This window comes from Trichosurus vulpecula, chromosome 2 (genome assembly GCF_011100635.1).
Source record: "Trichosurus vulpecula isolate mTriVul1 chromosome 2, mTriVul1.pri, whole genome shotgun sequence".
NCBI lineage: Eukaryota > Metazoa > Chordata > Mammalia > Diprotodontia > Phalangeridae > Trichosurus > Trichosurus vulpecula.
The window spans coordinates 131553682-131621073 of NC_050574.1; the positions used below are offsets into that span (position 1 = coordinate 131553682).

General features: G+C 41.1%; 1 protein-coding gene across 1 annotated transcript; it reads right to left on the reverse strand.

Annotated features, from left to right (window-relative positions):
* Window positions 1-20315: 20315 nt before the first annotated feature.
* Window positions 20316-51685, reverse strand: HTR3B (5-hydroxytryptamine receptor 3B). The gene is made up of 9 exons (XM_036743945.1): window positions 51628-51685; window positions 42314-42474; window positions 33164-33208; window positions 32646-32755; window positions 31989-32158; window positions 30541-30698; window positions 22757-22967; window positions 22423-22620; window positions 20316-20557 (listed from the first exon to the last, which is right to left on the reverse strand). The coding sequence occupies exons 1-9, from the start codon at window positions 51683-51685 to the stop codon at window positions 20316-20318; spliced, it is 1353 nt and encodes a 450-aa protein (XP_036599840.1).
* Between the last annotated feature and the right edge of the window lie 15707 nt (window positions 51686-67392).

The following is a 67392-nucleotide window of genomic DNA, read 5'->3' on the forward strand; positions in this document are numbered from 1 at the left end:
TATAGCAATAAGAGAAGAAAAAGAAATTAGAGGAATTAGAATAGGCAATGAGGAAACAAAACTATCACTCTTTGCAGATGATATGATGTTATAATTAGAAAATCCTAGATAATCAACTAAAAAACTACTTGAAATTATTAACAACTTTAGCAAAGTTGTAGGATACAAAATAAACCTATATAAATCATCAGCACTTCTATATATTACCAACAAAGTCCAACAGCAAGGGATAGAGAAATTCCATTTAAAATAACTGTAGACAATAAAAATACTTGGGAGTCTACCTGCCAAGACAAACCCAGGAACTATATGAATACAACTATAAAATGCTTTTCACATAAATAAAGTCAGATCTAAACAATTGGGAAAATATTAATTGCTCATGGGTAGGCCAAGTCAATATAAGAAAAATGACAATTCTGCCTAAACTAATCTATTTATTCAGTTCCATACCAATCAAACTACCAAAAATTATTTTATAGAGCTAGAAAAAATAATAACAAAATTCATCTGGAAGAACAAAAGCTCAAGGATATCAAGAGAATCAATGAAAAAATGTGAAAGAAGGTGATCTAGCTATACCAGATCTCAAACTGTATTATAAAGCGGTAATTATCAAAACAATCTGGTACTGGCTAAGAAATAGAATGGTGGATCAGTGGAATAGATTAGGTAGAAATTACACTATAGTACATGACCATAGTAACATAGTATATGATAAATCCAAAGATCTAAGCTTTTGGAGCAAAAACTTATTATTTGACAAAAACTGCTGAGAAAACTGGAAAACGGTATGGCAGAAACTAGGTGTAGACCAACATCTCACACTGTATACCAAGATAAGTTCAAAATACGATTTATACCTAAAGGATGATACCATAAGCAAATTAAGAGAGTATGGAATAGTTTATCTGTCAGATTTAAGGATAAGGGAAGAATTTAGGACCAAAGAAGATGTAGAGAGCATTATAAAACACAAAATAGATCCTTTTGATTATATAAAATTAAGAAGTTTTTGTACAAACGAAACCAATGCAATCAAAATTATAATGAAAGCAGAAAACTGGGGGGGGGGAGGATTTTGCAAAAAATATCTCTGATAAAGGCCTCATTTCTCACCTATATAGAGAACTGAGTCAAATTTATAAAAATACAAATCACTCCCCAATTGATAAATGCTCAAGGGATATGAACAGGCAGTTTTCAGACAAATCAAAGCTATCTATCATCATATGAAAAAAATGCTCTAAATCAGCAAATCAAAACAACTCTAAGGTACCACCTCACACCTATCAGAGTGTCTAGTATGACAAAAAAGGAAATTGTTGTACTTTGGAGGGGATGTGGGAAAACTGGAACACTAAAGTACTGTTGGTGGAATTGTGAACTGATCTAACCATTCTGGAGAGCAATTTGGCACTATGCCCAATGTGCTATAAAATTGTGCATATTCTTTGATCCGGCAACCACTACTAGGTCTATATGCCAAAGACATAAAAAAAGGGAAAAGCACCTATTTGTACAAAAATATTTATAGCAGCTCTTTTTGTGGTGGGTAAGAATTGGAAATCAAAGGGATGCTTTTCAATTGGGGAATGGCTAAAAAGCTGTGGTATATGATTACAATGTAGTATTATTGTGCTATAAGAAATGACAAGCAAAACAATTTCAGAAAAATCTGGAAAGACTTACATGAACTGATGCACAGTGAAGTGAACAGAACCAGGACAATATTGTACATGGTAACAGCAATATTGTTCAATGAAGAAATGTGAATGACTTAGCTATTCTCAGCAATACGATGATCCAAGACAATCCCAAAGGACTAATGATGAAGCATACTATCTGCATCCAGAGAAAGAACTGATGTTGACTGAATACAGAATGAAGCATGCCATTTTTCACTTTCTTTCATTTCTTTTTCTTTTATTTGAGTCTTCTTTTACAAAATGACTAATACGGAAATGTTTTACATAACTGCACATGTATAACCTGTATCTGATTGCTTATTATCTCAGAGAGAGGGGAAGGGAGGAAAGCAGGAAGGGAGGGGGGATTAGAATTTGGAACTCAAAACTATAAATAAAAGTGTTAAATAATTGGAAAGAAAAAAAGCCACCTCTAGCACTGAAGGATTTGAACCCAGGTCTTCCTTGTTTTGAGGAAGGCTCTCTATCTATTATATTGTATCGTACCACACTGTCTGAAATGTGTAACATAGGCATAAATATGCTCTTTCTATAGATGAGGAAACTGAGGCCAAGACGGGTTAAGTGGCTTGCCTGAGGTCACACAGCCAGTTGACAGAGCCAGCATCCAAACCCTTCCTAATTCTAGTGCTTTTCCTTTTTAATTATTTCCTATTTATCCTGTAAAGAGCTTGTTTGTACATATTTGTTTGCTGATTGCCTCCACCATTAGATTGTAAGTTCCTCACAGGCAGAGAATATCTTTTGCTTCTTCTGTATTCCCAGTACACTTCCTACTACAGCAGAGCCAATTTTGCTAGAAACACTCCTTCAGATTAAGGCACTGACTTGTTGAAATTTAAATATTCATTTATTAAGTCAACAAGTGTTTATTAAGCGATTGCAACCTTCCAGAATTGCACGAGGTGCCAAAGATGCAATTCTATTATTAAACATTCTATTGTGGGTTCCGGGGGGGAGGACATGGGATGTGGAAAGATAATACATTAAGACGTCTGCAAGCATTTCCACAAAGGTGTGGGTCAGTTTACCAGACTAGCCAGGGATGGCCTAGAATGGAGAGCAAGAGGCAGAGTCCTGTGTGGGAAGAGTCACAACATGGACTGCTGCGGTTCCAGGAAGGAGAGACTCCACTGAGTCACAGCATGAGGGCTTTGAACACTGGGGAAGAAGAGGTGTTTCAAAGGGAGGAAGTGAAGGGAGAATTATCAACTTGTAGGAGTTTTATGGTGCAATGGATAAAGAGCTGGGTTTGGAGTCAGGAAGACCTGAGTTCAAATTCTGTCTTGGTGTGACCCTGGACAAGTCTGCCCCTGCCTCAGTTTCCTCAACTGTAAAATGGGGATAATAATAGAACTTACTTGACCTCCCAGGGTTGTTGTGAGCATCAATGGGATGATATTTGTACAGTGCTTAGTGGAGTGCCTGGCACATAGCAGGTGCTTAATAAACGCTTGTTCCCTCCCTCCCCTATGTCACAATTCTACTAAGAACAAGCACCTGCATAGTCTTGAATCTGCTAGAGTCTATGGGTGGGTAGAGGAGGAGGCTTGTGTTGGAAGTAAGCTAGAAGGTAGAGACCAGGCAGGCGAGGTAAAAATGAGCAAACAGTATGCTTACTTTTTAAGATTTTATGTTTGTTTCATATTGTATTCATTATCTTTTGTTTTTACATCACTCTCATTTCTGCACATGTCCCTATGCCCTTCTTACCTAGGAAGCCATCCTTTATCAAAAAGATTTAAAAAGAAAGAAGGGAGGGGCAGGTTAGCAGAATCAACCAACACCTCAATTGTTCAATATTCCATACCCATAGTCTTCCACCTCGGCAAAGAGAGGAGGGAAGGGCATACTCTTGTCTTTTTTGGGTATAAAGAGGTATGTGACAAATTTGGGCATTACAATCACACAGCAGAACATCTGCTTTCTCATTTTTACCATCGACAAGGTGGCACAGTAGATAGAGTGCTGGATTTGGAGTCAGGCCTGAGTTCAAATCTTGCCTCAAACATTAGCTGAATGGCCCTGGGCAAATCATTTAAACTCTCGGCCTCAGTTTCCATATCTTTAAAATGAGGATAACAGTAGCACGAACCTTACAGGGTTGTTGAGAGTTTGAAAAATGCTTTGCAAACCACAATATTCTATGTACAGGTTTGATATTATTATTTCCCAGAGCTCTGAACCTGAACTCAAGCCCAGCTCTGTAGGGGAGGCCCAAGAGCTGACCAACCTCTTTTTACCTGCACCACTGTGAATCAAGTCAACAAATATTTAGTAAGTATCTGCTATGTGCCTGGCACTGTGCTAAATGCTGGGGATACAAAGAAAGACAAGACAGTTCCTGGCCTCATGGAGTTTACAATCTAGTACAATCCTCTGAGCAGAGGCTGTCAATGATGTTAGAAAAGAGGTGAATGTTTGAGGGGAAGGAAGCCGCTTGCCAAGAGGCATAATGTTCCTCCTCACCATCCACTGCGGCACCAAGGAGAAAGGAACTGGTACATAGTGACTCCAAATGCAAACAACTATGTGTAAACATGATCTTTGCTGTTCTTCAATCCTGTCGTTCATATCAACTCTTCATGTTTCTATCTGAGGTTTTCTTGGTAGAGATCCTAGAATAGTTTGCCTTTTCCATCTCTAGTTCATTTGCCCCATTTGAGGTTTTCTTGGCAAAGATACTAGAATGTTTTCCCATTTTCTTCTCCAATTTATTTGACAAATGAGGAAGCTGAGGCATACATGGTTAAGTGACTTGTCCAGAATCACACAACCAGTAAGTATCTGAGGCCAGATTTGAATTCAGGAAGATGAGTCTCCCTGACTTCAGGCCTGATACTCTATCTACTGTGCCACCTAGCTGCCCTTCAGACAAGATACATATAGGATTAATTAGACATAATCTCAGAGAGAAGGCAGTAACAAGGGACTGGGAAATGCTTCTTGTAGAAGATACGATTTTAGCTGAGACTTGGAGCCCAATGCTAGGTTGGGTGGGAATGGGCACAGGCCTCACTTTCATTCAGATGAGGAGCCTTGCAGAAAGCCCAGCCTCCCACCTATCTGCCTGGCAGTCTCTTCTAGCCCTAGGGAAAGCTTCACTGCAATTCCTTCTTTATGATTTCTGCCAAATGAAGCATAACCTTAACTACAACACCCTCTTGATAGGTTGCAGGGAGGGCAGGATGAGGGCCTGCATGGAGGGTTGCTTCAGTCCCATAATGTAATCACTGGCGTGGGTCATTTCAATTATGGACACCTGAGTGCAGAGTGAGAGCTGCTGCTCATAAACGCCCCCGTGCTGGGTTGCTTGGTTAATTATGAACCCATAAGTGTCTTGGTAGGTAAATAACTCAGTGCTGAGAGATGCCAGCAGAGAGATGGAGAGGAGAGAAATAAGCAGTGGAGCAGATCTAGCAATGTATCATGTGAGGTAGGATACCCAGGCTGCTGGTTGGGTTGCTGGGAGGGCAAACCCACCATCAGACAGCTGAGGGTCCTGGAACCTTGGACAGAGGGAAAACCATCCACAGACGGGGTGCTGTAATGTGAGGGGAACACTGAGCCCCAATACCTTAGGTAGGAACCCAGGTGGAACAATTTACTATTGATCCCAGAGTTGTAGGGTAAAATTCTGATCTTTAGTGCCCTCAGGGAAATAAGTTTCAACCCACAGCTAAAAGAAACTGGACCTAAAGAGGCTGAGTTTTGAGCATGGAAGAATGAATAAACGTAAACTCTAGTCCCAAACATTGGTTCCATCCAGGGGTGCATCTGGGGAATGAGTAAGAAAGGCAACAGATACTTGAGGTCCTAGTAGGTTTAAAAAAACATTGGTGTCATTTGTGTGGCATTTCTACCTTGTCTCCTTTCCAAACAGTCCCTTTGGTTTGCTATAGATTCCTGCCCCAACCAGGCTTAGGACCTGACTGAGGGAGACTAGGAATTCTCTTCCAAAGATTTATGTGCACCAAGGGTTCTTTATCTTTTTGGTATCACAGTTCCCTTTAGTAGTCCAGTGAAGCCTACGCAACCCTTCTCAGAATGATTTTTTAGACTAAAATTCATAGGATTACAAAGAAAACCAATTATACTGAAATGCAATTGTCGAAATATTTTTTAAAAACCTGGTTCATGGATTCCAGGTTAGAAATGCCTAAGCACAGATTAGCCCAACTTTTCCATGTTATGCCTGAACCTTCCTAATGAATGTCAACCATCAATCAATCAACAAGCATTTGCGATGCTCCTACTATGTGCAAGGCATAGTGCTTGTAGCTTTGGATACCAATAAAACAGTGAGGCCATCCCTGCCCTGAAGAAACTTCTACTGGTGCTCATGTGTGTATGGAGAGGGGAAAGGAGGCTACTCCGTGTCTACAGATAAACAAATACAGTATAAATACAAAGTAAACATGCAGTGGTATGAGAGCTGGGTGATTCACAATAAGTCAAGGCAGGAAAGTTCTTTCAAGGAAATGGTATTTGAAGGGAGCCCTGAAGGAATAGAGAGTGAAGAGGCAAGAGTGTGAACACTGTGAAACTCGGTGGACAGGAATGGTGGTACTGTTGACACAATTTGGGGAGTTAGGAGGAGAGATGGGTTTAGGAGGATGAGTTCTCTTTTGGGCAGGTTAAGTTTGAGCTGCATAGGGTCCGTTCAGGTGGACATGTCCAGCTGGCACTTGGAGATGAGAGACTGACACTCATGGGGGAGACGAGCATGGGACATCTAGATTTGGGAGTTATCTCTTTGCATAAAGTATTGTTGGTATGTTTATCAGATTTTCAGATGGTACAAAACTGGCAGCAACGGTTCATATTCTGGATCATTACAAGCTCAGGATCCAAAAAGATATTGACAGGCAAGAATGGTAGGCTAAATCTAATAAGATGAAATTTAATATGAATAAGTGGAAAGTCTTACACTTGGATTCAAAATGCGAATATCACAAGGCTAGACCAAAAAAAAGTTCGCATAAAGAAAGATCTAGGGGTCTACTCCCTAGTAGAATACAAGCTCAAAATGAGACAACAGTGGGACATATCAACCAAAAAAGTTAACCTGGTTTTTGGTTGCATTGAAAGGCCTAGAGTCACTAGGGAAGTGACAGTACTAGTATACTATGCTCTTGTCAGATGACATCTAAAATATTGTGTTGTACTCTGGGTACCACATTTTAGGAAGGACATTAATAAGCTGGAAAGCATCCAGAGGATGGTGAAGGGTCTCAAGATCATGCCATATGACAATGAATTGAACGAACTTGGGGTGTTTAACCTGGGGGAGAGAAGACTTAGGAGGACAAGAAAGTTGTCTTCAAGTATTTGAAGGACTTTCATGGGGAAGAGGGATCAGACTTACACTTAGCCTCAGAGGATAGAACTAAGAGCAATGAGTAAAAGCTGCAAAGAAGAAAATTTAAGCTTGATGTCAGGAAAATCCTTTTAACATAAAAGTTCAACTGACTGCCTTCACAGGCAGTGGGTTCCCTGTGCCTCTGGAGGTATTTTAGCAAAAGCTAAATGACCACTTGGCAGAGATGCTGAAGAGGGATTTTTTTTTATAGGTATGAGTTAGGCCAGGTGGATATTAAGGTCCTTCCTATCTGTGAAAATCTGGGAGATAACAGATATTTTCTAGTTTGGACATTGCTGGGGAAGTCATATTGCTTGTTCAACATGTTAGTTTTCTCCATCTGTGAAATAGGGATGTTGTATTAGTCCACCCTGATACTTCTTAGGGGTTGGAGTTGAGTCAAGGATGTTACCATATTCACCATGGGCACACCCATGAAGTGGGTCACACCCAGGTCTCAAGGTTCACAAACTCTGAGATATATAGCAGCACAGTTGTCACTGGAGCACTAATCTTCTGGGAGACATCCAGGCTCCATTTGGGCTGGATAGTCCTGGCGGAGATGACCTAAGGAGTGATTGTGTTTCAGGTTGCATGAGTCAGCTCACATTCTACTCACAGTACCAAAGAGTGGCCCAATGGTGGTCCAGCACTGTAACATTACCAGCTGTGGCAGTCACTAAGAATTGGCCAATCAAGGCAGGGAAATTGGATAATATCTAATTGGAGTTGAATAGGAAAACAACTGAGTCATACAGACACAGAAAGAAACAATTCCAGGGCGCAAGGCACATGGACAATTTAGAGCAATGAAACAAAAACAAACCAAATCCCAAGGATTACCATGCCTAGCCAGGTCCTCCTAGACCATGAAAGATACTAGTCTTTTTTTTGAGTCAATAGATTATGGGGAACAAACTGTTCAATAATCAGGGGATAGATTTCTTTCTCTTTTTTCTAAAAGTACGTGATTACTCATTTAGATTGAGAGTCATGGATCGTTAGAGCTGGAAACAGTTTTGGAGATTATCTAGCAGGTTCTCCACCCCTGATTCTAGTCCAATGTCTTCTTTTCATAGATGGTGTAACCAGAATGGCCTTTGTTTTCTTTGAATGACTCAGCTTACCTCATTGAGTCCCTGGACGCTGGGGCTTGCTCTTCCGGGGCAGGACCACAACTTCCTGTGTGATGAGTCATGGGGCTGGCTGAGGGGAGGTGTTAACCTCTACCCTAGGGGGAGGGGCCAACTCAGGAACCAATCGGCCCTGGTCATTCGGGCGGAGCTTGATGATGTCAAAAACCCTATAAGAGGGGAGAGGACAGCTTGAAGATCTTCTCTTTTCCTTTTCCGGTTGGAGCCAGCGACAGTTACATCGTCAGTTACAGCGACCGTTACATCGTCAGTTACAGTTGCAGCTTCAGTTACAGACACAGACACAGCTGAGGCAGGAGCTGCCAGTAGCAGAGCTGATCTACGGGAGGAAGCTGAACAAAGACTTCAGGCCAGTGGGTAATCTTATTACCATCGAGGGGGAAGCATGATTTTGCTTTACGCAATCATGCTTCTCTGTAGCCTCCTGGTTACTCTTGCAAGGCGTACTTATTGGGCCTGGAAGATTTTGATCAACATATCAAAATGGGGCTTCTGGTTCATGGGTTGGTTACTGTGGAGCCTAAATAAATGTTTTGATTCTTCTGCCTTCTACTTTGAGAGTTTCTTATATCCGGCGGTTCCGAACCTTTCAGACATGTTTATGATCCTCTTTGAGATTATAAACTCGGTCCTCCTGATACATTTGGCGTCACGAACAGGATCGCTAGGTATAAGATCTCTATTTAGAAGCAGAACAATTTCAGAGGAAGAGATGAATATCCCAGGATGGGAGGATCCATTTTATTCCTCCCTAGCAAAAGAATTGGCTAAAAAAGCTGGACCCTGTGAAAACTGGGAACCAAGGCTACGGAGAGGAGATCCTAGGGATTTGGAAAAGTGTTTACGAGAAGTTGGGATTCAGTCAGGGGCATCACTATCTAGGCAAAGCTGGATAGTGTTATCAGCCTACCGGCTAGTATACGAAAGATTGAGATTAAGTGAAAGACATGGGGGCACTCCTACCCCACAGGAAGAAGAGGAATCTCAGATAGCAGGAGACCAAACTGACTCAAATGAGAACTTTTCTATTAATGTGGCTAAGAGCAACAGGAGACCAAAAAAGCCCAGAGTGCATTTCAACCCAGCCCAGAAAGAGCCTGACTGCCTGCTTCGTCCTAGCCATGGTGGCAGAGGAAGTGAGTGGGGAGAGAATGAGACAATGTTAGGGGCTGAGGCACAAAACACTACTGGGGTTCAGGATGTGCCTCACACAGAGAATAGGAGATGGTTAAATGATCAGACAAGGGCTCGACCCATACAAAGGAGGAAGACAGAAACCCGAGGTGAAGATTCAGTTACAAGGGAAATTCAGGAAGATTTCTCACCGCAAGAGGTCACAGATATTTTGAGTAGATTCAGCCAAAGAATAGGAGAACCATTGATATCTTGGATGGTAAGACTCAGTGATCAAGGGGCCGGTGGAATATCAGTAGATGGGACAGACTGCATGAGATTCATAGGTATCAGCCATGATCCTCTAGTTCAACAAGCTTTTAGGGAACATCATCAGCAAGGAGATGGTGATAGCAGGACTACTCTGTTGGCATTAGCCGCTGTGGGATGCAATAAGAGATATGCTACTGATTCTATGTGGCCCACTGAGCACAGACCCTGGTATTCACTTAGAGATTGTATCATGAGACTAAAGGAGGAGGTAATGAAGACTGCCATTATGACAGGAACTGCAGACAAATATTACAATGATTCAATGGAACTGCCTCATAGGAATTTAATAATTAGGACAGCTCCCCCTGCTTATAAACAACTAATTTTGAATTTATTACTTGGAGAAGTAGGGAGCCGTCTTACAACAGTGATAAATAAGATTTTACAGTTATATGACTTAGGTGACTGGGGAAGGGATAGATCTCCTCAAGAGAGAAGGGTGAATAACCAGCAAACTTGGCGCCAAAGGAGAGTAACAAGGAAAGAAATGTTTACTGCCTTATTGAGAGCAGGAGTAGGTTTTGAAATGATAGATGGAATTCCAACCAATGAATTATATAGAATGTACAGAGATAAAGGCCTTGATAACAGGAGAGATAGGGAAATCAGAACTGCTCCTGCAAATACTACAGATGTTGAACCTTCAAACCCAAGTGAATCATATGAAAGGGAATACTAGGGAACAGGCCGAGCCCCAGTCCAAATTAAGGAAATACACAGGCTGGATTGTAGACCTCACATTAACTTGACCATATATTGGAAAAATGGGTCAAGTACGGTAACTGAGGCATTAATAGATACTGGGGCCGAGGCCACCCTTATTTATGGAAATCCAGACAAGTTCAGCCATGGAACTCCTATTACCATCACAGGACTAGGAGGGACTGAAATATCAGCCAGACAAGTTAAATTGATGATGAAAATTGGACAGTTGCCCAAGAAAGAATATAGTGTGGTTATTGTGCCTATTCCTGAATACATCATTGGAATAGACATTTTGAAGGGTATGACCTTAAATTTACCTGAAGGGAAATACCAATTTGCTGTGAGGAAAATAGGCATTAATGCAGTCTTAGTGGGGAAAATCAAGATGGATCCAATCACTTTGCCCGAACCTTCTGAAGTAATTACTTTGAGGCAATATCGTGTGCCAGGTGGGCAAGATGAAATTGCCAACACTATAAGAGAATGTGTTGAGGCAGGAGTGTTAGTCCCTACAACTACTCAATGGAACAACCCTGTCTGGCCAGTCCGAAAATCAGATGGAACATGGAGGATGACAGTAGATTATAGACAGCTGAACAAAGTGACTCCTCCCTTGTATGCTGCTGTTCCAGACACGGTTACTTTAATAGAGAGAATACAAAAACATGAAGGGACTTGGTATGCAGTTATTGATTTGGCCAATGCCTTCTTTACAATCCCAATAGACCCCAAGCAATGGAATCAGTTTGCTTTTACTTGGCAAGGCCGACAGTATACATTTACACGCCTGCCGCAAGGATATATTCATAGCCCAACTATTTGCCACAGGATTGTAGCTGAACATTTGGATGAATTAAAGTTACCTGGTGTACAGCTTACACATTACATAGATGACATCATGATACAGGGAAAGAATATAAAGGAGGTGGAGGAGAGTTTAGTATTATTAATTGACCATATGAAAAGCAAAGGATGGGAAATCAACCCCGCAAAGGTTCAAGGGCCAGCTCAAACTGTAAAATTCTTGGGGATACAGTGGAATAGAGGACTGCGAGAAATTCTCCCACAAGCTCGACAAAAAATCCAGGATTTTCCCACCCCTACCAATAAGAAAGAGGCCCAAAAGTTCATAGGGCTGTTTGGTTATTGGAGACACCACATCCCACATTTGGGACAGATTTTAAAACCCTTGTATAAAGTCACCAGAAAGAAATATGAATTTGACTGGGGACTTGAACAAAGTAGAGCTTTTGAGGAAGCAAAGGCTGCTATTCAATTAGCTCTAGACTTATGGCCTATGCAAAATGGGCCAGTGGAGTTACAAGTGACTGTACAAGATGACTATGCAAATTGGAGTCTGTGGCAAAAACAACAAAGCCGAAGTGTACCTTTAGGCTTTTGGTCAAGGAAACTGCCCTCATCTGGAGTGCAATATACACCTTTTGAGAAGCAGCTGTTAGCTGCATATTGGGCTTTAGTAGAAACTGAGCAACTAACTCTGGGTCATGAAGTGGTATTAAGGCCTGGAATTCCAATTATGACTTGGGTAATGAGTACCCCAGCTTCTCACAGAATTGGACATGCACAAGAGGCAAGCATAATCAAATGGAAGTGGTATATTCAGAATAGGTCCAGAGCAGGCAAAAATGGAGTTTCTGCTCTACATGAATCTGTGGCGAACATTGATACTGAGAGCAATGAAAAGCCCCTTGAATCTAAGCAACAGATGGTACCATCCTTAGTGAAATGGAATAATGGATATGACGGACTAAATGAAGAACAGAAGAAACATGCTTGGTTTACTGATGGGACAGCAAAATATTTAGGACAGAAGAGACATTGGAAAGCAGTAGCCTATAACCCCTGTACAAGGAGAACTCTGGAAAGTTCTGGGATAGGTGGAAGTAGCCAATATGCTGAACTGATGGCAGTGCATCAGGCCATCAGAGCAGAGAAAGGAGGACAGTGTCATATATTTACTGACTCGTGGGCGGTAGCTAATGGATTAGCTACGTGGATGCCTATATGGAGGAATCAGAATTGGGAGATTCATGGCAAACAAGTTTGGGGTAAAGAGTTATGGGAAAATATATGGGACATGTCTTTGGTTACAGATCTGTCAGTTTTTCATGTTGATGCTCATGCAACCCTGACCACACCAGAACGTGAGTACAATGCACATGCGGATCGACTAGCAAAGATTGCTACTGAATGTATTGTCCCTACTCCGACTTCAACTGATGACCCAGCCTTAGCAAGATGGGTCCACCAGACTGCTGGCCATTTAGGGGTCCAGGCCACCCATCGATGGGCACAGGATCGAGGTATCAGTATTTCTCATGCGTTGTTAAAACAAATAACAGAGGAGTGTTGTATATGCCAATTAGAAAAAGAACGAACTCTTCCTAGGATAGTTACTGGAGAAATAGCAAGGGGAAAAGTTCCAGCCCAAATTTGGCAGATAGATTATATTGGCCCACTACCCCAGGATAAAGGATGTAAATATGTATGTACGTGTGTTGACACCTATTCAGGTGTACTAGTGGCTTGTCCTTATAAAGACGCAACTCAGAAAAACACCTGTAAAACTCTAGATATTGTAAGTTTATATTATGGAACCCCAATGCAGATTCAAAGTGACAATGGGTCACATTTCAAGGGCAAAGAAGTGAAAAGATATTGTGTGTTGAATAATATAGAATGGATATATCATATTCCATATTACCCACAAGCATCTGGGCTAATTGAAAGAATGAATGGATTGTTGAAAGAACAGCTGAGAAAATTAAGCTCAAATAATTCATATCGACATTGGAAGGATAATTTGTCTATTGCCTTACGTAATTTGAATAATAGGCCCTTAGGGGGAAGTACACCTCTAGCCAGAATGATGACCCCAAATCTGCAGATCAGAGAACAGCAAACATGTGAGATCCAAAACATTGAATTTTGGACTGTGAGGGAAGATGTCCCACTACCAAGTCCAGGAACACCTGGTTCAGCAGGATATGATTTACATTGTATAGAGAATTTTAGGTTAAATAGGAAAGAGATAAGAAAAACCCCTACTGGAGTATGTATGAGAATCCCCAAGAATCATCTTGGATGGATATTACCTAAACCAGGATTAGCGGCTCAAGGAATACATGTATTGGCTGGAGTGATAGATTCTAATTATCAAAAAGAAATTGTGACACTCCAGAATATGGGTAAAAAACCTGTACAATTTTGTAGAAATGATAGGATGGTTCAAGTCATTATTATCCCCTGTGAAAAAATACCCTTTGTGAAAACTGACCCTCCTCCCAAAATAACTACTAGAGGGGCAAAAGGGTCTTGCTCCATTGATAGAATAAAGTCAGGAGCTAAGGTATGGGTAAAACGGAAGCCAGATGATATTCCAAAGGCTGCAGAAGTTATAGCCCATGGGAAGGACAACACTGTAACAGTTGTCTATTCAGGGGAAAATAATTACCAAATCGTACCCCTGAACCATATATTTTACCGTGAATAGGTTATAATAATAGATTCACAGACTATTCTTTTTGTCCGTTGTTTTGGCTAACCTTGTTGCTAGTTTTGTTTCCTTCAGGCTTAAGCACCCTGCACTTTCCGGTGACTGCCTAAGCATGTAGCATTCTTGGAATTCCTGCCAGCTTGTTAAAGAAATGACCTCTGGAATGGGACTTTTTGGGGGCAGGGCCATCTCTACATCCAATTTCAGCATGAAGAAGCTATGGAAAATGAGACCTTCACCCCTCACCCCAAGATTTTGAGCCCCAATCGTTCAAGGGGGGTGGAAATGATGATAGTGTTCTGTTTACTTATTTTGTGTTATCCTTGCTGTGTTGTTTTATTGTTATGATATTATTGATCCTATGTAATGGATACAAGGATTTAGGGGTGGACATTTGAATTATTAATAATTATTTTGGGGATGATTGATTGAAGAGATTATCTTGCTGGGACCTAGGGGTGGATCGCATTTGAATCGTTAACCAATGTTTGGGAATGTCACTGAATGATATGTTTTGCTTTATTGTGAATGATATGTTTTAGTTTCCTTTGTAATTGGATCACAATGTATGTTCTAGGATACATGGCTGATTAGATTATGTATCCTATAACAAGGGGTGGAGTGTAACCAGAATGGCCTTTGTTTTCTTTGAATGACTCAGCTTACCTCATTGAGTCCCTGGACGCTGGGGCTTGCTCTTCCGGGGCAGGACCACAACTTCCTGTGTGATGAGTCATGGGGCTGGCTGAGGGGAGGTGTTAACCTCTACCCTAGGGGGAGGGGCCAACTCAGGAACCAATCGGCCCTGGTCATTCGGGCGGAGCTTGATGATGTCAAAAACCCTATAAGAGGGGAGAGGACAGCTTGAAGATCTTCTCTTTTCCTTTTCCGGTTGGAGCCAGCGACAGTTACATCGTCAGTTACAGCGACCGTTACATCGTCAGTTACAGTTGCAGCTTCAGTTACAGACACAGACACAGCTGAGGCAGGAGCTGCCAGTAGCAGAGCTGATCTACGGGAGGAAGCTGAACAAAGACTTCAGGCCAGTGGGTAATCTTATTACCATCGAGGGGGAAGCATGATTTTGCTTTACGCAATCATGCTTCTCTGTAGCCTCCTGGTTACTCTTGCAAGGCGTACTTATTGGGCCTGGAAGATTTTGATCAACATATCAAAATGGGGCTTCTGGTTCATGGGTTGGTTACTGTGGAGCCTAAATAAATGTTTTGATTCTTCTGCCTTCTACTTTGAGAGTTTCTTATATCCGGCGGTTCCGAACCTTTCAGACATGTTTATGATCCTCTTTGAGATTATAAACTCGGTCCTCCTGATACAGATGGGGAAACTGAGTCCTAGAAAGATCGTGTGGCATGCTCGTTATACCTGAGGTAGCAGCAGAACTGAAATGGGCACGTGTCCCAATCCCTCTTAATGCTAGCAATGCCTTCTCCCTGTTGATTATCTCTTGTTTATCCCGTATCTATCTTGCTTGTACATAGTTGTTTGCATGTTGTCTCCTCAGTTAGAATGTGATCTCTTTAAAGCAGACCCTGTTTCCTTTTCTTTGTTTCCTCAGAGTTTAGTGCCATGTCTGGCATATCATAGTCACTTAATAAATTCTTGTTGACCTGACTTGAACCCTGGTCTCCCTATCCCTAGTGCACTCCCCTTTCTCCTGTTGTATGTTGCTTTCGCTACTACGCAATGCTGCATTTATGTCAGGACTTGGATTTATAACTATCTTGGGGCTTCCCTGAGCATGCACAGATGGCCTAACTTGGAGCCTCCCTGCTTCTCCTACCATGTGGGTTAAGGGTAGCCTCCTCTGGAGGAGTTTTCACCCATAAGAAAAAGTCACCAAAATATATTTGAAGATAATAGTAATATATGCACCCAAGAAGGTATGATAAAACTGCATACACGAGCAATTCAACATTAATGAAGGGCCTACTACATGCAAGGCACTGTGCTAAGCTCTGAGAATACAAAGACAAACTGGTCCTTGCCCTTAAGGAGCTTACATGCTACTGGGGGTAGGGGAATGCAACACATGCACAGGTAAATACAAAGAAGTTCCAAGAAGGTGAGTGTTAATCTCTGGTTGAATTAGGAAAGGCTTTGTATAGAGGGTGGCAACTGAGCTTTGCTCTGAAGGAAGCTAGGGATTCTCAGAGGCAGGGATGAAGAGGGAGTGCTTTCTAATTTTTTAAATAATTAATTTATTTATTTTTGGTTTTCAACATTCACTTCCATAAGATTTTGAGTTTTATATTCCCCTCCCTTCTCCTCCTCCCTCCCCAATCTGATATAGGTTCTACTTACACATTCATATTAAACATATTTTCACATTAGTCATGATGTAAAGAAGAATTTGAACTAATGGAAGGAACCACGAGAAAGAAGAAACAAAGGAAAAGGAGAACAAATAGTGTACTTCCATCTGTATTCAGACTCCAAAGTTCTTTCTCTGGATGTTGATAGCATTTTCCATTGTGAGTTTTTTGGAGCTGTCTTAGAACCTTGCATTGCTGAGAAGAGCTAAGTCTATCAAAGTCAGTCATCACACAACATGGCTGTTACTGTGTACACTGTTCTCCTGGTTCTGCTCATTTCACTCAGCATCAGTTTATATAAGTCTTTTCAGGTTTTTCTAAAGTCTGCCTGCTCATCATTTCTTATAGCACAGAAGGGCCTACAGTAGTATTCCATTACATTCCTATACCACAACTTGTTCAGCCATTCCCTAATTGATGGACATCCTTTCAATTTTCAATTTTTTGCCACCACAAAAAGAGCTGCTATAAATATTTTTGTACATGTGGGTCTTTTCCTGTTTTTATGATCTCTTTGGGATACAGACCTAGAAGTGGTATTGCTGAGTCAAAGGGTATGCACAATTTTATAACCCTTTGGGCATAGTTTCAAATTGCTCTCTGGAATGGATGAATCAGTCCACAATTCCACCAACAATGCATTGGTGTTTCAATTTTCCCACATCTTCTCCAACATTTATCATTTTCCTGTTCTGTCATGTTAGTCAATCTGATAGGTGTGATGTGGTACCTCAGAGTTGTTTTGATTTGCATTTCTCCAATCAATAGTGATTTAGAACATTTTTCATATGACTATATATAGCTTTAATTTCTTCCTGTAAAAACTGCCATTTCATACATATCCTTTGACCATTTATCAATTGGGGAATGACTTGTATTCTTATAAATTCAACTCAGTTCTCCATATATTTTAGAAATGAGGCCTTTATCAGAGACGTTGGCTGTAAAAATTGTTTCCCAGTTTTCTGCTTGAGGGAGTGCTTTCTAGACATGGGGGAACTACATGTACAAATTCATGGAGTGGGGAAATGAAGTGCTTTGTACAACAGAGGTTTGAGACAATGATGGCCAATAGAAATGGAGAGGTTGGGAGAAGAAATGGTTTTTAGAGGGTAAGAGAATGAGTTGTACATAAAGGTTAACCTAATACATGGAAGCTGATCTGATCACCAAAGCAGAGAGTTTAGAGAGAGAAGAGGAAAGAGTCCAAGACAGAGCCTTGAGCAACACCCACACTTATTGGGCAAAAGGGGAGGAGGGTCCAGCAAAGAAGACTGAGGAGTGGTCAAACATCTGTGAAGTCCAAGAGAGATCAACAGCATAGATGCCATGAGAGGAGAGGATTTAGGCCACTATCTAGTGGCCAGTGCCAAAAACTGCTGAGGGGTCAAGGAGAATGAGCCCGAGAAAGGCCCATTGGATTTAGCAGTTAAGAATAGCAATTAGGGAGAAGGAAGAATAGGATAATCAGACTGGGGCAAAATAATGGTTGAAAGACTTCTGAGAAAAGGTATGTGTTTCACAGCGGTGGCAATGCTCTTTCCTGTGGTAGCATTACTGGGTTTCTTCTGGGGAAAAGAAACTGAACGGTAGTATACTCCCAGAGGAACAAGCCTCTGGACTCCATTTCTGTGCAGTACAGGCATACCTGATATTCGAAGTTGGATAGCATTTAGTATTTTTCTAAGCACTTTAATCCACATTACCCCATTTTGATTTTCCCAGCAATATCATAGGGATATAGATATCAGGTATTGGTATTTCAGGTATTTGTCCAAGGTCACCTAGCTATTTAGAGGAAGAGCCAGGACTGGAATACTAGTCTCCTGCCTCCTAATCCAATGTAATTTCTGCACCAAAGAGATGTGTGTGTGTGTGTGTAGTGTGGAGGAGTGGGGGAGGGAAGAAGGTTCTCCCTGGCCCTTAGAGTGGTGAAAACAATGAGTCTTCCCCACCTACTCCAGTTGGAGAAAAGGAAAAAAGCTGGGATAAGGTCAGAGATGTGGGAGCATGTAAAGGCAGAGGAAGATAACCAATGGGAGAAAGCAGGAAATGGGAAGGTTAACAGGTGGAGAGGGGAGGGTTCCGTGGACACTTTCTGTTCCGAAACTTCTTATGTTCCTCATTTCATTAACAGCGGCAGCAGAATTTCATGGACAATTGGCGTTGAGCACTAACAGGGAGGTAATGAGAGAAAGAGGCTTCAGGTAAAGGCTGTTTGTATTTAAATTTTTTTTCTGGAAGAAGGAGGGTGGTGTTTTTTAAAAGCAATTTCAGAGCTGGCCAAAGTTACCACCTATTTTAGCTCTTCTATGACCTCCACAAGGACAAAGAAAAATGTCAGAGTTGGTGGGGCAAGGTAGATTTTTCTCCGTCCTCGACCCCCTACTAGCCAGCACACTCCCAAAGGCTGATGGGGAGGGCTGGAGTAAGGCTGCAGATTTCACAGTCTCTCAGACTTGGGATTGTCTGGGAGGAGCACAGGGAGAATTGCTGGGAAATGTGTCCTTGGCAAGCCCAGAGAGAATCAGTCACTCCATAATATGTATGGTCTGTCTGCTGCTGCATAAAAAACCCTGTGAAGTCTGAGGCAAGGAAGAGGAATATGTAGAAACAAGGCAGAGTTCATGCCCTCCAGGAGTTCACGATCCACTTGAGGAGGTAGAAATAGGACCACGTAGGAAACCCATCGAAACTCTGAAGAGGGTGAAAACACAAATACCAATAAAGGCAATGTAAAACTACATACATGGGCAATGAAGAGAAGGGGAGAACTGAGTGGTCACAGCGAGGTGGAGAAGTTCAACATTTCTGAGAGAAACTGTTCTGAGCAGTGAAGGGTGTGTGTGTCCTTAGATAAAGTAAGAAGAGAAGCTGGAAGGCGCCTTTGAATTTGGATTGGGATCTGATACAATAGACAACAAGATTGCCATGCATGGGAACAGCCCAATTAACATAGCATTTTGAGAAAAATAACTAGCAGTTGTGTGTATTGAAGGGATGAGAGACTGGAGGAAGGGAGGGAAAACTTGCAGTTCAGGTGCTGAGTAACCAGGACTCCTTTCCTACTCTAAAGGACGAGTGGGAATGGATAAAAGCCTAAGGGGGAAGGGAAAGAAGGCTGGGTGCTTGGGGCAGGGACCCTTTCTTAGCCACCCTTGTAGCCTCCACTGTGCTGAGCACAGTAGGCTCAATAAATGGGCCTTTGGTTAATTGATCAATCCATGCAACCTGGGTTCCTGGATTGACTCCAACAACTAACGTTCGGCAAAAGCCAGCACTAGATCAAAGGCACTGGATAGTGAAGGTGAACCAGGCCTGGAGTTGAGTGAGGCTGAGTGATCCAGAAAGGTAGGGGGCTCAAAGGAATTTAAGACAGTGAGATGTCTAGAAAGAATCACTAATATGGATATTAATTGTTGCAGATTCAGACCTAAAAGGCACTTGATCAACTATGAGGACCAGGGTTGGTAGGAAGGCTAGTGTGCCGCAGAAGGGCACTGGAACCTAAATTACACAGATACGAAAGAGAGATGGAATGATTTTTGAGCATAGCTGTAGATTGGGCTGGGCCTGGAGTCAGGAATGTTAGAGTTCAAACCCAGCCTCAGACACTTACTAGCTGTATGACCCTGGGCAAGTCACTTAACCTCTGTTTACCTTAATCCACTGGAGAAGGAAATGATAAACCATCCCAGTATCTTTGCCAAGAAAACCCCAAGGACAGGATGGTCCACAGGGTGATGAAGAGCCAGACACGACTGAACAACAAATAGATCTGGAAGGGGTAGAGAAGCTATCTAGTCTAACCCCCTCATTTTATAGCTAGAGGATAAATGGTTAGGGTTCTATAGGTAGTTAGTGCCAGAGGCATGATCTGAACCCAGGTCCTTTGACTCCAGAGCCAATGTGCCTTATGCTAGCCTACATTATTTCTCCTGCTCTTAAAAAACCATTTGTGGTAAATGGAAATAGACAATAGAGCAGGTTAGGGCCCTGTGGCCCATTCCTTCTCCCTCCCCACCCAGTCTCCCCTCCCCCAACCCCCGTACACACACCTTAGGTGTGTATACTATGAACTTGGCCTAACTAGTCTGGCAGAGAGCTCCACACTGCCCACAGGGAGCAAAGTGTGATGGTGTACACTCCCAGAACCAGGAGGTAACCCCGGAACAAAAGCTTGTCAAATTGGTACAGGATTGTAAGCCACGAAGCCTCCTGTTGGGCAGTCTGGTCCAGAGCCTGAATGCAGGAGCCGATGGACTGGAGCTGGGCCAGGGCCTCCTCCAGAAACCCCGCCTGGATCTGGTGCTCTTGACAGGGAGGAACATCTGAAATGATGGGAGAAAACAATCTATTAAGTTAGGATTGTCAAGATTCAGTTTTCCCTTCAAGGTTAAGACCTGGAACTTAGGTGTTTTGAGAAAAGCAGTGGGGGAAGAACATTCACCCCCGATGGAAGGGGGTGAAGCCGGGAAGAATGAAGATAAAATTGCCATGTGTACTATTAATTAGCATTCAGCTTAGACATTATCCTGGGAGCAATCTTTGATTCTTCCCTTCCTTTCACTTCCCATTTCCAAATAATCTACCATGTCTTGTTCATTCTCTCTCCACTGTATCTCTTCTCTTCTCTCCACTCACACTGCCATTATTATAATTCTGATCTTTGTGACCTTTTGCTAGACTATTGTTATAGCCTCTTGCCTGGTCTCCTCGCCTCTAATTTCTCCCCATTCCAATCTCGTCTCCAATCTTGCCAAAGTAATTTTTCTTAATGCACAGCTCTCACCATGTCACTCTTGCAACCAAAACCCCCCTAGTGGCTCCTAATTGCCTAAATCAGGGCTGTCCAAAATGCTGTGCAGCCCGCCTACAAGCATAGAAATTTACATAAATGCTTTAGTAAAGGAAGCCCAGCTACCGCAGAGCTCTCACTAAAATGGCAAATCAAAATACATTGTCTATTGTTTCAATAAAAACCTAAGGTTGGACAGCCCTGGCCTAAATGATAAAATGCAATTCTTTCACTTGGGATTGAAAAATCTAGCTTCAGCTTCTCTTTCTGGGCTTATTTTTCTCCACTCTCCTTCACACATTACAGTCCAGCCATATTGGACTCCTAACTATGCCCTGATCTTGTTCTCCCTTCTGCCTCTTTTCATTCACTCACTCTTATGCCCATTCTCGCAAAGTACTCCTTACATATCTCCAACTGTTGAAATTCTCCTCCTTCAAAGACTAGTTCCAGTGCTACCTTCTCTACCAACCCTTTCCTTGTCACATCCTCCTCAAATTTCTTGTACCACTTTGTCTGGACCTCCCCTTGCCCTTATCACTTTCTGCCTCTACCATACTTATCTGAGAATGTGAATAAACCATCCTCCTCCATAATTAGTTTATAAATTCCTTGAGGGCAAGGGCACTTTTATCTTTGTATTCCTAACACCTAGCAAAGTGCCCTCCACATAGTAGGTGCTTCATAGCTCTTTGCTGAATTGATTTAAATGAGGGAAATGCCAGAGTTACAATGGCACATCTGAGGGCATCTAGGCCAAATTGAGGGGAATAGGTTTCATGGGCTTGGGGGCCAACTCGACTTGTCCCATTTAGAGCCCTAGGGACATTGGGAGGACTACTGGGACAGGAAGACTACCTTGCTTTGTCACATTAAGTGAATAGCAAATCTAAGGCTTTGGAATTAAAAGCTTAGGTACTTTAGATTGTAAAGATATATCTTTTACTCACTAAAGTAGGGATTCCTAACTTTTAGGGTGCCATGAACCTCTTTGGCAGTCTAATAAAGCTCTATAGACACCTTCCCAGGATAATATTTTTAATGTACAAATTAAAATTCATAGAATAACAAATGAAATCACTTGTATTGGAATACAATGTATTACAATACTTAAAAACAAATTCACAGACCGCATGTTAAGAACCACAGATCTAACAGATAAGGCACAAACCATAGAAGCCTATTTTCTAGTCCAAATGAGACTGATTAGAAAGGGGATCAGGTGGATGGAGCAGATAGACCTTTAGGTTCTGGGATGGTTGCTTGAGCTGGAGCCATGAGAGTATTTTATAGATCTAAAATCCCTAGCAAAGATCCATGATGCCCTTAGGTGTTCCATCAATGTGAATTGATGGCGATAAAAATGAAGCACTGGGAAACTCCAGGCTTCTCACCTACCTGTTGGGGAATCAGCCACGATCAAAGAGGTTCTGGTCAGATGGGAACTGTCCACTGGTCTAGCCTCAGAAGTCCTTTGGAAACAAAAGAGGGGATGGTTCTGCCTACTGCTTCTTTCTGTATGGAGGAACTTATCCAGAAGGATAGTCTTAGATAAGCTGAGAACCAGGAAGACCATACAGACTGTGAAGAAGACACCTAGAAAAGGGGGTCAGGCAGAGGTAGGGTTAGCAGAAAGATACAGTCCCTCTTCCTTTTCCAAATTAAAAAATAACATTAAATTTTTGTTGAGTGGCAGAAAAGTTAGCTCTCTTGTAGCCTCAAGACTACTCACCAATCAAAGGTGTGCTCACTGCACTCCTGGGTACCTCATTAGACATGTTGACCTTGAAGACTGTGTAGCCCACCAGGATGTTGGTCTTGAAAATGATCCTGGTGCGGCAGCTTGGGGGTAGATAGAAGCTGCCTAAATCTACAAGCATGAGGAAGATGCTGGGAATCAACAGATTTACCACATGGGCCAATGGTCGTCTCCGAATCACCACCTGGGAAGAGAAAAGGAATCAAGTAGCATGACTCCCTCCTGGGTTCCCCTCACTCTATCCTGCCTATCCACAACCACGGTTATGGAATCAACAACCTGAAGGGGGATAGTCCTTTTAACTAAATGATGTTTGTTGGTCAAAGGCTTCTCCTCTAACACCACCCTGAGCTCCTAAGTTTTTTCAGAGTTTGAAAGTTTCTTTATTTCTCTTTTAGAAATGTGTATGACCTTACTCCAAGGTTAGGAAAAATAGGAAGTTTCAAAGGATTAGGGTTGGGGGAAGGTATTTGGACTAGATCTATCATTTCTTCCATATAGGGCACTCCTAATAAGGAAACCACGTCTGGTTCCTTGACAACTGTGCTATCAAGGCATCTAGGCAGCACAGTGGATAGGACAGTTTATTTGGTGTCAGGAAGACCTGAGTTCAAATTCAGTCTTGGATATTTGCTAGCTGTGTGTCCCTGGGCAAGTCACTTAAATCTCTGTTTGCCTCAGTTTCCTCATTTGTAAAATGGGGATAATAATAGCACCTACCTCCCAGGGTTATCTTGAGGACCAAATGAGATAATGTTTGTAAAGGGGTTAGCACAGTGCCTGGTACATAGTAAGCATTATATAAATGTTAGCTATCATTCTTACTCTTATTAAGTCATTTAAGTACTATCTGCCTTAGTTTCCTTATCACGAACATCCAGAATTGTTGTGAGGACCAAATGAGATAATATTTGTAAAGTGCTTTGCAAACCTTAAAGTGCTATATAAATGCTAGCTGTTTATATGCTGTAATTATTTCATGAACATTAGACCTGAAAACTGTCAATGAAAATTTCGTGAATTACATGTAGTGTTCTTAAGTACTGATTTGAGAGGCAGCAGGGCATAGTAGATAGAACCCTGGGTTGGGACCAGCAAAACCTGGGTTTAAATCCTGTCTCTTAGACTCAATGGCTGTGTGACCCCAGATTAGTCACTTAACATCTCTGACTTTAAAATGAGGGAGGTGATAATACCTGTAGCACCTACCCATGGTAGGATTATTGTGAAGCTCAAATGAAGTTTGCTTTGCAAACTTTAAAATGTCCACTGTTATTATATAAATCTTTGTATATTCCCAATGGCGCAATGATAGGCATAAAGTAGATATTCAATAAAAAAATTCTGGAATTGGAATTGAATGACAAAGAACTTCCTGGCAAACAGGATTGTAATGGTTGTTGTTTATTATTGCTAACTATTATTGAATCTCATTTCCTGGCACAGGGATTGAGGGAATTTTTTAAAAACAGGGCGGATTTTCATCTGTCTGGAATGACTTAAGGTAGGCTTTTTAAAGCATCAGAAAAAAGGATCAGATGATCTCTCAAGGTTCCTCTCAGTCAGAGGAGTCTTGAGATTCTGGGCCAGCTGCCCATGGAGACAACAGAAGGAAATGTCAGAAAGTGTCATGATTCTTGGCCCGACTTGTTTCTCCTGTTAGTATACAGCCCCTCCGAAATCATAGTGTTTTCTTTGAGAAGTGAGCTCAGAGGGAGAAAAAAAACCTGAATTGGGTGGGGTGGAGGTTAGAACTGAGCTGGGAGAATACTGAAGGCAGGGCAAGACTGACGGAAGAGGGGGAAGAGCTCAGTGCATTAGACAGAGGCACCACCTCATTGATCAGCCTCATCAGCCATTGGTTATGGGAGTGGATCTCAGTTCTGTAAGCTAGACAGGCCAAAATCATTTGGCTGATTGTAGCCTAGTGGTTATTGGGCTTTGTTTTTGATTTTTTTTAACACTAAACACAATTGGCTCTGAATATCTAAAGCAGAGACATTCATTCACCACTTTGAAATGATTTGGTTAAAACCTGTTTCCACAAAGAGCAGCCAAGAAAACAGCAACAAATTTAACTGTTTTCAACCTGTACCTCTCCTGTTTACATCAGCAAGCTGCAGTTCATGTTGATGACAGGAGAAGGGAATAGGGAGGATAGGGAGCTAAGATGTTCAAGAGCATAAAAAGGCTTTTCAATAAAGTCCCACACCCATGTTTCTGGGAGATACTAGAACTATGACGGCTTTGGCCAGAGGGCTGACCTAATGGGACGATGGAAAAGCATCTAAGCTATAACTCCAGATGAGCCTACTTCTTCTGATTGACGAAGGCAAGAAATCTCCAGTGATTCAGTTATAGGTGTTGGATTGCTGAAGAAATCTCCCAGTGATTCAGCTGGAATTCATACAAAGGAAAACAAGAAAGAGGCAAGATACTTATGTGCTAGGGAGGAGTCAAGGGCAGAGAATTTCAAATTCTTCTTTAGCTGCTGGTTAGCTGACTGATTGTCAGTGGATCTTTTAAACTCTCTGGGTCTCAGGCTATCCTTTTATTCCAAGAGGGAGGCAGTGTGATATAATGGAAAAGTGCTGAAGGAGGAGTCACAGGACTCGATTTTGAATCACAATTCTGCCACTTACTACCTGTGTAACCTTGGGCAAATTACTTGACTTCTCTGTGCCTCAGCTTCCCCATCTTCCAAATGAGAAGGTTGGACTGGCAGACTTCCAAGCCCCTTTCAGTTCTAGACCTAGGATCCTATTAGTGTAACGAACTTTGTCTCCATTGGAGAGAAGGTTGTGGGAACAAATGAGGTTAAAACCGTGAAGCACTCTGAGAAAAGTCTTTGGGTCAGCCCTAGTTGTCAGAATTATTCTAATTGCCCATGCAGGGGTCTGCGTGGTGCATGCTCAGTGGGTCCATAGTCAATTATCGTAGAAGCAGAAGACTGCAGGGTAAATCAGGACCAGAACAAAGGGGTGGCAGGTATGATTTCAAGTGGCTACAATTCCAGAGGTGGAGAAGTCTTACCAAAGAGGGAATCATACATGGATCTTGACAGGATACAAAGGGAGCAGTGTTGGAAGGATACAGGACATGTAGTTCATTGCTGCCATCCTGACTGCCCCTAGAATCAATTCTGGCAGGAGAGGGGGGAAAAAAAACCAACTTTGCAAAGCTAGATAGTGGTAAGTAAATGAAGAACAAACCTAGGTTTTGCTATAAACTTTAAATGAGAACCATGACTCCCAGATCATTAGATGAAAACTGCCATCTTTGGGGATAATGTGTTTGGATTTATGTTGGTGTGGAATCACTCTCCGTCTATGGAGTCAGGGGGACTAGGCTAACATCTGGGGGTCCTGTCCTGTCCAGTCCAGAGAGTCTGAGCTTGAGCCTGCTTTCAGTCTCCATGGAGTGGGAGTATAGAATGATCTCAAAAGAAAGCTGACTTGCTGAGATAAGATCCTCTGAGAGCTACTGCACCCTAGGACAAACACACAGGAAGCATCTAACCTGACCCTGGGATGGGTGGGAAGTGGTACCAAATTTGGCTCAGTGAGGAGCTACTCTTTCTGGATCCATCACCACCCAGAGCCCATCATTTCTAATGGACTAAAGGAGCCGGTGCCTTTAAATTCTGCAGGAAAGGAAGAGAAAGCACTTTAGTTTCAGTCCATGTTCTCCATTAGACACCCTTCAGGTGTTAGCAATATTATGCCACAATTTCATTATCCATTAAAGCCAGGTAATAATAAGTACACAAAGGTATTTGGAGCCTATTGATGTTAATGAAAGAGATCAATCTAATTCAGAACGTGTGTGCCGAGAGCTCCTTGGAGATGGAATAGGCCCCAAGGTTAGCCTCTAATTGCCTCCTTGATGGTAGACCCCACCAGTACTTAATTTTGCATGACCGTCTTTATGACATAGTTGGAATTTTGACGCCCAGATTCACGCTCCGTACGGAAGCGATTTCCCTCCCTTCCCATCCCCCTCCCCGACATTCCAATTTTGGAGAGCTCTGGGAAAGTTACTGCCACTCAGGTAAGTTCCTCTGTGCCCCTAAGTGGGAACACCATGGATCTGGCCTGTAGGTTGAGCAAGATCTGACTCAGGGGTGCTTTTCTCCTCATATCTTGAGGACTGTCTCCTCCTCCATTCCCACAGAGAGAGAAAATTGATCCCACTGGACACAATTTAAGTTTCTTTCCATGTTATTAAATCCCTTGCTAAACATATAATCAGCAATCCACAAATATTATATGATAACTAGGATTCCGTGCCTAATTAAAGTGACATTAGAGAAGGTTTCTAAAGTTTATAATTATTCCTTCATCACTTGTTGAGGGAGCTAAGGGTACCCCAGGATTTAGAGAGAGGAGGAAGCTCTCTTGTTAGATTTGTGAGACATCTTATCTGCAGAGTGATGCATATCTGCCTCTGGAAGGGAACAAAGGAGAGTGATCCCCTTTCCCCACTTAGGTACCATAAATCAGAGTGTAATTGTCTGGACTTGGTTCAGTGCTGAGGGCCCAGAGCTACCCCTTCCTCTATCAAATTAGAATTCCCTCGTTTCTTCTTCTTCTTCTTAAGAATGAAACAAAACAAAACAAACAGAAAATACCCCTGCCATACAGGAATTGATTGCTTTCCCTGTTGTTCCTGGGAACCAGTACATCCAATAAAGTACTGAAGGATATTTCCCCTCCTATGGTTGTTGGAACAGTCCCAGGATCTTCAGAGACAACCTTCTTGGAAGAAATATTTGTGCTCTGGGCCCCCTGCCGAAAGTAGCCCTGACTTCAAAGCATCATCTGCCCCCTCTAATAAACAGTACATGTTGTGGAGCCAACAGATATGATTGCACCATTGGCTGGGATCTGGACTTTTAGCTACTTTGATTCAGTGCAAACAGCAACAGTGTACAGAAGGGGTAGCACATTTGCAATAGATTATTGCTCCCCCATCTTCATCTTCATATCCCCTACTGTGTGACAATAGTTGGGGTAGAAGAGAGTGATTAGATTAGAAGGAAAACTGGCCTACTCTTTCAGATGACCCTCCAGCACAGGGCTCCATTTGTCTCCCTCCACCTGGTGTTCTCTCCTCCTTGCAGTATAGCAGTATCATGGAGCTGAGGGTCTTTGTTCTGCTCTACAGAGTGAAGAGACACTGGGGCCTTGTCTTATAGGCCATGGGATGTTGAAGTCCCCACACTGCAGGATGGATCTAAATACCTTAGTTATTTAACTTTTTCATAAAGGTATGATTGATTCTATGAATTTATTACAAGATTCAGTGTATAATGGGAGTGCAACAAGTAAGGGGGCATGGGAGATTAAAGGAGATTAAAGTATCTAATAATGAATCAACCTCAAATCTTAATTAAAGTTATAGGCCCTCTGATTAGCCTACCCATCCTAGAATCAGAACCACACATTCCATGAGAATGGCTCTATTCTTTTCCACTGTACCCTAGAAGTTTTCTCCCTTAACTGGGAGGGTTCTGTCTTGGTCTTTGGAGCAAAGCAGCTTCAGGGGAAAAAAAGTTTAGAAAAGTGTCTGAACTGCTCTTTTTTTTTCCTCAGCATACCTTGGCAATGCATACAAAGAGAAAAGATTACAGTGGGGCCGTCAGGGAAGAAGATGTGGGCAAGACTCCTGAAATCAAGAATGGGCATTACTGCTTTGTGCAAACTCTTTGTGCCTCAGTTTTCTCATCTGAAAAATGGAAGTAAAACTCTTAAAATTCTCTACTAAGGCACTGAGAGCTGGGGTGAAAGGGTTGGATAGAATTACAAATGATTACTGCTTTTGCGGAGGCTCTGCGCCTGTGTATTTCTCAGCGTGCTGGCCCTGTCTTTGTCTTTGTTTGTCTCCTTCATGCAGTGTAGGTAATGGTGTGTGCATCATTCTCTGGAGCGCTTGATAGGTGACTGTTCCACCTGGCACGTGTTAGTCCTGTGCATTTCCCTTTAATGCTCTCCATTATTCGGGCTGCATTAATAATGTTTGCAGGCTGATATCTTTAAAATTAATGAGGTGTTTACTCTTATCCAAGAAACTCATCAAAATAAAGGCAAGGAAAAGCTTCCTTTTTTCCTTTTTCTAGCAAAAGAGGTGGACAAGTAGGCCCCAGTGCAGTCTTTGCTAAGAAAATAGAGGAAAGCAAGGCAGAATACAAACTTGCTGCTAGAAGAGGGGTTGCCATGATCACAAGTGGCCTCATGTATTAGTTAGGTCATAAGTTCTGTATATGCAATAAATATTTGTTGTATGTGTGGTAAGGGAAGGGAGAATACACACATACTTAAGTAGGCAGTTCCTGGGCTTAACTGGTGCTCTGTTGAGTATATTTGGAAATCTGAGGGCATTCCTCAATAACTTGTGGTAGATGTGTTCTGAACATTGCTCTAAGTCATTGTGGGTATTTTCTCTCTTGAGATCTGGATATTCACTGGAACCAGGAGCTTTTGCAGGTGCTCCCAGGTTTAGTCTGCCTTCTAAGTCTGAAGGGGATGGTTTCTTGCTGAGTGCATTTTGCCGGCATGGTGAATAGGTCTAGTATGCAGCATTGCTCACAGCTCTATTTTTTTGGTCAGTTCTATTACCTCTCTTGCCGTGAAGAATCCATCCACCCCTCTCAACAAGCCGTTCTGACACAGAGCTCTCCTAAATGCTAATAGGCTGGGGCTAGTCTTTCCCATGTGGCTATGTATTTTGGGAGGACACCCAGATATAGGAACATAGTGGGCTCTAGGGTGGCTAACAGGGCAAGCTGTAAATCATTCCATGGGATGTGCAAGCAGGCTGCCTTTTTATCACAGCACTCCCCAAAGAAATAGGTTTCAATTCTCCCCCTGAACATCCTCACCTTACGGTTTCCCCTGCTGGGTAAATTTCCACGTTAACATACAATCATGAGCACCCCTTAGTGGTGTGATGACAGTCAGTGAGGACCACTGTACCCTCCTAGGGCCACAGGATCCTAGATCTGGAGCTGGGGGAGACCAGAGAGGTTATTTAGTCTAATCTCCTTATTTACAGATGAGGAATCTGAGGCAGGTGAATGAGCTGCCTATGTTCACACAGGTAGTAGGTGGAGAGTCAGAATTATAACTAAGGACTGCCGACACCACAGCCAAAGGTCTTTCCAATACACACGGTCTGCCTCTCGAGATGCATCTCTTGAGGGTCTCTGTCAACTGGTCCTTTATAGTATGAATGCAAATCATATGAAATTTGTAATTTATAGGGAATGAGATAATTGACTATTTATTTTTTCCATAGAGGATGATTCTATATATTGGTAGGAGATCCTATTTCAAGGAGATCCTATTTTCCCCATTCATTTCAATGAGGATTTTGAGGAATGTACTAGGCAGTTAATTAGTCTATGGTATCTTTGTTCTTGCTAAAGCAGTATTGAAAAGCTTTGAGAATCAAGACCATAGTGAGTTGATTGATTCATTCATTTCCTAGGCCCAGATCTCCCCTTCTCATTCTTATACTGTCTAAAAAATGTACTCTCTCAGTCCCTTTGTTTGTTTATAGGCTGCCTGTACCTGAGAGAATGAGTGCATCACTCCAGGCCCTGTGGCTGGAACCTGAGGCTCCAGGATAAAAGTGAGTCTCCAGAACTTTGCATAGCCACAGTGCCTAACCACTCCATCTAGGAGAAACTTGGGGATTCCTTCCCCCAAAATAGAACATTACAAAGAGAAAATGAGCATCAAGAGGAAAGGACCTACATGAAACTGAATCTGTGCAAAGTCGCCAGCTTCACTGTGTATGACTTGGTAGGTTGAAGGCATAGAAAGGAGTTCCCATTCGCCATCATTCATGAACATCTCTTTGTCTTTCTTGATGTCGTCTGTGCTCCTCAGCAAGGCAAGATCTAAATCTGCCACTGGAAACAACAGAAACCATTGGTCTTCACATAGTAAGAGAGGCTTCTCTAGCCTGCCCTCTTTATTGCAATCCTGCCTTTCACTGCCATTTGCTACTATTCACACTGTCATTTATATTGGGCTCCATATTACATACCTCAAGTTGTGTCTCCCTGTTTTGAATACTGGGTGAAAATAGCCACAAAAAACCAGTGAGGATGAGAGCTGGGTCCTGTAATCCACAGATTGTTAGGGCTGGCACTATAGCCTCCCTACAACCTACTTCTAGAGATAAAAGTTACATCATCATAACTCCCAAATCAGAGGCAGTGTAGGCAACCCTAGGGACCAGATAGATACTCCCAGGCTTGACTCATAGCAGAACTAGGATCGTAGACTAATAGATCTAGAGAGAGAAGGGACTTCCAAGGTCAGCTAGTACAATGTCATCAGTTTACAGATGAGGAAACTGAGGCCAAGAGAGGTTAAATAGCTTGCCAAGGTCATATAAGTAGGAAGCATTAGAGGCGGGATTTGAACCCAGGTGTTCTGACTCTAACACCAGTGGTCCTCTTCTATACACTTCATGAAGCTGTCAAAGTAATCTTCCCATTACGTAAATCTGACCATGCTGCTCTCCTTCTCTAAAGCCTTCAGTGGCTCCTCATTGCTTATGGGATAAAGTACAAGCTCTTCAACCAGGACTCCAGGGCCTTCTTTTTCTAGCTCCAACCAGCCTCTCCAGCCTTACTTTCACAACTCTGCTTCACATAGTCCAGCCAAACAGGACTCAAAACTCCATGTTTTCTCCCACATTTCTGAATCTGTGTAGGCAAACTATGTCCCAGACTTAGATTGCCCTCTGTCCTTATCTCTACCTGTTGAAATTCTTCTCTTCCTCTAAGGCTCTGCCTTGCAGTTGGAAATTCTTTGCTCCTTCCTAAAGCTTTGCTACAGCACTTGGCCCAGATCTATCCTTCCCTCGCATTGCTTTCTACCCTGTATTATACTTATTTAACATATGGCACATCCTCTCCACATACTCTACTGCCCAATAAAATGTTAGCTTTGTAAAAACAGGGTTGTGTTGTTTTCATTGTTTCTTTTCTGGACACCCAGCACAGTGTGTCTTGAAAAGATTGGGTTCTTAATAAGCAAGTTGAGTTAAGCTGAATTGAATTCAATTGAATAAACCAACTAATGACAAGGATAAAGTCAAGCAATGACAGATGTCAGCTGTTTTCACTTTGGCATATGTTCTCTCCATAAGAACATTTTCCAGGTAGCAGACCCCATCTCTCTAGGTTTACCTGTGTGCAGGATGCTATTGAAGGTTAGACTGCAGTTCTGTGTATCAAATGGGAAAGCATATGTCTCCAAACTGCATGCAGAGACCACCTGGATGGGCTTATTGCTCTTAATGGTCCCAGATGAGTTCACGTAAACATAGGGAAGATCAGGCGATTTTTCAATGTCCACGCTACATAAAACACAAGAGAACTTGCTGTTGAATAGATAGGCTGGGTTGGTTACACAGTCCTAATTCTACTAAGGGAGGGCTGCTCAGTACTGGCCATGACACCCATGACTGACCTCCATAAAGCAGAAAGAGATAGATATTTCTCTTGGCATGATTCAGTACTGGCAGTGGCCTCAGTAATGACATTCTCAGGAGTTTTTCTCTGTAGCTCTATTTTAGTGCTATTTTAGTCTCAGAGGGCAATAATCCTATTCATATAGTAACTCAAACATCCATACTTAAATGTTTATCTCACATGAAGTCAACTCACTATATTTAAGGTCCACTTCAATTCTAAAATTCTTTCTCTCCTATAGATACATGATAACATAGCATTGGCTCAAATTCAGAAACAATAATAAGGTGACTTAGAATGCAAACAAATAGCCATTGGTCTGATTACTCCAACCAGTCTATGCCCCACGGAAATAGAACCAATTCTACATACAATTCATTGATGATGATATCTGGGGCCCAGATGGCATTCAGTGGAAGGGATATTTCTCCTATTCCATCAAACATACTGGAGTTCCAGGCTAAAAACTCATCATTCCAAATCTGTAAGGAGTCAGAAAAGAAACTTGTCATAACATAGCATTGCTAAAGAGCAGAGAAGAAGGTTAGATTGATAACCCCTGGGTGCTATCTATTGATAAAGTAAGCAGATTTCTCCCCTTTCCTTCCAACTCAACACCAATCATAAAGAGGGTGTCTAGCCCTAAACCAGAAATAGTAAACATATATTTCATATGGAATTCAATAAGGTAAGTTTGGCATTTAAGCCCTGGATAATCATATCAAACAAGTAAGCACTTATTAGGTGTCTACTATGTGCCAAGCACTACATCCAAGAAGTAAGGATACATAATAAGTGAATGATGTATATTCTTTATTAGGATAATTATGTTTTTATGTCAGCTCTAGATCAGGATTCCAGCATGAATAGAAGGAAACATGGCTAGTTACCTCTTGGTACCACACACTAGTCTTTAGTTTTTGATTCTGTGCATCCTGCAGAGTCAAAAAGAAAAGAAAGAAAGAAACACTTGAATATTGCATTAAAACTCAGAATGTCAATAAATCAAAGACCTAGTTCAATGGTATGTCATTTTAGGAGGAAAGAAATCAAATCTCACCAAGCAATCCTGATTTTTTAAGCATCACCTCGACTCTTCTTGGCTCTCTTAAGTTCCCATTTATTATGCACACCTGTCTCTATGAGTTTTACTATGTTATCTGTGACAAAATGGCACTTTGACTGCACTTGACACTCCGAACGAATCACTAGTTTCTTTTCCACTCTAATTAGTTACTCTGCCATTAATCAGAATGAAGAATAATATATATTCTTAGTCAGTCCTGGGCTAAAAATATGAGACTGAGCTTTTATTTGTAATCAAGATATTATTCATAATCTTTTAAAGTATGTTGTTTCAATTGGTACAGGCAGTTACTCATATTAAGTCACACTATGTATGGATTTTCCTGCTCCTAAAAGAGGCTGAATGGGCTGAACATAAATAAAGTATATTGTAGATGACATGACAAATGCAATTCCCTGAGGCCTGCAATGAGTCAGTGATCATCTTTAAAAACGACTATCTCTCAATATGGACTCCAGTGAAGAGAATCCTAAAATTGCCAGGCTGCCAGGGGTTGGGACAAGAGGAGCAGTGAGGAGGGGGAGGAAAAATAGTCAACAGTCTTGAAAGAGTTTCTAGGGGAATGTATGGGTGGAGGACAGATATTTGCAGTTAAAGGGATCTTCACGAACTCATGTCTTTGTTTTGCCTCTCAATGATAAGCTGTTAATGAAGGCTGTAGCTTTAGAGAGAAGAAAATAGGAAAAGAAAAACAAAATCCAAGATGAAGAAACATGAAATGTAAAGTCCTCTTTTGTACACATTCTAACCTGCTGTTTTCGTTTCCCACTGTTATTTTGTGGTCTGATCTTGGCTCAAAGCCCAGGAACCATTGAGATAGGCAAGAGCCCAGTCTTCCTTTGTTTTGTATGGTGTTTAGGGCATGCCAGTTCTCAGTAAATAACAAATCATAGCTCTTGTGTTAGTGCTATGAAAGCAACTGGCAATCGGCCTTTACTAGGTTTTTTTTTTCCTGGATTGAAAGCATGAAATCGGTCATACAGCAGTGTGTTGTCGTTGTCCTCTTCCCTACCCCCAACTTCACTTGGTGTAGTTGTCATTTGAAGTTAATATAATAATCTGGAAAACTGAAGTCCCCTTTGCCGTTAAGCAGATGGGAGAGCTGTTGCTGAAACCTTTCAGAGGAAGGGGGAAAAGATAGGATTTTAAGCAGATGTGAGGATGCCTTGCTTTAGTATCTACACAAAGGTCAGTCTGGATGGATCATGTTTGCAGCCTTTCATGGCCACTAAATGGATGCTTTGAGACAGTCATGTTTTGGAGACCTGTTCTCTAGCATTATACAATAGGAAAGGATTGAATTCATCAGTAATTCCCAGTGGAACAGCTTGTAGCACTATAGAGGGTGACTCTTAGCCAAGATAGGCTCAGCTCATGTCCTGGCAGTTGAGATAAGGCCTTTATTAAAGCTCAGACCAGGTGAGGATAACTCATTGTCATTCCCATCAGCTTGGGGATCATGGAATGTCCTTGCACACTTCCCCATGAAAGCATAAGAATGGAGGTTTTAATTCTAGCTCCGTTTTGCAATGAAGAAACTCCCTAGCTGGAGAGAATGAGGTCTAATGTTGTAATCATTGTTGGGAGACCTAGAAGTTAACTTTAGGGCCTCTTGAGAATTTCATCCTCAAGGTACTTAAATTCTTAGTCTGTCTCTTGACAGCCCCTTATTCAGAAGAAATGATCGATCAAATGCTCATGTTGACCTTTTCCTCTTTCACCTTTAATTGAAGTTGGAAAAGTTCCTTCATCAAATCAAAGAGTCATGAGGATGGGGAGAGGGGTCCCTTCATTGTGTTGCTTCATTCTCACAATTATTTTATCCATTAGATTCTTGATTGTCTGCAGTGATGGTGCCTTACTTCATTTCTCTCTTCTTGCCCACTTCTCTGCTCAATTGCTTTTACTTTCGAGGATTTTCCCTAATGCCTGCCTGATGGGGGTGGGTAGGCTTCATCTCTCCAAACCCAAATAACACAATGTCAAAAAAGGGAGTTTGAGGCTAAAACGAAAATCTTTTAGTCAAAGGAAACAAGTTTCTCAATGCCAGCTGGTGAACATAATTGGTTCTCTGGTGGCATTATTCACAGCTCTTCCCCTGCGTATCTTTTTTTTTTTATTTTCAGATACCTTCCATCTTGCTTGTTAAAAGCAAAGGATATTTCAGAGAATTGGAATTCATTAGTCTTCCTAACAGAGGGAGCCTATTTAGATCTAAATTGGTGGTTAGCAAATATACAGATAATTCCTCCACATTCTTATTTATCTTTCCCAGTTCCGGAGACTATAGAAACAGATGCCTCAACGTCTGGCTGGGAGGCTCTAGTCAATGGACTGGAATACAAAGGTATCTGGGATTTGGAATTGACAAAACTCAATAGAAACAAATTGGAACTCTTCACTGTTGAGTAGATTATCTCTATAATCAGATTTCCCTAAGGTATTCATAATACCCAGATATTCTCAAACTAGACTGTAGTCTTTTATATAAACAAAACAGGAGGCACACCATCACAGTAGAAGTGAGGTACAGGGATGAAAGCTGGGCCATGAGTTCTTCACTGCTAACAAAAGTTATCAGCAGTTTGGCCACATTCAGCAAGAGCTCTGTTTACATTGGGAGTGGCCTTGCTTGAGTGGAGTCTGCACAGCATCAGGTCTTTTGAAGCTTCCGAGAGCACTCATTTCCTGAACCAACAACCCTGGCCTTAGCCTTCCAATGCACAATGCAGATTTTTCACAAACAGATAAGCAAATGAATGAAAAGCACTTCCTAAATCTTAAAGTGCTATATAAATGTGAGCTACTGCCATTTCAAGACATGTTCAGAGCAGCCAAGATGGACGTAAGGACAATAACTGGAACTGACATGGCAATTCTTCATTCAGTCAGTCAATAAGCATTTATTAAGTACCTACTGTGTGCCTGGCATTGTGCTAAGTGCTTGGAGATACTAAGAAAGGCAAAAGATACATTTTCATTGAAAGGCATTATGATGACTATGACATGGTCTTTTTTTTCTCAAGGGGAGATAAGACATGTACATGAGTAACCATAACAGAGTAATGTGTGAAAAGAACTATAAAAGTATCAGCCAAGTTCTATAGTAGTTCAGACCAGAGAGAGAGCACTTTAGTTTGGGGAAGGAACTAGCAGCGACTTTGGACGAGGTAGCATTTAAAGACTAAGCCTTGAAAGATGGGTAGAAATTTGAAAGGTTGATGTAAAGGAAAGAAGGGCATTCCGGGCATAGGAAATAACATTTAATTACACATTATTAAGAGCCAACTATGTGCATAGAACCATACTAGATATCCTCTTGGGGTTATAAAGACAAAGAAGGAAGTTCATGCTCTTGAGAAGCTTATATTCACGCTACTGAGCTGATATGACAGGTACATTAACAGATAAGTAAAATCAAAGATTTTTTTTTTAAGGAGGGAGAGGGCACTAATAACTTGGGGCATAGAGAATACTTTTCAGAAAAAGTGATGCCAGAGCTGAGCCTTGAAGGAAGATAGAGATTTCAAGGAGTCAAGGCTGAGTAGGAAGGGCATTTTAGGCACAGGGTACAAAGGCCATGAATCAAGAGATAGAATGCTATGCTTAGGAAACCACTAACAAGATCAGGGTTGTAGAAATACAGTTTTCATGAAAAGGAATAAAATGAAATAAAGCTGGAAAGGTAGGTTGGATTCTGACTGTGCAGGACTTTCAGTGTCAGGCTGAGGAGGTAGGGCATCACTGAAGGTGTTTGAGCAAGAAAGCACAGTCAGACCTGTGTCACTGGGGGGGTTCTTTTGGCAGCTCTGTAAAGGATGAATAGGAACAAGGGGAGATCAGAAGCAGAGATACCAACTGATTATTACGATAGCCCAAATAAGAAGTCATAAGAACACAGGAGCTAAAAGGAATCTTAGAGTTAATCTAGTCCAAATCTCTTGTTTTATAGATAAGGAAAGAGGTTTGGAAGGATTAAATGACTTGCCCAAACTCGCATAGGTAATAAGGGGGAGGTAGGGAATAAGCATTTATTAAGCACCTACTAAATGCCAGGCTTTGTGCTAAGTACTTTACAAATATTATCTCATTTGATTCTCACAAATATGGATGTTTTAGTTGCTAAAAGGGGGCAGAAAAGAACACTTGTGAAAAGAAAACTGAAAAATAGATTGGAGAAGATATACAGACTTTCATTCAATGTTGAGGAGAAACACAGGCTATTTGAGGACCTGAGAGAAAACTGCTCCTCAGCCTTTCTCCCAATCAGCCCAGCAAAACAGCTGCAGCTCCTGCCTATCAGCTTCGACCAGCTCCTGTCAGCACCTGTCTTCTGTTCTCTATAAACAGCTCCTCCTATCAACAGCTATGCCTTCTGTCCCCAGTTCCATCTGGGCTCAGCTTCCTTTCTCGCTCCTATCATTATCTGGTCATCTACTACCCCTCTTATGCCTTCTCCTTCTTCCCCTTCTGGCTTTTTCATGCCTCAAATCAGGGCCTCATCATAAGCAGCTAACCACTTCTAATATCAAGCAGTCCTCATGTAATCTTCCCATAGTCCCTGAAAAGTTAATTGATTTATGGTTTATCAATTATTAATTGAAAACTTTGAAAATAGTCACATGCTGATGGACCACAATGCCTGCAGCCATCATTAACTCAGTCTGTGCAATAGCTTCAAATAGACGTTCGTAGTACATTTATCCAAAGGGGTATTTCTCAGGTCCTCAGAGAAGTCTCTACTCAAGATTTTACCTGAGAGGCTGTTTCTTTCCAAACTGATTTTGTCATTTTTCCTTACACAAATACTCTTTCTCTGCCCTTTTCAGCAGCCAAAATGTTCTCATCAAAAGGGGGTAACTCTTTAGGTAGAATCTGTAAGACTTTGATTGACTAGGGGGAATAAGGAAGAGGGGAGAGTCAAGGATATTTCTGAGGTTGCAAACCAGGATAACTTGGAGGACAGTAGTACCCTCAGCAGAAACTGAGAAGTTTGGAAGGCAGGATGATTTAGTCAGGAAAGATAATGGATTTCACTTTTGCACATGTAGAATTTGAGATACTGATGAGGAGGAGATGGCTACTATGTAGCTGGCAATGCAAGGCACAGAGCTTGAAAGCATGGAGTATGCTTTAATTACAGAGGTATGCTTGAGCTGGAACAGGCTTTTGAGAGTCAATTGTTAAATTGTTGGTGTGAGCATTTATACCTTGGAGATTGGCAAACACTACGAATGCAGTATTTGTTGGGGCTCAAAGAGGATCAAGAGCAGTTCTATCTTATCTTAAATAGTATGAGACTAGAAAAAAAAGAAGAGTAGAGGAAAGAACTCTCAATGCCTTAGCTATAGCTTTAGGGCTACACTATGTAGTTACACAGTTCATATGATTTTTCCTTGGTCAAGTTGTACTGATGATCCAATCTGACCAAGCCTGTTAAATAATGCAGTGACAACCTGGTGAAAAAATTTCCAAGTAGTATCCTTTATATAGTTGAGGAAATGTCCCTCGGAGACTAGGGCTCCAAATTTACATGTTGGAAACTGTCTCAAAGGAGTTTCAATTTAGAGCTTGGTTAACGCTGGGCCTTTCTTAGGGGGTTATTAGCTGGAATTAAATTAAACATTTTTCAGGATCTTCAGTTCACCTATTTGGTGCATGAAAAAGAGCCTGGAAAAACCTTTCCTCCTACTACCTTCCCTATTACTGTAGAGGACAACGCCATCCTTCCAGTCCTTTAGGTTCACAACCAAGGAGTCATCCTGGACTCCTCACTGTCTCTCACCCCCCATATCCAAGCTGTTGCCAAGGCCTGTTGATTCCACCTTTGCAATGTCTCTCCAATTTTCCCCCTTCTCTCCTCTGACACCGACACCACTATAGTGCAAATTCTCATTACCTCGCACTTGGATTATCGCAATAACCTGCTGGTGGGTCTGCCTGCCTCAAGTCTGTCTCCACTCCAATCCATCCTCCATTCATTCACTAAAGTGATTTTCTTAAAGTGTAGATCTTACCCCCTAACTCAATAAACTCTAGTGGCTTCCCATCACCTCCAAGATCCATCAATAAACATTTGTTAAATGCCTACCATGTGCCAGGCACTGTGATAAGCACTTGGGGATATAAAAAGAAGCAAAAAAACCCCCAAAACTCCAGTTCCTGTCCTCAAGGAGCTTACAATCTAGTGGGGGAGACATATGCAAACAAATATATACAATGCAAGCTATATACAGGATAAACAGGAAATAACTACCAGAGGGAAGGCACTATAAGAATAAAAGATAGGATTTTAGTTGGGACCTAAAGGAGTACGGGGAGGTCAGTTGTAGAAGCAGAGGAGGGAAAGAGTTCCAGGCATGGGAGACAGCCCCAGAAAATGCCTGGAGCTGAGAGATGGAGTATCTTGTTTATGGAACATCTAGGAAGCCAGTGTCACTTTACTGAAGAGTATCTGTTGGGAAGTAAGGTGTAAGAAGACTGGAGAGGTAAGAGGGGACTAGATTATAAAGGGCTTTGAACACTGAGCAGAGAATTTTGTAATTGATCCTGGAGGCAAGGGAGCCATTCGTGTTTATTGAGTGGGGGAGGTGTGTGTGTGTGACATAGTTAGACTTTAGGGAAATCACTGTAGTGGCTGAATGGAGGATAAATTGGAGTAGGAAGAGACTTGAGGTAAGCAGACCCCTCATCAGACTATTGCAGTAATCAAAGCATGATGTGATAAGGGCCTGCACCAGAGTGGGGGCAGTGTCAGAGAAGAGAAAGGGGCATATTTAAGAAGTATTGCAAAAATGAAATTGACAGATCTTGGCAACAGATTTGATATGAGAGGGTGAGAGATAGTGAGGAATCCAGGATGACTCCTTTATTGCAAGCCTGAGGGACTTGGAGGATGTTTTGCCTTCTACAGTAATAAAGAAGGTGGTGTGTGGGAGGGGAGGGGTTTAGGGGAAAGATAATGAGTTCTGTTTTGGACATGTTGAATTTAAGATGTCTGCTGGATATCCAGTTCTAGATGTCTGAAAGGGAGTTGGAGATATGAGATTGGAGGTTAGCAGAGAGGCAAGGGCAGGATAGGTTCAAATATAAAATAATTTTGGCATTCAATGCCCTTCATAACCTGGCCCCTACCTCTTTAGTCTTCTTGTACTTTACTCCCCATACATACTCTTCAATCCAGTGATATTGGGTTCATGGATGTTCCAAGAAAAAAACATACCATCCATCTCCTGGCTCCAAGGCATTTTCTCTGGCTGTCTATTGTGCCTGGAATGTTTTCCCTCTTTTGCTTGCCTACTGACTTCCCTGTATTCCTTTAAATCCCAACTAAAATCTCTTCTTTTACTGGAACCCTCCCCCAATCCCCCTTAATTCTAGTCTTTCCTGTGGTAATGATTTCTGAATTTTCCTGCATATATATATATACACATATATATGTGTATATATATATATATGTATATATATATACACACACACACACACACATACACATATATATATATATATATATAGCTTGCTTTGTATGTTTTTTGTTTGTTTTTGCATGTTGTCTCCCCTATTAGATTGTAAGCTCTTTGACAGCAGAGACTGTCTTTTGCCTCTTTTTGTATCGCCAGCATTTAGCACGGTGCCTGGTACACAGTAGGTGCTCACTAAATATTTATTGATTGTTTGAAGAGTACAACTGGTCGACAGAAGGAGAGTTCTATTTCTTTTTTTTAGTGACGTGAAACATATCATTTAAATGGGTTAGGGCTTTCTTTAAACACGAGTGTGGAAATCTACCTTAAAATTATTTGGACTAAATAACAAGTATGGCAAAAAATCTCATTATAACTTCTAGCATTTAAAATGTAAGTTTTGCACTTGTTTTCTCATCTGTTTCAATGCTCAGCACTCATCCAATAAGTCAAGACAAGGGTACTTAGGCTCAAAGCATAGCACTTAAAAGCTCACATATATCAATACACATACTCTCATTTTAAAACAGTGATTTGGCAAAATCTACTTTTAAATTAATCTGAGGCTTGAGTTATGTGGACCGTTTCCCCTTATTATTTTGTAATTAGGAAGTCTTCTGTGACTAAAAGCAAAAATAAAAAACAAAACTCAGCCATCTCAGAACCAGCTCTACCCAGCCTTGGGCAGCATCTTAGGCAGGAGCATCTTTAAGTATTGAAACACTTTACTTATTTTATATAAATGGAGTACAAATGGATTATTTCTTTCTTTATTCCTAATTTCAGAAGATCATAAGAGAATATTACTTCAATCGCATTATTACCACTAGGCAAATGCTTAAGCATTGAAAAGGAAAGCTACCTCTTGCCTTAATAGTTCTTATCAATTCTTTGTGTGTCAATGGAATATGCTAAAGCTGGGGCTGGGAATAGGCAAGATGGGCAAACCATCTCGGAGTGGGGTCATGATAAGGGATATTTTTAATATTACCTTTTGAAAATGTGTATATTTTTAATCTAGAAAGTGCTGCTTACCATGACAAGTAGGAATTTTATTTTGTGATCATTCATGTCATGAGTAATAGGGAAGGCTCAAAACTTTTAGTGGACAACTATTGTTGTAACACAGCTATTCTTTTTAGAAGTAATACTGTGTTCATATTTCAATGAGGGAAGGAGAGCATGTGTAACTTTCAAACCCTGTTCAAGGTTCACAAAAGCCTAGTCCTAGCTTAGAGAATCTTCTTTGTAAAGCATCTTGAATTTTTGCTGGTTGATTCCTCTGAGTTGTCTGTCCTCAGCATCAGTGGGATCTTTGCCTAGTGAGAATTTCAATCCAGAATCCCCACTGACATACATCTAGCATAAATCTCCCTTCCATTTAAACTGGAACTTCCTTTATATGGCACCTACTATGTTCAGGTATGGTTAGCACAAAGTTTTATAAGGAGTTACCAGATACAAATAAAGGTAAGAGAGATGGTCCTTACCACATCCAACACAGCGTAGACCAATAAATCCAGGTAAACAGTTGTGACCTGAGTCCAGTTGTGAACCGGTCTCACTCCCTTGTGATAGTTCTGTAGCAACTTTTGGGTCAAGTGATGAAGAGTTGAATTGCTGAGATGATGAGTATCTGTGGTTAAGATCCCTGAAAAGAAAACCTATAACCATCAGTAAGAGATGCGAATAAGCGGTACTAGGTACAGATTTGTGACCATTAGTAAGAGGTGAGAATAGGAGGCACTGGATGCAGATGGATGATCAGTAAGAGAAGAGAGTGAGGAATGAAGGGCACTGGACAGAAACTTTCAGAGGGGTATTGATGGTTTCATGATCAGATAGCCCTTGGTCGAGTTGACATTTTCCCTCTACCATTTTTGGCCTAATGCTTTTCTATGATTAGTTATTATAAAACTATAAATTCACTGGCATTTCTCAGCTATCTAGAGTCTCATGGTCCCCTACCCAAAGTAAATTGGTGGCTTACATGCCCAGGGGCAAAATCTTATGGCAAAAACAAATGAACCAATTCACCATTTCAAGGGATGGGAACTTTACTCTTATGCCAATGCTTCTAATTTTTTGGAAGAGACCCCAGATTAGTGGTTGTTGGAAATAAAATTCCTTCTCACCCTTTCAAGGACCTAGGTGAAGACTGGCTATACATTGATTATTGGCACTATCCTTGGTCAGCGACTAAGTAGAAAGGCCTCATTTTGGACCCTTCAAAAGCTTCCATTGGAAAAATTCAACCTTTACTTAATAATGCTACATTTATTCTTATTAGATATTTTATTTCATATTCTATGAATCTCATTCAACAAATTAAAAAAAAACCTAGCATGAAGAGTATTACTGCAATCAAGGAAGCAAGTTAATTGAAGAGTGGGAGCAAGGAAGTATAGATACTGTCAATATCCATAAGGAGGGTTTAGCCATATCCATATCCATATCATACCATGTCAGCATCTATAAGCCTTCCTCTGAGACCATTGGTAGGCAACTTATAAAAGCATAGCTATTTCAGGCCTCTAGGCTACTATTTCCTATTCTACAGTGCATAGACAGGAGGGTAAGCAAAGCAGTCAAGTGAGCCTTCACTGTGGCAGAGGAGTATACTTCCTGGGAATAAGGGTTTGTTGTTGTTGTTCAGTCTTTTCCGTCATGTCTCATTCTTCGAGACCCCATTTGGGGTTTTCTTGGTAGAGATACTGCAGTGCTTTGCCATTTCCTTCTCCAGATCATTTTACAGATGAGGAACTGAGGCAAACAAGGTTGAGTGACTTGTCTAGGGGCACATAGCTAGTAAGTGTCTGAGGCCAGATTTGAACTCAGGAAGATGAATCTTCCTGACTCCAGGCCTGGTACTCGATCCATTGAGGCACTTAGCTGCCCTGGGAATCAGATTACCTCAGTGATTTTCCCTGTAAATCTGTGTTGTGTTCCCCAGTTTTTTAAGTGTCTATAGGAAAAGTCTTTTGCGTTGGATTGTACTGTAATATGTTTGAAGTCTTAGATACAGAATATACCAATGAGTGGGCAGTAAAGACTCTATTATAAGGTTAGTAACAGTTACATCCTTGAAGGGCCTTATACTTACTATGTAACCCTGGGCAAGACACTTAACCCTGTTTGCCTCAGATCTTCATCTGTAAAATGAACATGGGGAAGGAAATGGCAAACCACTAGTATCTTTGCCAAGAAAACCCCAAAAGGGGTATGAAGAGTTGGACATGACTGAAGATTACTAAACCTGCCCAGAATATCCTTTAAATCACTTTCCTATTCTCTTGAATTGGTGTCTACGCCATAGGTCACAGAACCAAAGCAGCTGAGGGTTGTAGGAGCCTGAGAAGTAAAATTAACACTATAAATTCTACCAATCCTATAACCCTATAGGATTTGATAGTGCTTAAAATTAAAGGGGGTGGCTGCTCAGCTCGTGACACAGCAAAAAGCCGTGTGTGTGACTGTGACGGTTCCCTCAACTCCTACAGCTGCGGTAGCATTGCCGTTGTCCCTAACTTGAGGTTTTTGCACTAGCATGTCAGAAGAATCATGAGTAGACAATAGTCTTTGTAGACCATTGTGGGCTGACCATTACAACAAACCCAGCAAGGATGGTCATTAGTATGGGAAAGAATGGAGTATCATCACCTTGTCCTACATTGGAACATTCCTCTGATGGGGAGGGCAGCTCCCTGCTGGTGAACTATAGAGGTGGAGTTTCCGGAAGTTTGGAGGCATTCCTATCAGAAGCAGGATCTGGGGACTCTGACAGGAAAGATGGACTTTGATAGTCCATTTTTAATGAATTCCCAGCTGAGAACCGTCTTGCTGTACAAAGAGGCAGTGCTGATGGAAGTGTTTCAAAAGGACCTAATTTCTCAAAGTACTGTTTAACAGCACATCCCATTGCTTGGGGATTTGGAGCACAGAGCTAAATGAACACGTACAAAAACAAAAAGAAACAGACTTAATATCAGACTAAGTGGAGCTGCTGGGGTAACAGGAGAGCTCTAGTCCTGTATAGCTAGAGGGGTATCAGATGATCTAAGTCCCTGAAGAGGACTTGGTAGCACCAAATTGGCCAGGGACTCTGCTTCCAGTGTTTTCCCCTAATAATCTAGCCTGGTGGGACTTCTGAGTTCAGGACAAGAATCACAGAAGGCAGGGGAGAAGCCAGTTTGAGACTCATCTCCAAAAACTTCAGCAAGGATGAGCCATAGGAAGAGAGTGCTGGATGTAGAAGTATTGGGACACATGATACAGACCTTTAGCAGCTTGTACCAACTCATACTTGGGATGGTGGTTAGCCAACAACCAATGGTTTGGGGCCAATGAATAGACAGATAATGTTCTAAGTTCTTTTGGGTAGGAATCAATTCCCCCTGGATATTTAAAGCTGTGTCGCCACCCCCTTCCAACCCCCAGCCAGGGAGGTGAAGGAACCTTAGGAGGGCTGAATTTGGAGATTTGGATTTGAATCTTTGCCCCACTACTTCCTGGTTATGTGATCTTAGGCAAGGCATTTCCCTGGGCCTCATTTGTGTGTGGGTGTGTGTATTATTTCTAAAGTCCCTACCAGCTATAAATTCTGTGATACTATTACAAGAATCAGGGAGGCAACAGTTGCTAACAAGCTCCCAACAAGCCTCTCCTCTACTCTAAGTTTGGCTGAACTAATAAAAGTAGAAATAGTCCAGACCTCAGTTGGTATTTCCTAAATTGGTCCTTATGCTGTGACCATAAAGCTGAGTGTGTTGACAGGAGGGAAAGCCAGGTGAGACTACATCGTGACTGAGTAGTGGGACTCTGGGGAGTCTGGTTAGACTCCCTAGGTGGCTGGTTTTCCCTTCACACTTGTATTTGTATTGTCCTGTGCTGTGTATTCCTGCGTAAAGTCGTGAACCTGGATCAGATTTAAAGCTGGTTGAGTTACTGTCTGGACAATAGTGATTCTCTCATAAGGTTAGCAAAAACTTTGCCCTTTTGAGCTCTTGTGACAGTTGCCACAAAATCCTGGTAATCAGCGACTGTGGGAACCTAAAAAATTAGGGCAAATAATTCAAGTTATTAAGTGCCTTCTATATGCAAAGCACTGTACTAGATTCTGGTGGAGATAAAAAAAGCATGCTTAAGACATGGTCTCTATGTTCATGGAATTTGTGATGGTGTGTTTGTCCTCCTTCAAGAGGACCATGACATCAAAGAAATGAGGACATGAGATTTGAGTGAGGGAGAGAATGTAAATACTGAATAGTAACTGTTTCTCTTTTGGGCAGGAACCCTAAGGGTCTTCCCCTCCCATTCTGATTTATTTTTTAGTTTTGATTAAAGGGGCCATCCCTTGATTAACTTCTTAAAGAGGCCCATTCACTGAACGGGTGCTACCTCACTCAAAGTGAGAACCTGAAAAGACCTTAGCCCTAAAGGGCCAGGGTCTCCCGATGCATCCTGGGCCATCTCCAGTGGTCCTAGTGAATATCAGGCCACTGGACCCAGATGGCTCTGGAGGAGAAAGTGAGACTGGTAACCTTGCACAGCCCTCATGGAATTTACAGTCTAACAGGGAGATAAGATACATGTATATATAGTTATAATAGAGAAGCATACCTAAATTCATTAGAGAGATCCAAAACAAAGTGTTATTTGAGGTCTGAGAGGGAAAAGCTTTGTGAAGTAGGTGGTGCTTGAGTTGGACTTTAAAGGATGGGTAGGGCAACTTGGTGGTCCAGTGCATAGAGTGCCAGGCCTAGAGATAGGAAGATTCATCTTCCTGAGTTCAAATCTGACCTCAGACACTTACTAGCTGTGTGACCCTGGGCAAGTCACTTAACCCTATTTGCCTATTTCCTCATCTGTAAAATGAGCTGGAGAAGGAACTGGCAAACCACTCCAGTATCTTTGCCAAGAAAACCCCAAATGGGATCATGAAGTCAGACATAACAACAAAAGGAATTCAACAAGTAAAGAAGGAAAGGAAGAATATTCCAAGCATTAAAAAAGCAAGAGTAAAAGCATAAAGGTTAGAGGATGTTTCAGGGATCAAAATAGACTGATGTGGGTAGAGCACAGAATGCACGGCCAGGTAATACATGGCATGAAGTAAGACTGGAAAAGTAGGGAACACCACACAACACCACACCTCTTAGCACTCATAATTTCTTCCGATATCAAAATCGCCACCTTCTACAAGAAGACTTCCTTGATCCCTCAAGTGCTAGCACCTTGTACCCTCCCAAATTACCTAGAATATATTGCACATACTTCTACATGTACTTTTCCCCATTTATTATTTTTGCTCTTAAAAATAACAATGAGCATTTATATAGAACTTGAAGATTACCAAGTGCTTTAAATATGTCACCTCATTTAATTTAATCCTTACAACAATCCTGTGACCTAAATGCCATTAATCAAAAAGCATTTATTAGGCACCAGCTATGTGCCAGGTATGGTATTAGGCACTGGAGATCCGTGACAAAAATGGAATAGTCCCTGGCTTCAAGTAGTTTACATTTGGTCAGGGGAGATTGTACGTACATGCATTATACATACACCCATATACACATGAAATGGATATGAAATAAATACAAGGCAATTGGGGGACGAGAGGGCACTAGTAATTGGAACTGGGAGAGGCTTCATGTCAAAGGTGTCTCTGGATAAGTTTTGCAGGAAATAAGGGATTTTAAGAGGTAGAAGTGAAGAGGAAGTTATTTTAGGCATTTTGCACATCTGTGCAAAGGCTTAGAAATAGGTGAAAACAAGAATACTATTTGCAGGACAATAGAGTGTCAGAAAAGGGGAAATGTACAAGGCTGGAATGGTGGTGTGGGACTAGGTTGGCTTTAAAGCCCAACAGAGGAGTATCTATTTGATCCTAGAGGCAATAATGAGCCATTGGAGTTTATTGAGTAGGGGAGTGACTTGGTTAGAGCTGTACCCTTGGAATATCTTTCTAGCTAGCAGCTGTGCAGATTGATTGGGAGTGGTGAGAAACTTGAGGCAGAAAGACCAATTAGGAGAGTATTGCAACAGTTTAGAGATGATAAGGGTCTGAACTATAATAGTAGTAGCATGAACAGAGAGGAGGTGACGGAGTCAAATGATGGTATGGAGGTAGAAATGAACACGATGTGGTAATTGGTTGGATACATGGAGTGAGAGAGAGGGGTAGGATTGGGGAAAATTATGAATGCCCCCATAGAACAAAAGCTCCTCGAGGACAGGGACTGTTCTGATTTTGTTTTTGTATTCCCAGAGCCCAGCAAAATTTCTGGTACATAGCAGGCAATTAATAAAGAAATGTTTGTTGATTGATTGTGGAAATCAATGAACACAAATGAGTAATGTTGAATTAATGTGATTTTTGTTTCATACTTTTCTACTCGAAAAATCTTATCTCTTCTTCTGGCTCATTAAATAAAAATGCACTTGTCAGAAAATGTAATCCTTGTTTTGAGAAAATTCTCTCTGGTTCCAGGGAAAAAAATTGTTTCCTATGTGCCAGGAATTTTGATTCATGGAAGGGCTGGAAGGGCAATGACTGGGGGTGGGGGTTGGGAAGCAAGAGAAATGAACATCAACAATTGTAAGTGACAAATTTGTGAATGCTTTCTCTGAATTGCAGAAAGATATTTTGTTCACAAGCTTTGCTAGCCCTTGGGGAACTTGAAGCTTCGCTAAGTCATTGGACTGAAGCAAATTGCACACCTCCTGCCAAAGTGCGTGAGTGAAATCTAATCTGGAGTGTCCTGGGCATGCATTCGCCTGGGCTCTCAGTGGTTTTGATGGTTATTTTGATGAGCTGCTGAAGGTATGAGGGATCCAGCAGGAAACTGTAAATGAGATATCTTCTCCCTGTGCGACAATCCTGTTTATACCCATTTCTTTATGAATGATGTCGTGTCACTAGCCGCCACAGGCAGCAATTTCTATGATTTATCAATGTCACTGTGACCAAAATGCTAACACAATTGTGCTGGAGGTACAGTTTCAGGCTCATTGTGGGCGGTAGAATATTCACCTTCATTATCATCAGAGCTAGGAATCTAATGAGCATTTTACTTTCTAACTATTCTCCCAAGAAGATGCTAACCAGCAGCATCAGCTATTCAGCTGTGCAGGCAGGAGTGGGAAAGGAGAGACTGAATTTGAGAATCATTTTTTAGGATTATTTTGAACAGTGATTGTCAAAATGTATGGCGTATCTAGCCAGTAAAAATATTCATGGATCAGACTGTCTGATAGGACTTTTTAGACGACAATATGCCAGGGGCGAGGAATCAGGATTTCCAATGAGGCTACTCTGATGTCCTTGCTGCTAACTTGGCAATGGGTAACTCACCTTTTGCTTCATTAGGGAGATCCAAATTCAAGTTTCAGATAGGGAAACACTGACTGCTGTATGTATTAGTGTGAAGGAAAGAGTTAAAGACTGAAAGGAGATGTGGTCCTGGGGAATGAATGAGCCAGCCCATCTCTCTAACATCATTATTTTCCTTAGGACACATTCCAGATATTCTGGGCCTGATTTGAGTAGGACACGTGTTTCCTAAAAGCTGTCAGAAAATATCTGTATGAATTTCCAGAGAAGGATAAAAACACAAAAGTGCTTTAGGAAGAGGAAAAAAAAGGAAATAGCAGAAAGAACCAAACTAACCACAAAGAAGAAATAAAAATTATAGCAGAAAGGTAATGAACGACTGGATTGCTTTTGTGTTCTAGGGGAGAAGACTATTTTTTTAAAAAGGAGAAATAATAATTAATTACGTTTCTACTATGAATGCAAATTTGCCTGAGGAGAAAGATCAATTACAAGAAAGAGATTAAGAATTTAAGTGACCATTAATTAACAGTAAATTATGCCCCCATGAAAGCTAATGTGACATTCACACAAGTACTAAATGACTCAGAGATCAGATATTTCAACAGACACTGATAGACGCCATTAAGAACAAGGTTAGGAAGGATTCCTGGCCCCATTGTCTCTTTGAATATTAATTTTTTTAACTTGGAATACTTCACTTGTCTTCAGGGAAGAATCTCCTGGAAGTAAAATCTGTGAAGGAAAGAGTTCTGAGGTACTTTTAAGTTTAGTAGGGCTCCAAAAATAAAAGAGAAAGAAAATGAAATTATGTCTTAGTTTTCTTTGTTTTGATGAATGGGCACAGCTCCATGAAAAGGCATAGCTAGCTCCCTTGCAATGCTTTGCTCTTGCTCCCAGTTGTAGTATGTCTTACACCCATTTAGTTATGTTACTTCAGTGAAGAGGCCTTTCTTCATTTTAGTTGTGGCTTCTTCAGTATCATTATGAATCTAGTCTTGAGAATTGGAAGGAAATACACTCCAAAGATGTAGCTGATCTTGGGCAGGCTAAAGAAGAGCTTATTGAGAACATAAATGAGTGATCTTTAAAAAATTCCTGTTAGGATAGAAAGCTAGAAATATTATTGAGCAGAACATTTTGGAGTTAAAGAACTACTCCTACATTTTCACAAGATAGTAAATATTAACTGGTAATTTGTTCAATTCTTTTGCATTTACAAATCAACTTTATGTTAATCCAGAAAAATCCCAAAGGAGTTAGTTCTATTACTGCAACAAAAGTTCTGTGCCTTGATTTATGCCGGAACCATTGTGAAACACTTTCCATACCTCATTTTGTGACTTAAATTACCCATAATACAAACCACAACAAAATCAAGGAAGTTAAAAAAAAAGGTTTTTTAAGTTTTCCCAACTTTATTATCTTTTTGCAGAACACAAAGCTTTTATATTCTGTCAGCTTCTATAAGTCTGTGGTTTGGGTTCATAGTTATCTGCTGCCAATCCTTTTGGGCACTTAAATTTAAAATCTGCTTCTACTCAGTTTTTTTATGCTTTAAAATTTCTACCAGTTTAAATTCAACCTTCCTGGATTCCTTACCCCTTGGGGAGTAGTAGGTCCCTATCCTTTTCCTCCATCCACCTGTAGGTCACTGCTTTAGTTGCTGACAGCCCACATTATTTCTACAAGAATTTTTGGACTTAAAAATGCCTATCAGAACTCTATCCCAAACGGGAAAACAACAAAATGAACTTAGACACTTCTAGGTGACAACGTGAAGTCAAGAGAATCCCCTAAATTCCACTAAAATGTTTCAACTCAATAGAATTAACATTGCTAATGCTAAAACAGAAACAACATGTGAAGTTACTCTGTCATGATGGGTAACTTTTTTTTTCAGCTGGAGAAATGATTTTATAGATTCACAATGAACTGCTTTAGAGTAATGCCCATCCCCAGAACTGTGCTCTATAAAGATTGAGATAAAACGTGTAGTAACAAAAGAATATTCAAGTCTCCAAGGACATGGTACACCCATGGAAAACATTTGCAGGGCTTCTAGATGCAAGATGATTAAGAAGGGTGAGGATGTTTGTTTTTGTTTTTGTTTATACCCAAATGTGGAAATGAATTTAAAAATAGAATATACCCAAAAGCTATCTATGAAAATAACTGCAAATAGGACTTGATTTTTAGAAAAGCAGTCACTAATTAAATCATTAAGACAATACACTTTAGATTCTTTTTCTCATCTATAATGGGTATAAAAGCATATATCTATGGGTATCTAATTAAAACTGCAAAGCCCTAAATGAAGGATTGGTCTCTATATATCTTCTCAGTGCTGGCATTTTACAGATGGCTAATGAAACGAGCAATCAGAAGAGCGTGTATAGCATAGTGTATTAAAAAGACAACCCATGGCTTCTAAAGAGTTGACACACATTAACCATTAAAGCCACTTACCTGAAACTGCCACCAAGACAAGTGACAACCAAGCTGCCATCACCCCCTGCCTAAGCATCCAATGGATGGTCCTCAAGAAGCAAATGGAAACATTGTTTCTCAGCTAGCTGAAGGATGACACAGAGCCTTTCTTTCCTAAGGTAGTCTCTCTGCGCTCTGCTCTGAGCTGTTCTTTTTTTCACATGGTGCCTGCTTTTTGTCCAGGCTATTTTATAATCACTAAACGTGACTAAAGGCCAACACAACTATCGTTTCAATATTTTCGAACTAATGCCAATGCCACATCCCTACCTTCCCTCCATGGTTTCTCCTATGGGATCTGATCACAGGCAAGATTTTAATTTCTCTGACACAAGATAGCTAAGTGAATAATGGAATCTAAAGGGAGCCCCTAAGGAAAGGAAATTCTATTCTAATATGATTTCCTGTAGTGCTTTTACCTTAGGCTATGCTCTTGCTGACACACAAAAGGCTAATCCCATTAATAATTAAGATCCAAATAGCTACTCCAAATCAGACTTAGGCAGTAACATCTTCAGCATTTGACAATAGTTACTGGGCTCTTGAATTACTCAGGCTAATGGAAATCTGTTATTGTTTAATGAAGAACAAATGCTAACAATGCACTGGGAAAAAAATGCTGTCTGCTTTTTGTCTTTCCTGCATCCTTTTCATTAAAAGGCATTGACTTTTGACAAATGGGAATACTTCTTAAATTTTCACTTGCCACATTTCAGAAGATAAGATAATAAGAAGCTACCTGAATAAGAACCAAGAACAGGCTGAAATGATTTTTCACTTTTGCTCATTTTAATGAATGGACACAGGTGTTCATAATGGAATTCATAATCTCTGGATTATTGCAGAAGACCAGAACTAAAGGTTGATATCCGAAAATAAGGAAAACTAAGGGTAATCAGTTGTCTTACTCTCTGTCTTTGTTTCTCTAATAGAATTCTATGAATGCCTGCTATCATACTACCTAAATTTGGAAAATTTGCTAATCCTAGATTCATGAATCCCAGCCTATGTCAACCCCACTCCTCCCATGCATGCATCAAAATAAAGCCACTATTGCTTGGGTAACTTTATATCATCACTACCCAGGGGATTAGGGGTTTCTGGCACAAAGATCACTCAGTTCATCCCTATGATTCTTCCCCCAATACTTTGTCTGCAATGCATCTTCCCCTATCACACCCACTTAAGCATAAATGCTCAGTCATTTTGAGTGCAATGAGAGGGAATTTTACTGCAGTGGGAAAGAATCCTGGGAGAACAGACTCTATGCAGAACAAGCTAGTTACAGGTACATGGACACCAGGTTTTTATAGGCATTTCCAGTTGTCTTTTCTTATATTTCAAAACAGAGTACTCAGTCATACCTCATCTCATCAATTAAGCAATAAAGCCCTTTCTGCTTGGATTTCAAATCTACCACACTCACAAGATCATAGATCAAGTAAGGCTTGGCAAGGGTAAGTGACTTGCCCAAGGTCACCACATAGGTAGTGAGTGAGAGGTAGCTAACAGAATTAGCGTTCAAACCAAGTGCTCCCATTCTAAATCCAGCCCTCTCTCTAAGGTATCACATTCTTACACAAATCAGGAGAGACTATTCTCCTGAATTCTAGCTCTACAGTGTCCCCAGACTCTAGCTACTTAATTTTCTTGCACTAACCACACCCTTCCCTGGGTATTTAACTCCCTTGAGCTGCTGTTTCTTTTAAAGCTTTCTCAAATTGATTTTAAAATGGCCTTCAGTGAAAAAGCCATGAAATTCTAATCAGATTTTACCTGGCTACTCCATACAACGCTATGAACTGCCTCATCACTTTGCCCCAGTGTGGTTTCAAAATCCTTGCTTTCTCTAAAACCCAGGGTTCTGTACAAGTTTGCTCTCATGTCATCATCTGGGGTTTCCATTTTCCCAACCTGGATCTCCACATAATTCAGCTGAGGGAATCACCAATCTAGACATGAATCTACTGATATATTGTCTCTTCTCATCCAAATATTGACATATCTACGATCTAATGATATTTGTCACATACTGGCTTCCACTAAAGTCTTACTTCAATGCCTTGTCACTCATCAATCAACAAGCATTTATTAAGTGTCTACTTTATTCCAGGAGTTGCATTAAATGCTAGGGAGTCAAAGAAAAGCCAAAACATAAAAGCCTTCCCTGCCCTTCAGGAACTTACACACACACTAATGAGAGAGCCAGAATATAAATAAGAAGGTTTATACAAGATACATGTATCCCAGGCTGACTCCCAACTCTGTGTAAGTCTTCTCTCTTCCTGGACTAAAATAGATTTGCTCAACCTACTTACATTCATTTCAGACAGAATAGTTACCCAGAGAGGTAAATATGTGGCCACAACTCAAAATTAAGGGTACCCTCATGTGAGGGAGTTATATGCTTACTTCCCACCGATGTAGCTCCTGAGCCCCCACTCTGTGTTCCCATTTAAACAAAATCAGTCTCAATAACACTTTTGATTCTTAGGCATGAAATGTGTACTAAACAGAAAGGCAAAAGCAATAATAATCATACCACTTACTTGACAGAAGTAAAAAGTAGAAATAATAAAATTATGACAGTTCACCCATAAATCTGGCATATATGCTACCGGTGCACACAGTGTCCATGAGGGAGAGTGGGCACACAGTTACCAAAAATCTAACAGAGAAACACATGAGTAGGGAAACTCATACACCTGGGGCACTCACAACTCAGAACAGCAGACTTGGATGCCCTTGGTCTCTTTAAAGAACAGTCTGCCCTATGTCACCTGCTCAGCAAAACTGCCTTTCTGCTATCTGCTCCCTTTTTTAGTCTTAACAGCCCTTCTTCTGGAAAAGTCACTTCTCTACTATTCTCAGGCTGCTAGAGCGGAATCAAGCTCTTAGCAAATAACCGCCTTTGGGAAGGTTCTGAAAAAGTGTTATTAACATATTAACATAACTCAAAACAGCTACAAAACCTGACTTTTCCTTTCTTCCCCCTTTCTTAAGCTACAGAAGGTGGTAAAGGTCAACACAGGCACACCTGAGAGACTGCCCTCTTCTCTGGATGGTGCTAGAGGTCAATAAGACCCGAGAGCTTTCCACCTAGCAACAAGAATCATCTCTAATCCAATCAGATTCTTGAATCTACTGAGTCTTCCTCTGGGTAGCAGTTATGTGGCACAGTGAATACCATGCTGGGACTGGAGTCAGGAAGACCTGAGTTCAAATTCAGCCTCAGACTCTTACTAGCCATGTGACCCTGGTCAAGTCACTTAACCCTTGTTTGTCTCAGGTTCCTTATCTGGAAAATAAGGATAATGATAACACGTACTTCTCAGGGCTATTGTGAGGATCAAATAAGATAAAAATTGTAGAGTGATTAGCACAGTGCCTGGCACATAGTAAGCACTATATAAATCTTGACTATTATTATTATCATCATCATTTTTATTATCTGACTTAAATCCGTCTTTTTCTGGAGACAATCGGCCATTAGCAAAGCAATGCCTCTCTATCAAACAACAGGGCACTCAGCAAAACAGCTGCAGGGTCTATTAGCTCAGATCCTGTAAGTTTCTGTATTCTGTGTCTTCTATGCCCTGCTCCTGATACGAGCTTCTTTTATTGCTTCTGTGTTGATCTGGTCATCAACTATATTATTCTTTGGCTTCAAATGATGCAAATCAATGCCTCATAAGCAGTGACTCACCTGTAACATGATATGAAACTCAAAAAATCCACCAGTCAGGTATAACTTCATCAATCCTTCCATAATCCCATAGTCCCCAAACAGTTAAAGTTAGTTTCTCAGCTTGAGCCTTCAAAGCTCTGAAAAAAGCTGTATGCGAATAACCTGATTACCACATGCATCACAACCATCTTAACTCAGTCATTGCTCTGCTTTCAAACAAATACATTTATCTGAGGGGCAGTTTTCTCTTAGGTCCTTAGACTAGTTTGTGTTTCTCCTTAAACTTTTTATGTGAGGGATTGTCTTTCTTCTCAAACTGATTTTATCAGTGTCCTTTAAACAAATGTTATTTTTCTGCTCCCTTTCAGCAACCAAATTGTCCACATACAAAGAGGTAGTGCCTTACATACATATATACATACATAGTAGAAGGAAGGTAACCTTCTCTAGGTTCTTGAAGGTTATGTCAGCAAAGTACAAACTCTGGAGGGAGTTGTAAACCATTGGCCATCTAATGAATTCTACAGACCCTTTCTCAGACTAATATTTTTAAATGCATAAAAAACAATGCATGGAATTACAAAGGACACTGACTGTATTAAAATGAAGATGTAAAAGATGTAATTTTTCTTGTCCAAGTTCACAAACCTCTTGGAACCTGTCAACAAACACAAGGTTAAGACCCCTTGCTGCAAAGGCTATGAGGATAACTTCTGTGAGCACCAAAATGGCCAATTTCAGAGAGGTTCGTTACCAGATTGCCTTCCACAGCAACTCTCAAAAGCTAACTACTAAATAACAGAGTTTGGCACCTGTGTCCGTGGATCTTGAAGACTGGAGTAAGAATTAATACTCTGGCTTCAGCTAGATTGGGGTGGGGCGGGGGAGGGGGAGGGCTCTGTTACCACACCCAGGCGATTTGAATCTCGCAGGGTTTACTTTTTCTACCCTTGATTGCTCTTGTGATAGGATATCAGATCAGGTTTGATCAGCATTAGAGATGCTTCCTCTGACAACTGACTGGACCTAGAATAGTTGGCAAACCTACTTAGAAAAGCAAACCTTGACACAGTTATACTAACCCAGTCAGTGCCCTTCAAAGCAGGTTCTGGATAAATATCTGTTGATTGATTTGTCAGAAAAATTTTAATTGGTCACATCTTCATTGCTAGCTATATTCTCCATTAAATGCCACCCTTGTGTTCTGAAAACATCAAATAATTTATATTCATAGAATTCCCAATTGGTGAATAAATGGCAAAGGCACAGGGAGTTGACACCATTTGGTTTGCATCATATAGGATAAATAGAGAAGAAAAGAAGAAGAACCTCTAAGTCCTAGCTTCTTGTACTCAGTCCCAATCACACAATCATTTACAGTGGAAAGAGGACCTGGGTTCCAATTCTCCCTCTGATGCTTACTACCTATATGATCTTAAGTAAGTCACTTTACTTCCCTGGGTCTCATTTTCCTCTTCTGTAAAATGAAGGGGTTGGACTACATCAGGGGTGGGGAACCTTCAGCCTCGAGGCCACATGTGGTCCTCTAGGTCCTCAAGTATGGTCCAATCAGTCAAAGGGCTGCACTTGAGGACATAGAGGGTCACATGTGGCCCCAAGGCTGCAGGTTCCCCACTCCTGACTTAGATGGTTTCTGGAGGTCCTTCCAGCTCAAAAACTTTGGTCTTATTATCCTATGGTTAAAATGAATGTGATCCTTTTCCTCTTCCTCACTTTTCAGCCACAATTTTGGATAGTAGGAGAGACCTAGAAACTCCAAGTGCTTTGAAGAAAATTAGGGTGTGAAAATGGAGGCTTGGTCTGATGAAGAGGCAGAGCAGAGAAAGATTGCTTCACTAGAGGGTAGATACAGTCCCCCCTCTAGGACACCTTCCCCATGTTAGGCTCACAGTTTGGGTCTCACAGGGTGTGACTAACCCAAATTCAAGGTATCATGGGAGTCCGTACTCCCAAAACTATAGCTCATCTTAGTTTACCTTTGTCAGCCAGCAGAAACGATTCATTCAAAGCAAAAGCATTTACAGAAATAACATAGCATGAACAATAGCATTAAAACTTTCCCACAAACAGGCATAACCCCAGTGGAAAAGGTGGGCATGCATGTAGAATACACTAACAAAAGGGACAAGTATAATATACATCGCCATGGCAATCCCTACTGCCACGGTACCAGACTGCAATGTCTTTTCTTTTTTCATAACATCCTCAGGCTGTTCCCTTTGGGCCTGCCTTGGCCATGTAGCTCAACTGGACCGACTGGGCGTGCTCCCATTTGCAGCTCAACTTCAGACTACCAGGAAGACTGTCTCTAGATTCTATACCTCTGGGATTATTCTCTACTGAGCACAACATCTTCTTTTGAAGGAACTGTCCCACTGCAATGATCATTGCCAATGGTGGCTGTGGTTGTTGTTGTTTGTCCTTCATTCTGGAAGAGGACCATGATGTCAGGGAGATGATGCCATGACAGGCAAATTAATTGGATTTAAGTGAGGAAGGGCTGTATAAAGTCACCAGCCTCACTTTCTCCACTGGAGCCATCAAGGTCCAGTGGCCAGATACAGATCAGGACAACCGGAGGTGGCCCAGGATGCAGTGGGAGACCTTGGCCTTTTTAAGCTAATCTTTAACAGGTCTCAATTTGATTGAGTTAATGTCCATTCAGTGATTAAGGCTAGGTAAGAAATGAGGTGGAGAATGGCTTCTTTTACGTAGTAAAAAAAAATCCACCTGGGAAGGGAAGACCCTCAAGGTTTTTAGCCAAAATAGAAACAATTACTATTTACATTCACTCTGAGACAATCAGGGCCCAAAGGATGACCCAGTGGGGCTTGGCCAGGGACCTTTAGTGGCAGAAAAGGGAAGGAAAATGTTCCCTGTCCCCAAAAGGCAAAGAACAATTCCTTCTCAAAAGCTAGGCTCTTCCTCCATCGATCAGAGATTATATCACTCAAACTTCTCAGACTTACTTTATAGAGAGTGCTGTCTCGCTCTTTTTTTTTAAATTTTTTTTATTTAGTTTTCAGCATTGATTTTCACAAGAGTTTGAATTACAAATTTTCTCCCCATTTCTACCCTCCCCCCCACTCCAAGATGGCGTATGTTCTGGTTGCCCTATTCCCCAGTCAGCCCTCCCTTCTGTCACCCCACTTCCCTCCCATCCCCTTTTCCCTTCCTTTCTTGTAGGGCAAGATAAATTTCTACGCCCCATTGCCTGTGTATCTTATTTTCTAGTTGCAGGCAAAAACTTTTTTTTTGTTTTTGGACATCTGTTTTTAAAACTTTGAGTTCCAAATTCTCTCCCCTCTTCCCTCCCCACCCACCCTCCCTAAGAAGGCAAGCAATTCAACATAGGCCACATGTGAATCATTATGTATAACCCTTCCACAATACTCATGTTGTGAAAGACTAACTATATTTTGCTCCTTCCTAACCTATCCCCCTTTATTGAATTTTCTCCCTTGGCCCTGTCCCTTTTCAAAAATGTTTGTTTTTGATTACCTCCACCCCCATCTGCCCTCCCTTCTATCATCCTCCCTTTTTTTAATCTTCTTCCTCCTTTTTTCCTGTGGGGTAAGATACCCAAATGAGTATGTATGGTATTCCCTCCTCAGGTCAAATTTGATGAGAGCAAGATTCACTCATTCCCCCCTCACTCGCCCTCTCCCCTCCTCCCACAGAACTGCTTCCTCTTGCCACCTTTATGCAAGATAATTTACCCCATTCTATCTCTCCCTATCTCCCTCTCTCAATATATTCCTCTCTCATCCCTTAACTTGATTTTATTTCTTTTAGATATCTTCCCTTCATCTTCAACTCACCCTGTGTCCACTCTCTCTCTCTATATATATATATACATATATATACACATACACACTCACATATACATATATATACATAAACATATATATATATATATATATATATATATATGCATATTCCCTTCAGCTACCCTAATACTGAGGTCTCATGAATCATACACATCATCTTTCCATGTAGGAATGTAAACAAAACAGTTCAACTTTAGTAAGTCCCTTGCAATTTCTTTTTCTTGTTCTTTTTCTCGATTACCTTTTCATGCTTCTCTTGATTCTTGTGTTTGATGCTGTCTTGCTCTTTGAAGACCACTAGGGACATTGTTACTTTTTTAGTCAACCAATAGCTAGCACCCACCAAATTTATGAAGAGCTTTTTCACATCTCTTAAAGGGATAGCAAAGTGTCAACACGTTTTATACTAAGACTGTAACACTTGCTTATTATCTGATCTTTATATTTTGTAATTTTATCAGATAGACTGGGGGAATCAATTGATTGGGGGTCCCCTAATTATTCATCTCATTACACATTCTTTTAACTCAGAACCTCCAGGGAAGCTGGGATATATAGAATTTCCTATAATATGATTTGGCTTTTTGGAAAGGTTAATCTTGGCAAGAAGGAGGCCTTCCTTTAAGACTACATGAATGTTTGTAAGTCACAGTAAAGCTGAGAGTAGACATGTCCGAATTACATTAATGGGCTCTAATGGGGACAGGTTTCAAGCAGCATGTGCATATTGGATATACCTTTTATGGGTAAATGATCACATAGAAGCTTCCTTTTATGCAGAGGTTTTATTGAGATGAAGACTACCATTTTCTTTTTCCCATGCATTATAATAATCTATGCCTTTAAGTCACTCTATTTGGGCCCTGCTTTCTCTGACTTTTCTGTATGTTCTTTCAAATACCCATCTGTTACTAAGAAGGCCATTGTTTATAATCTGTAATTCAGGTACATTACGACATTCATCAGCTAATGTAACAACAGGCCTGTGATCCTATCCATTATTCTTCCTTATTGGCAGACAAATGCTGCTAGAAGATGTGAGTAATGTTGTAGAAGAGACTAGTTCCAAGGAAGTTTATATCTGGGAATCTTCTGATCTCCTTTGGCATTTCTCTCTGCCTATCGTTAGATGGTTCAAGGCTTTTCATTTCATAACCTTTCTGGTCTTTCTAGAAGACTTTGTTTTGCTAATGTATCCTGATATTTCCATTTTTAAAAAATGAGAACTATCTTTTTGGATTTTTTCCTTTAAAATATCCTTCTTACTCTAGAAGAGCAAGTTGTCATTTCCCTCCCCTTCCTACTTATTTGTCCCTTTATCTCTGAGCAATCCAAAATACCACTCTCTTCTTGAACCTTTTAGGATGGAGGGCTCAAACAGTGAAGCCTATCAGAATCTTCCCCATATACCAGTAGATCAAGTAACACCAGTAGTTTCTGTTTTCAAGAAGTTGATCGTGAAGGCCTTTAAATAATATGACTTGGACAAGAAAGCAAAGACCTTAACTGAAATTTGAATTTGTCATCCCTTGCTTAGACACATAGGTCAGTATTAAGCTGGAATGCTTTTTTCATCTTCACAAGTTGGCCCCATGCCCCCCACTCCTGAAGAATCCTTTGCACTGTTTTTCCTGCATTACATGTGGGATAAAGCACCTTCTCCATTGGCCAATGTCTTTGGCTAGAGCAGGGGGAAAGGGTTTATTATGCAAACATAATAAACATAATAAGCAAGTGTTTATTATGCAAACAGCAACTGAGTTATGTGTCCTTTAAGACTACTAAATAGTTTTTAATTACTGCTATATCAGTAAATCCCATAAATATGCAAATGCAATTAGTTCACAAAATAGGCCTTAAATATCTTCATTCCTTTCCAACAAAGTTCTTTGAAGTTAATCGCTGGCAGTCTTTGTTCCCTCTCCAGCTAAAATTGACAGGAATTATGACAGATGTACAAATTCAGAGGAACCAGATTTTTCCAGCACATCTGGTCAGGCAGTGCAAAATGGAAGAGAGAGGAATAAATGGCAATCCCTCTATCTCTAACCTTTACCTGGGACAGTGGGTTCCAAATTTACTTTTCCTCACTGGCACTGGTTGTCACTTCAAGTTCAAAGTCATACTACATTTACTTTTCTTTGGGCTTAAAATCAAATTGTCAAGTATCCTGTACATATTCTGCTCCCTGTAAAACAGCAGAAATTATAGGATTTTGAGCTAGAAAGGGCCTTCAAAATCATCTAATCCAGCACTCTCGTTCTCCAGATTGAAGAAAATGAGGCCCCAAAAGGTAAAGTGGTTTGTCCAAACTCACAGAGTTCGCTAACTTCGCAGAGTAAGTAAGTAGGAGTCAGAGCTTAAATTTAGGTCCTTGGATTCCAAAGCCACTTTTCACTAAACCACCCTGACTCAGCTCTTACCCTTTAATGGTCTACTAGCATGGTTTTCTGTGTCAGCATCTTCTTTCCATCCATCACCTCCCACCTAATTTTAGAATCAACCAGCATGTGAGTAAAAGAATATTGAGTTAGAGCGTTTTTGTAAACTAAACTGATGGTTTTCACATGGATTTTTGTGTGTGTATGTGTGTGTGTATATATATATATATGTCACATATGTATACTATGTAAATATACACATATATAATTACATCCTCTGGTTTTTATAATCTAAATTCGAAAATACTATCAAAAGAAAGGGAAGCACTTCTACCAATCCAAGAGGTGTAAACTCAGAAACTTTCTATAACTAATTTGTTACTTTATCATTCACAACTACATTCAATCTTTCATATCCTTTACTAGCCAAGAGAATGAGCCTGCTAGCCTGAACTAGTATTCCTGGTGTCAATTTAGCTTTGCTATCAATTCTCATTGTATCATCTAGGGACAGTCAGTTGATCTTTTAACGCCTTAGTTTGCTTGACTGGAAACTGGGATACAGTCAAAGGTATGCTGTTAAAGTTTAACAACCAGATGGGGGGGAGGAGTTGAGGGTGCAGGGAGATAAATGACATACTTTTACGTTTAATCCGTATTATTTCCATTTTGTCCTTCACTTTCTTAAATCTAGACAATCAATAAAAGCAATAAATCAAGTCCTGATTTGTAGTGTTTTCTGATTTCTCAGGTGTAAATGGTCATGCTGCAAATTTAACAATTGGTTCTCCTGTGCCAGTTTGAGCTGGCTACGGTATACCCCTGGTATGGTCAACACCAACCCCACAGCACTGATAGAGTATCCCGGAAGCCTCGGTGTGGTTTTGAGCTTTAATAGAGTAAAATTAATCTAAGCCTATTGGGAAACGCTGTATTTCCACAAATTAGTGATGTAAAATGTTGAGGGAAAAAGAGTAAAAAGAGGATAAACTAATATAAATGCTATTATAAAACTCTCTTTGAATGGCCTGAGCAATCAATTAGCAACTGTATTGTTCCACTTCTGCCTTGGTACTTCCCCCTCCACCTCTGCTTCATAGAATCCCTAACCGCCTTCAAAAGGCAGCTCTAGCACCATCTTCTACAGGAAGTTCTTCCTGAACCCATCAGCTGCTAGTGCCCTCCCAGACTACCTTGTACTCAACTACCTTGTATTTGTTTTATATTTGTTCTGCATATATTTATTTGGCACGTGTTGTCTCCCTCAATAGACTCTAAGCTCCCTGCGAGTAAGAATTATTTTGTTGTTGTTTTATATTTGTAACTGCAGCACCTCACATGGTGCCGGGTACATAGTAGGAGCTTAATGAGTCCTTGTTGATTGACTAATGAAATGCACACTGTTGCTGCTCAGAGATAAAACTGAGCACAAATAAGAGTTGGCTTGAATATACTTGGAGTGAGGCAGAACTTTTCTTTGAGCCCCATGAGCCTGTAAGCAAAGGAACATGGAAATGCAAACCTCCTGTCAACTGAATTTGTTGCTGATGGTTTTCTAACACAGTCCACATAGTCAGAGCGCCACCTTGTGGCACTAGTGATGTCCTTTGCTTTACAGGTTCTGATCAACCAGAAAAAAGGCATTCTGAGCTCATTTAATATTGTTTACATAATGTAAATACACACAAAATCTTCTTAAAGCTGGCAAAAAAACCCCAGCAACAAATCACAATACTTAGCACCACACAAACTTTTTCAAGGATAGCACTAAGGATTGTAAACAAACTGGAGATGGAAATGTATGCTAAGACAAAACTAAACAAAAAATGAGTCAGAACCTGGGCATACTAATTTGAAAGGTGACTGAGTGCTGGTGCAGGGTTTGGTAGGCTCCCTTGGCTAATGCCTGCTAAAGTGTTACATGATAACTGAGAGTACTTGGTAGTTTAGGGTTTGACTCCTTCCAAGGATATCTGTGTCATTGGCCTCTTAAACTGTGTGGGAGACTTCCTAACCACTCCCCTCCCCTTCTTTCAACCCCTTGTTCCTTTTCAGTTTAAGGCTCCAGCTTTTTAACGTGGCCTGGACCCAATTAGGCTGCCTTGCACCTCAGCAGAACAGTAGTTTTGAATGTTCCATCTCACTCTTTTCCATACAAGTAAGTATATAAAGGCTTGCTAGGCTTTCTGAAAGTTTGCTAATCTTTGCTCTAGTCTATACAATAGAGGCTAAAGAGTGTTGTTGTTCACTTGTTTCCAAATTTTCCCGACTCCATTTGGGGTTTTCATAGCAAAGACCCTGGAGCAGCTTGCCATTTCCTTCTCCACCTCATTTTACAGATGAGGAACTGAGGCAAACAGGGTTAATTGACTTGGCCAGGGTCCCACAGCCAGTAAGTGTCTGAGGCCAGATTTGAACTCAGGAAGACGAGTCTTCCTGACTGCCGGCCTGACACTATCCACTGTGCCACCTAGCTGCCCACAGTTAAAAAGTACTAGAGTTTCAGTGTAGTAAGAAATATATTAAAGAGGTCACCTCCAGAAAGAGTTGGGATTCTTGGAAATCCCTAAAGATTCTTATCACTCCTGAATATAATTAATTATCAAGATACTTAATGATCAAGTCTCTCAGAGACTAATCACAAAAAAACTATAATTAACTTTTTTCATATTGAAGCTGCTTCAATGGAGGCTCTCTCGACACATGTGGAAAAATTAGGTTGCCATGAGCCTACGCAGACATATAATGCTTGATTTGATGGCAATGTTAAACATCCAGCAAAGCAAAAAGCCAAGAAAATGGGATTGCATTGATTAAAGCTATTCTGATGCCTCAACTGGCATTCTCCTGGGACATGCCATCAGAGCACAAGCTCAGGGAGGGGTCTCACCAGCTGCAAAGGATTTGTGTGTGGACCAGTTGATTGATTATATTTCTATTGAGAACAAACCCAGCTAAGTGAGGGGAACAGATTTACCAGACTGGCCAGAAGTGATAAATTTCTCAGCCACAGCAACCCTTAAAGACTATCTACAAAGTTATAGAGCAGTTGCTATCTGTATTGGTGAATAGAGTACACAGACCAACAAAATGAGATTACTGAAGTATGTTATGAACACTGCTGGCTGTTCAAGCTATTTTAAACCTCTCCTTTTATACCATCTTCCCTGACCCTTAACTCCCTCAGCAAAGAATCTTGTCTCCTACTTTACTGAAAAAATAAAATCATCCCTCATGAGCTCCTTCTTTCCCCCTACTGCACACCTCAAAACCCTTTCAACATCCCCCATTCCATCCTGTGTTGTTCTAGTTTTTTTATGATGAGGAGGGCCTTCTTCTTGCTAAGGTTAATACCTGTACTTGTGATATTGGTTCAATTCGCTTTCTTCTTCTGCAGAACTTGCTTCTTTTATCAATTAATCAAACAGCAAACATTTATTAAACATTTACTATGTGTGGGCACATAGTAAACGGCAGCTAAGTGGTTCAGTGGGTCTCTACTACCCCTGGGCCTAGAGTCAGAAAGACCGGAGTTCGCGTCCAGCCTCAGCCACTTACTAGTTATGTGACCCTGAGCGAGTCACTTAACTTCTGATTGCCTTAATCTACTGGAGAAGGAAATGGCAAACCACGCTAGAAGCTTTGCCAAGAAAGTCCTATGGACCTCAGGGTCATGTAGAGTCGGGCATGACTGAACTACAACAACAAGGTGCCAGGTACTGTGCTAGGCACTCAGGATACAAATACAAAGAATGACCAGGTCCTCTCTCTTGTTTCTTTTTATCTGCTAGCTTCTTCCCTGCTGCCTCCAAATATGCCCAGATCTCCATTTAAAAACAAAAATCCTTCATTGCCATATTCTCAATCTATTGTTCTATGTAGATCTTTTACTTTTCACAGTGAAACTCTCAGAAGAGGTTGTTTCTATTTGTTTCCTTCATATCCTCACTTTCCCTTCACTTCTAAATCCTTTATGATCTGGCTTCTGACCCAACACTTTACTGAAATTGCTCTCTCCAATATTACCAAGGTTCCCTTAAGTGCTAATTACAAAGGCGTAGTGCAGGAATTTGTTTTGCTTGACTATGTATTTTTGTAACGGGGTTTTTGCTTTTCTTCTTTCTCAATGGGAGAGAAGGGGAGGTAGGAGGGAGAGGTAAGATTTTTGATGCTGAAAAAAAAGAGTAAAACACAACCAAAGTGTTTTCTCGGTCTTCATATTTTTTTCATTTCTCTGTGCTGTTGGCATTGCCCACCTCCCTGTCCTTTAGGTATTCTCTCACCTTTGGCTTCTATGACATACTGCTCTCTCTTAGTTTCCCTATTGGATTACTCTCTCAGTGCCAAATAATCATATTCCTAATATAATAAAAATTATAATTCAACCTAAATTAATTTACTTATGTAGTGCCATTCCAATCAAATTACCAAAAATTTATTTTATAGAACTAGAAAAAATAATAACAAAATTCATCTGGAAGACAAAAGGTCCAGAATATCAAGGGTATTAATGAAAAGAAATGCAAAGGAAGGTGGCGTAGCTGTACCAGATCTAAAATTGTATTATAAAGCAGCAATCATCAAAACTACTAGGTGCTGGCTAATAGAGTGGTGGATCAGTAGAATAGGTTAAGTGCCTAAGACGCAGTAGTCAACGACTGTAGTAATCTACTGTTTGATAAACCCAAAGACTCCAGCTTCTGGGATAAGAACTCACTATTTGACAAAAACTGCTGGGAAAACTGGAAAATAGTATGACAGAAACTAGGCATAGACCAATGTCTTACACTGTATACCAAGATAAAGTCGAAATGGGTACTGACCTAGACATAAAGGGTGATACTATAAACAAATTAGGAGAGCAAGGAATAGTTTACCTGTCAGATCTATATGGAAGGGAGAATTTATGACCAAACAAGAGATAGAGAACGTTATGAAATGCAAAATGGGTGATTTCGATTACATTAAATTTAAAAGTTTTTGCACAAAAAAACCCAATGCAACCAAGACTAGAAGGGAAGCAGAAAGCTGGGAAACAATTTTTGTAGCCAATGTCTCCGACAAAGGCCTTATTTCTAAAATATATAGAGAACTGAGTCAAAAGATGGTGGCTGGAAAGCAGGGACTTGTGTGAGCTCCCTGCCAAGTCCCTCCAAAAACCTATAAAAATGACTCTGAACAAATTATAGAACTGTAGAACCCACAAAATAGCAGAAGGAAGCAGGGCTCCAGCCCAGGACAGCCTGGATGGTCGCTGGGTGAGCTCTCCCGTGCATGGAGCTGGGAGCTGAAGGGGAGTGGAGCCCAGCGTGGGCCACGCAGGCCAACCAGACCAGGAGCCGGGCGGAACAGGCCCTAGCACCCTGAATCAGTGAGCTGTGGCAGTTACCAGATTTTTCAACCCACAAGCACCAAAGACAACAGAGAAGGTTAATGGGAAAAGCTGTGGGGGACAGAGTGAAAGTTCATGGTTTGGCTACTGCCCCGGGGGCAGTGGAGGTGGTGCAGCTACAGAACTACAGCTGCAGTTGCTTCTGGCCCCAGGCGCGCCTGGTGGGAGGAATTAAGTGGCCGATCAGAGCAGGAGTGCAGAGCCTGCTTAAGATCTGAGTCCAGTCCAGGTTGGCGGTTCTTAGGGAAGGAGGAGTGCTGGTGTGGCAGAGCTGGCTGTATAGAAATAGCTCTGAAAACAACAGTGCACCCCCTCAAGCTTGGAACAAAGTACTCTTTACTCTACAAGCAGTCATACCCTGACGAAAAACTCAAGGGTCAAGTAAGTTGGCTGGGAGCATGGCCAGGCAGCAAAAAAGGACTCAGATTCAGT

Bases quoted from the DNA above. Each gene is read 5' to 3' on its own strand.
- HTR3B (XM_036743945.1), bottom strand. From the start codon at position 51,685: ATGCTTAGGCAGGGGGTGATGGCAGCTTGGTTGTCACTTGTCTTGGTG. The intron at 22,968-30,540 runs GTAGGTCCTTTC...TTCTCTTCCCAG, and splicing joins TTGCACAGATTCAGTTTCAT to GTGGTGATTCGGAGACGACC. The intron at 20,558-22,422 runs GTAGGTGAGAAG...CCATCATTTCAG, and splicing joins CGTGGCTGATTCCCCAACAG to ATGTTCCTCCCTGTCAAGAG.